The sequence below is a fragment of the Populus nigra genome, chromosome 1 (genome assembly GCF_951802175.1).
Source record: "Populus nigra chromosome 1, ddPopNigr1.1, whole genome shotgun sequence".
NCBI lineage: Eukaryota > Viridiplantae > Streptophyta > Magnoliopsida > Malpighiales > Salicaceae > Populus > Populus nigra.
Genome location: NC_084852.1, coordinates 45,433,662 through 45,485,747, shown reverse-complemented (window position 1 = coordinate 45,485,747; position 52,086 = coordinate 45,433,662). Strand labels below are relative to the sequence as shown.

The 52,086-nt window shown below is 32.6% G+C and overlaps 4 protein-coding genes across 4 annotated transcripts; 2 read left to right on the top strand and 2 right to left on the bottom strand.

Moving 5' to 3' along the window:
• Positions 1-6,818: 6,818 nt before the first annotated feature.
• Positions 6,819-8,021, top strand: LOC133701546 (arabinogalactan O-methyltransferase 1-like). The gene has a single exon (XM_062125494.1). It carries the CDS (start codon positions 6,893-6,895, stop codon positions 7,739-7,741), a length of 849 nt encoding a protein of 282 aa, XP_061981478.1. The 5' UTR covers positions 6,819-6,892; the 3' UTR covers positions 7,742-8,021.
• Positions 8,022-12,196: 4,175 nt separating this feature from the next.
• On the bottom strand, positions 12,197-16,273 carry LOC133692636 (uncharacterized). Its single transcript, XM_062113725.1, has 5 exons — positions 15,916-16,273; positions 15,329-15,432; positions 14,917-15,030; positions 12,753-12,836; positions 12,197-12,553 (listed from the first exon to the last, which is right to left on the bottom strand). The coding sequence occupies exons 1-5, from the start codon at positions 16,193-16,195 to the stop codon at positions 12,497-12,499; spliced, it is 639 nt and encodes a 212-aa protein (XP_061969709.1). The 5' UTR covers positions 16,196-16,273; the 3' UTR covers positions 12,197-12,496.
• Positions 16,274-21,303: 5,030 nt separating this feature from the next.
• Positions 21,304-22,172, top strand: LOC133699786 (uncharacterized). The gene has a single exon (XM_062123250.1). The coding sequence runs from the start codon at positions 21,603-21,605 to the stop codon at positions 21,888-21,890; it is 288 nt and encodes a 95-aa protein (XP_061979234.1). The 5' UTR covers positions 21,304-21,602; the 3' UTR covers positions 21,891-22,172.
• A 3,927-nt stretch (positions 22,173-26,099) lies between these two features.
• On the bottom strand, positions 26,100-27,819 carry LOC133680830 (chlorophyll a-b binding protein 7, chloroplastic). Its single transcript, XM_062103835.1, has 5 exons — positions 27,659-27,819; positions 27,191-27,373; positions 27,036-27,073; positions 26,429-26,943; positions 26,100-26,323 (listed from the first exon to the last, which is right to left on the bottom strand). The coding sequence occupies exons 1-5, from the start codon at positions 27,712-27,714 to the stop codon at positions 26,306-26,308; spliced, it is 810 nt and encodes a 269-aa protein (XP_061959819.1). The 5' UTR covers positions 27,715-27,819; the 3' UTR covers positions 26,100-26,305.
• Positions 27,820-52,086: the final 24,267 nt, after the last annotated feature.

Sequence of the window (52,086 nt, the reverse complement as noted above, 5' to 3'; positions counted from 1 at the left end):
TCACATCTTAAGAAAACATGAACTAAATTGTTGGAGAAAAATGCAAGCATTTCACATGATTCAATACAAATTCAAAACATCCATTATGGAGGAAATTTGAGATCTAATTGTAGTCTTATTATGCTCAAAAATAGAGAAAAATACAAATTCAATGTCAAATAAAATAATTAAATGGTCAGTTTGATTTAATCATGAGCCAAATTGAATTTTAATTATGTTTAAGTATTAATTTGGGTCTAATTGAAGGATTTAATTAAGTGTAAGGACTTAATTATACTTTAAATGAGTCAAATTAATTTTATTAGGAGCTTAGTTGGTGAAAAATTAAGTTTGGGAACTCAATTTGGGCTTAATTAAGAAGATTGAAATTTTAAGAGACCAAATTTAATTTTTACCAAGTTAATTGATTGAAATCATGGGTAAAATCGCAAAAAACAAATAAAGTTTTGGGGTCAAATTAAGTGTAAGGACTATTTTGTAAAATTCCTTGAACTACAGGGGCTTAGTTGGCTAAAACTGGGGGTGAAATTAAAAATAATTGACAGTTTGAAGCCAATTAGGAGTTTATATGAGATAAATTAGAAATTGAAGGACCAAAATGAGCATTACCAAAATGGTTATTATTCTTCATCTTCTTCAATTTTCTCTGAAATGACAGCTTAGGAAGACTACTTTGTAGATGCATTTAATGACTCTAACCGTCATCAAATTTGACAACACCTGAACAAAAATCATCACCTAACAATTGACATCCCTCTATCCCCAGGTATGACCCGTTCAAGCCGAATGACAACACAGAGGCCCTGATGCCGGTCTAAAGTGACCAACTTAGGCAACCTTGAATTGCTAAAATTTTTCCCCATTGAAAAAAAGATTCCCCTCTTCCATCCTCTATAAATAGGGGTGGATTTCATGACTCGAGGAAGAAGAAAGGAGAAGCCAAAGTTGAGAAACAATTATCTTTGCCCATCATTTTTCTGCCATATTTCTTCTATCTTTTCCTCCTCTTGGCCACTAAATTGGCTAGCTCCACCACCACGCCTCAACCACATTTTCCACCACCAACCACTCCCAGGTTTTCCTTGAAATGCCAAGAACACCTCTAGCCTCTCTTCACCTCCGACCAAGCAAGGTTGCTCTTTCTTCTGCTCCCTTGAAATGTGCCCCATAGCCAACCTAACCACCTTTAAATAGTCAACTTTTACAGGCCATGGTTGCAAATTTGAACCAACGGTTAGGATCCTTCCGGGTAGAATCAAGGGCTAAGAGTTGGCACCAGTAAAGATAACATGTCCCTCTTACATTCCCTGTAAATAGAAGCGGATTCTACTCCCCGAAGAGAAAGAAATTAGTGTGAAACTTTGGTAAAAAATCATTTTTTTTTTCCAGATTTTTCTTCCCCCTCTGCCGGCCTAACTTTCTCCCTCCTTTTCTCTGACCTCCAGCGACGCCACCACCTCCGGCCACTGTGAAATATCTTCCCTGTAACACCATGAACGCTCCCAGCCTTCTTCACCTTCGGCCAAGCAAGGATGCTCTTCCTTCTGCCACCTTGAAACCGGCCACATAGCTGCATTAAGAAATTATGCATGCAAATGACACTTTCTTTCTAAATGTCGTGGGCTGAACCCGTTTCCAGCCCAATATTTGGGCTGAGTATAATCTGACAAAAAAAAAACAAAAAAAAATCAGAAATTGTTTTTCAAAAATCCTTTCAATTTTTTTTTTTATTTTCTTGCATGAATTTCTACCCGTTTTGCTTACTATTAGATTGTATAATTACACTATAAAATACAAATCTAGTATTAAATACCCAGTTTTCTCCGAAACCTTTCTAAAAAATTCAAAAAAAAATCTCAAAATTTTTAAATTAATTTCTCTTTTAAAAAAACAAAAAATATTTTATTTTCATGAATACAACCAAATTCTAAAATGTTTTCCAAGCGTATTTTCATATAAAAAATTACATCTTTCTTATGTTTTAAAAATCCAACAAAAAATAAATATCACAATCAGTTTATAATCATCCATTAAGATTTAACTAAAATATCAAAAAAAAAATTTAATTTTTTTAGGTCCAGTTATAGACTTTAATATCTTTGGGGTGTAAATTTATTTTTGATATTAACATATTAAAATGATCTAAAAATATAAAATATTAAAAAAATAATTTAAAATAAAAAAATTTAATTTAATTTTTTTTAAAATACGTTTAAAACATAAAAATATACGAATTCTAATTTCCTCCGCAAAGAGCAACATGATACTAACCTAGTCGACACGGCGATGTTGCTGGTGCTTATATGAAAGATATTTCTGCATCCGTCTTGTCCCTGTAGAGTAGAGGATATATGTGGTTATTGAAAAAAAGTAGAGCAACGCCATGAAGAGAAGGTGATGGATAGACAAAATGATAGGAGTAAGTTTAATAAGCTTTTAGATCATTTATTATCACTGAGTTTTTGTGTCTCATTAGTTATAAAAATTTCATGATATAAGCTTTTTTTTCTCTACAAAACTGCTTAAATAAGCGTTTTAAATGGGTAGTAAAACGTTTTTGGAAAAATTTAAAATTTTTTTATTTATTTTAAATTAATATGTTTTTAGTGTTTTTAAATTATTTTGATGTATTTTAACATGAAAAATTATTTGAAAAATAACCGCAACCACATTCCCTACCAGTCTCTAATAAGTTTTTAATATGTAACTCCTAAAATTAAATACAAAAGATAAAGGAAAGCCCAACAAAATCAAAAGTACAAAATAAAGATTTTGAGTTTTTAAGTATGTCATCACATAAAAATATTTTAATAATATATTATGGAACACCTTTTTTTTCTTACGAACATGTCAATTATTCTTAGAACTAAAAATAGAAATTATAACACAGCAAAACTTAATAGAGATGTAAAAACTTAATCTAGTTTCATGAATTGTAAGAAATAAATTATTATTATTATTTGAAACTTACGCACCGGGTCAATATTAATGCGTTTTATAAATTTTTTATTTCAATTGGTGCATAAACATTCAGAAAAAATATTTTATCGTTGAATTAAAAATATATTCAGTAAGTAAATTTTCTATATTACTTATTTGAAAAATCAGTTATACCATTCAATATCTGGCAATTTCTATTTGCAATCTAACGATCATGTAGAAAAGCACAACGACATGCTATGATTCCTCCACTTTTAATGCGATGGAATTTCTTCCAACCAACCCTTCCCTTTTTCCTTTTATAAACGCCGTGGAGTGGACAGAAAGCTTGACATTGACTTCACTGCCCATGGATCCCGATTTCCGGTCACCACGCCACTTCTTCAAATTTCTTCCAACCAACCCTTCGCTTCTTCTTTTTTAAAAGCCGTGGAGCGGACAGAAAGCTTGACATTGACTTCACTGCCCATGGATCCCGATTTCCGGACACCAAGCCACTTCTTCAAATTTCTTCCAACCAACCCTTCCCTTCTTCTTTTTTAAACGCCGTGGAGCGGACAGAAAGCTCGACATTGACTTCACTGCCCATGGATCCCGATTTCCGGACACCAAGCCACTTCTTCAAATTTCTTCCAACCAACTCTTCCCTTCTTGTTTTTTAAACGCCGTTCAAAAATTTGCAATAGCATCAAAATATGCGTCATGTATACATGTTTACTCAGGGAAATAAAGGGAAACAAAGTGTTTGGAAGTATCTTTTAAAGTATTTTTTATTTTAAATTATATTAAATTAATATTTTTTTTATTTTTTAAAAATTATTTCTAATATTAATATATCAAAATATCAAAATATATTAAAAATATATTAATTTAAATTGATAAATAAATATTTTTTAATTTTTTTTAAAAACACTTTATAATTATAGTGTCAGACACCCAGAGAGAAAAGGATCGGGTCTTCATGAGGGCCCATTCACTTTTTTTTTTTTTTGTCTTGTATTCTTTTTGCTTTTCGCTGTACAAAAAAAAGCTGGAGACGTAGAAATAGTTTTTTTTTTTAAAAAAAAAACATTAAATTATAATTACATTGCAATGCATCACACTCCTATTCAATGTTGATCAACTGAAACTCCACACTTTACAGTTACTGTCACTGATTATAGTTATTTTTTTTCCTTCTTAATCTCTTAAATTTTGGTATCTTTTTGCTTGCATCACAGAACTTTATTTCTTTTAGATTATATCCGTGTAAGTGATGTTTACATGGTTCTTTTCGTTGCTATATATTTTAATTTACATGCTCTCTCATGCTTGACACATGTCATTGAATTAAAAAACAATTTTATATATAAAAAAATTAGATTGTTCTTAAAACAAAGATTGAAAGATTAATAATCAAAATTTACATTAAAAAAAAATCTCCTGCTTGTAATGTTCAATACAACCATCAAATTTCACTTTTTTTCATATTTGATCCTTATTATTTAGGGTTTTTATGTCTCAGTCTTTAAATTTATTTTTTGTATTCTAGTCCATCTATGTCTAAAGATGATAAGGAAACTCATTAAAAAAAAGAGAGAAAACTATTGGATGAGGTAATTTTAACCTCCAATAACTATAATTTTAGTGTCTTTTAATTTATCTTAAAAAAAGAAATTTAATGAAGAAAACACCATTGCGAAGATGATAAGAAAGTTTGAACAAAATAACGCACCATGAATTGAAAAGGTAAAGGTAAAGATAAAGGCCAACCATGCAAGTAATTCAAATACCAAGTAATAACATAAACTTGGTAAAGTTTTTCAATGCTATAGGCCAGCAACCAGAGGAGAGAAATAAGCAATACAAAAATGGCCTCCAATCATGCCACCCAAACAATATAATCAAAAAGCTGCCTCGATCACCACAAGGAACAAAAAGGTAAAGATTATGCACCGAGGGTCTTGGCCTAGTGATAAGAGGGGCTTGTCTTTTCCTGTTGTTTCTGGGTTCGAGTTCTCATGTGCACGCCTGTCATCCCCGTGGTGCCTTACATGTCCACTGGGTTTGCAGGGTGTTCAGTGGGCCGTGGGTTAGTCGTGGTGCACGCAAGCTGGCCCGGACACTCACGTAAATCAACAAAAAAAAAATTACTACCAAACAATTGATAAATTCACCCCAATAGAAGAAAACTTCAACCCGTTACAAGTGTGGTGATTATCAAACAAAGCAACAAATCAAAAGACAACAATATTGTCACATAATTAACAAATCAAATTGCCTTTTAAAGAGCATAAAATAGAGATGAGTAATCATAATGACATTGCACCAGAAAATAGGGCTTTATCCTTCTCATATTCATTTAAGATCAAAATTGATCATTTCTTTATATCAATGGTGACTATAGAGATAATACATAAAATAAAAAGTTGAATATTAATTGATAGATAGAGATTTAGCATCACAGTTCTTATAACCCTAAGCATCGCGTCAAAGCCAAGCAACACTTCATTTTAAAATTGATTAGTTGGTTGACACATTAATAAATGAAACTATATTTTAAAGAAGCAATGTTTGATTTATCATGTCATTGATGGTCAACTTGGCGTTCGAATTAAAAGGAAGATAAGTCAATATTGATGAATATTATGGTATAATTAGAGTTTTAATACATATAACTATCACAAGAAGATACATAAATAACAAGTATTAGTTGCTCCATAATTTGGGTTATAAAATCCTTATTTGTTATAAATAGTTTGTATATAATTAGAATTTATAATTTATGTGAAACTTGTTCTTCGTACCATTATAAATAGATTATTTAGCAACCGGAAATATGATTAGAATTTATAGTTCCATATATACAATCCTTTTGCAAGTTTTCTATATCTTTATTGCATTACCCCTTTTTTTTTTAACCTAGAATGTAGATTCTTTTGGCATTACACACCTTCACCTCTTAACTTGTTAAATTAAGTTAAGAATTGCACACTCTATTTAATTGATGAGGCTATGTCTTTATTTAGGATTGAATTTTTAAGTATGGTATCTCTTATTGGAAAAATAAAAAAACAAATGACAGGGAATATATATATTGATCAAAAAATCCATCCATCATCTATCAAGATAATTTAATCTTTACAAAGAAAATTTACCTAATTTTCTGGTTAAAGAAAAATTCAGCTTGGTTTTAAAAAAAGTGTGTTCCTTTTATTTCAGATAGGATGCACTTTTTAGAAGTTTTGAAAATAAAAAAAATATAATATTATTTATTAATTATATCAAACTTGATCATTTTGATTGCTATATATTTTATTTTGAATCTTTTGTTTTAATTGTTTTTCGATATCATTTTTTAAAATTTGATTTTTATATCAACTTTGGTTCTCATTCTTTTAATTGTTATTTATTTTTCTCCTATCATTTTTTTAATTAAAATTTTGTTACATATCAAATTTAATTCTCATTATTTTAATTGCAAAGTATTTTTTAAAGATAATTTATAAAATTTAATTTTTTTTCCAATTTAATTATCTCTCAAAAATTTTATCTATCAGATTTAATATTCATTCTTTTAATTATTATTTATTTTATTTAAAATAATTTATAAAATTAATTTTTTTTAATTTTATCATGTTTCAACTTTTTTTATCAAATTTGATTTTTGTTCTTTTAATTACTATTTATTTATTTAAAATAATTTTAAAAAATAATTTTTTTAAAATTTTATTCTCATTTAACTTTTTTTTTAATTATTATTTTCTCTCTTATTATTTTAATAAAATTTAAACTCATGTGAATATTTATGTCCAAAAACAAAACCTTCACGCGTAGCCGAGTCTGTCACCCACTCGTTTCCCATCTCTCTATATAATAACAACATAACGCAAATCAAAAACTCATTGTTTCATTTCTTTTCTTTTCCCCAAAAACCAAACGGAAAATTTATCGAAAAGAAAAAGAAATAGAAATGAAGAGACCCCAATTCACTCCGGAAAGGTCCTGTCTCTTCGTAGTGGCTTTATCCGGTATAATAATCGGTGCACTTCTTTTTTCAAACTTAATCCGGTCCGTTGGTAACATCTCTTCCTTCGGCCTCTGCTCATTTGCCTCGGCCAAAGCGGAGTACGCCGCTACACCAACTCAACTCCAATCCATCCTCCACTATGCAACTTCAAAGATCGTCCCACAACAATCTTTAGCCGAAATATCAGTCACTTTCGATGTCCTCAAAACATGTTCACCCTGTAACTTCCTTGTATTTGGTCTCGGTTTTGATTCTCTCATGTGGACATCATTAAATCCACATGGCACCACTTTGTTTCTCGAAGAAGATCCTAAGTGGGTTCAGACAATCGTCAAAAACACTCCAACGCTAAATGCGCATACGGTTCAGTACTTGACGCAACTAAAGGAAGCCGACAGCCTCCTGAAAACGTACCGGTCTGAACCGTTGTGTTCGCCAAGTAAAGCGTACTTACGCGGCAATTATAAGTGTAGGTTAGCACTGACTGGATTGCCTGACGAAGTTTATGATAAGGAATGGGATTTGATAATGGTTGATGCGCCGAGAGGGTACTTCCCGGAGGCACCAGGGAGGATGGCGGCGATATTTTCAGCGGCGGTGATGGCTAGGGAGAGGAAAGGATCAGGAGTGACGCATGTGTTTCTACATGATGTGAATCGGAGAGTGGAGAAAATGTTTGCGGAGGAGTTTCTGTGCAGGAAGTATTTGGTTAAGGCTGTAGGGCGGCTATGGCATTTTGAGATCCCTCCAGCAGCTGCTAATGTGAGCCAGAGTGATGGTTGGTTTTGCTAAAAAACGCTTTTTTCTGTGCTTCTGACAAGATAGATAAATGAGACACAGAGGTGACAGAATTTTATTTTATTATATTTCTGTTTCACGGAAAATATCTTGCGAGGGAAAAGAGTGGGTTGAGTCAGGGGACAGATGAAATTTGAATATGGAGATTTAAGTAGATGCCCAGTTATTTCACTATCAGATAGCGTGTGTTTAGTGATGTCTTGTATTGCCCGTTTAATATATTGATATGGTGTTTTTTATTTAAAAAATATAGTAAGATTATTTTTTATTTTTATTACCAGCATATTAATATTATAAAAAAAACACTAAAAGGATTTTCGATGTATGATTTTAAAACCCACGTAAAAATACAATAACAAGCAATGCACATATGCTTTTAAAAATTGTGCTTATTAAAATTATTTTTAATTGAAAATATATTAAAATATTATTATTTTATTTTTCATAAAGAGTATTAAAATTATTAAAAACACTTATAAAAATATTTTAAAAAATAAAATTATGCATTTTTTTTTTACCTTTTGAAATTTGAATCTTGATGTTCTGAGAAAATAAACCTGCTACCAACAAACTAACCTCTTCAGATTGGAGTTATTGTTGAATCTTTGGGCGTGACTCCGCACTGGATTGGATTCTCAGCCTGATTGGTAATATATAATTATTATTTTTTCAAATATATTTTTAATATAATTATATCAAAACAATTTAAAAATATAAAAAAAACTGATTTAAAGAAAAAAATTTAATTTTTTTAAAAATATTTTTAAAACGAGAAAATATATTCTATCAGCTAAAAGCTGTAGGTGGTAATTGCAAAATGGAAGGTTAATTACTCTATTTGCTTGCAATATTTGGGTGACTTTCATCATCAAATGATTTATAGACACCTGTGCGGCTATCAATTTCTTTGCGGCAGACCAGCATGGTGGTAAAATACATTTTAAATTTGCGGAAAGAATAAAGCATGTTAAGGTTGCCATTTATCAATACACTTTTTAAAATTGTGGAGCCCATTGGTAGCTGCCATCTATCAATTTGTCTCATGAGATTGCGGAGGAGAGCCCATGACACGAAGGAAAAAACTGCTTTTAACTTTTTTTTTTTTCTTTTTGTTTTGTTTCACGAATTTCAAAGAAAAAAAAAAAAGTTTGGAAGGCAGGAAAGGGTTTTCATGCATTCTGTTTCCTATTTTGAAATGTCACTGTTTGTTCAAATCGTTTTTTTGTAAACTTCTTAAATTACTTTTCATTTTTAAAATATAAATTAATATTTTTTAAAATATTTTGATATATGAAAATAAAAAATATTATTTTAATATATTTTTAATTAAAAAATATCTTATAAAAATACCATGCAACAGTAAAGCTAGTGGAATCACGGGTCAGAGTCGACTGCGTTTTCCAAGAGAATTATTTACGATGCAAACTTTTCAAAAAAAATTAGTTGAATATTTATACTCTTTATCTTTATTAATTAAATATGTGAATTTATTAAAAAGTATTCCAATTAGTTTACATCTGTCATATGCTTTGACATGTCCGTATGAACTATTAATGCTTGTCGGATTGAGTTTGTACTTTTATTTTGTTATTTTAGCATCCAAACATATTCATATTTTAGCTTAGCTTGTTTCTTGTTTCTTGGATTGACTACTTGTTACCAGAGCGAAGATTTACGGAAAAAGATTGACTAAGCAAGTGTACATAACACGAAGTCAGGGCGGTGGCGTGCAAGGGCCAGTCTGTCTTCTCCAAAAACCATGCCTGTGGCATCAAGGAGAGCATGCCATGAATTTCTGTGCGTCTCTGATATCCAATGCATAGAATATCTGGTCTCATTGACAATAGCAGGTTAAGAGAAAAGCCCCTTTGGGATGTGCTTGCACTTCCTTCTAAGAAATTGGATATGTTGCGACCCCTTAATCCGGTTCAGCCAAGTTTCTGGCATTGGAATAACCTTTGATTCTTTACAAATAGCAAATTCACGTATCGTATCATTTTCTTCCCCGATTATTGTCATATAGTAATTACCTCTGACGAAAGGGTGGCTCTCTCCAATCATCCCCATTGCGTCCGGTGTCAATATCAGATAGGCTGCGAGTGAATGGAGTAGACTCTCTAGCGCCAAGACTCTTTGGGGAACCAAGCTTACTGTCCGGTGTGGTTCTGGACGATTCCTCATTGATGCAAAGATTAGTAAGATCAATTGTGTTTTCTCCATCTACCACAATCCCATTGCGCAATATTGAGGGTACTTTGCAAAAACATAACTGCCTCATATATTGCATTTCACTGTGTTATTGGTCCTGAACATCTCAGGTCAAGACCATGGATCGTTCGGCTATCAGATGAGCTGGAATTATGGTGTGCGCCTTCTGTTCATGTCAAAAATTACATCATATCATACACATTTAGCTAGAAACTAATATCAATCATGCTATTTATGTAAGAGAAAAATCCATACAAAAGGTCACTAGGACTTGCCTCTACAACCATGCTGCTTGGTCTGCTATACTGTGTTGGTGAATTGGATACAAAAACTGATGGTGAATCTTCAAGTTTTCTTTCTAGCAGATCCTAAACAGTTACAAATAATCAGAATCCTCACATCAGGATTTTGCTAGCAAATATTTAGATGGGGTAAGAAAAAAAAAATCCTGAAAATAACAGGAAAAGAGAGCACCGACCTTGGAATCTACATTTAGCATCAACTGTTCTACATTACTCAACATGATTCCTAGTGCCTTCTAAACAAAATAAGACGACCAGAAAGTTTATCGGGCTCCAAAATTAGCAAGAAGAACGGAGAAAGAGTAAAGAACAAAGTCACAAATGTAGATGTGCAGACCAGCCACCCCCATATAAATATATTTTACAGCAGAAAATGGGTCAAATTGGCCTAATAAAGAAATTGAAAGACATTAGGACAGAGATAAAGACCCACAAGTGACGACAGCAGTTTCACACAAGATGGAACTATGAAACAGTGATTCAATTGGTGCAATAACACTGCATCCACCCAATAATTGAAGAGCTATGGCTTATTTATATTTTTGCAATGTGAGTTTGGCATAAAATTCCAATAATCAATCTGGACTAATCGCCCACTTTTATCTATCCTAGTTGCAGAAAAAGATGTGGAACTCAGTAATAGCATAAACTCACATATTTATTATCAAATTGCCGATGCTATATTGCTAATCACCTACATTAATTTTAAATTATAAAGAGATGGCCACTGCTTGATGATTTGAAGACGTTAAAAATAAATTATTCCTTTGGGACTGAGAAGGACTGGTCATAGAGTCAATCTAAGACTTATTTGGAGAATGGTATATTGTATGGAAGATGCTTCTGTGATTCCATCCTGCAGGTACCTCGACGTTGCATCTTAATTTTAAATGAGGATGGGCTATTCTAGAGCAAAACACATCATTTACCAATGACAATTAACAAGCTGATGCAAAATTATTAGACCATACTTTTGAACATTTGAAAGGGAAGAACAGGATACTTTCCATCTACGTGAAATCAAGGCAAGAGTTTTGGTATAAGAAAAGATTATATGCTAGTCTCCAGTAATCAGGCTTTGCCTCTAATCTGAAAGTGCTAAGACTGCCTAATTGCAATTTGTAAACAGTCAGCCACATAGCAGCACCACGGTGACTGTAGCTGCTCTGTAAGGCCAGTCAATACTCAATACTAGGTGAAATAAAACTACTGACAACCAACTAGATGACTGAGTCAATACTCCACAAGGTTATGCATTTGGAGTTTTATTTAAAACAGCATCTTCGCAAGTATTTTCCAACGACTCACCTCCAATCAACATCAAATTATGAGCCCTTACATACAAAATCATATCTCATACCTGTATCTAAGAGCAAACTTTAACCGATTCTGATGTCATACAGCATACCTTGACTTAGACTATGGTAGCAGAAACAGTCCCTTGTAATAAAGCCTGATAAACTGTAGACATTGTTATTAGCTTGACTATAAGAACACTTCTTACTAACAGAGTTGCCCCCCTACCACTACGAGCATATGTTAGTTGAGGCAAGAAACAATGCAAACCAACAAAGTCTATACTGTTATAAGCACCTGATATCAGTCTGAGACCCATCCACGGAAGTTACAAGCAGGTGCAAGGTCAAAAATGCCAGTCCTACATATAAAAATGGGAATAATCAATATTGCTAGTTTTGCAATGGAAGAACCTTTGGAATATGAGAAAAAAGCTTAGTCAAAATGCGTGCTAACTGTGATGTAGTCATGATTACCTGGTGTTAGAAGGCAGAATTAACATAAGGCCACAATTACACAGAATTTCCTTGTATCACATTTTCTGAACTTCCATAGAAGTCAATACACATAAAAACCCCAAGTTCAACAAACTCAAAACAAGACTTCCCTGCCTTCCAAGTAATTGCAAACCACAAAAAGAAAATGAAGAAAGAAATTCATAACCATGCTCGATATAGTTTTTATCCATAGCCAATCTATCTATTGTAGATTAAGCATGAAATTACAAAAGGTATTTGCTCCCTATTTTGTGATTATCAAATCATTATAATATACATCTCAAATAAATATCTAACAGATCATACTGAATCAAGATTTCTTAACTAGTAACACCTGCGCTTATCAAAGAACATAACTCAGAAAGAAAGACTGGAAATCTTAAAAGAGAGGCAAATCGTTCAGCCCCACATATCAGCATTCTATACAAAACAAAAGGAGTTTCATACTACAAAAAGTACTTCATCCGATCATCTCTCCTCATGGCATTGTATACAGCTTGAACCTGGCAGAATGAGAAGTTCCATGTCAACAAATTATCACCAGGTGTTATTGACATCATGCGCAAAATAATCAACATATCATTTATTAAGCATAAATATATATAGACATATCAGCCCCTTTGCTTTCCTTTTGGTTTCCATAAAAAGCTACAAAATATATCTCATCAATATCTTTTACGTGCTTGAGAGAGAGAAAGAGACCTGCTCACTAGAAACAACTTGAACAGGACCAATGTTGACCGACACATATTTGCCCCTTGAAGATACTTTCTGCCTCACTCGACCCTGGAAAAAAAAAGTAGCTTAATGTAATTAGATACTTGTTTATAATACAAGCTCTAGGTAGATAATTCAACAAGTTACTCAGATTTGCAATCAAAGAAAGAGGTCTTAAAAAAGAAAACAAGAAAGAAAGATCATCTAGTTTAATAACAATCCGGTTATATTTATTTCTAAGGTGTCAAGTTTTTCAAGAACAGGTAAGCATTTTGAAACAATCAGCATCAGTTCAATAGGTCAACTTATTTCTTCAAACTGCAATACTGAGAGTAAGAAAATTCACCATGTTCTAAGATAGAGACTCTTAATATTGATGAAATTACAATAAATTGATAGCAATCTCAGCTTTTTCCTTCTTTTTTTTCCTTCCTGGACAGCATAAGTAACCCAAACATGCCTTTAAATATAACATTTCTTTCTACGTAACTGACCAAGAACCAAAGCATGACAGCAAGATTGACACATCCAAAACAGTAATCTAATTGAGAAATTAAGCTTTTTTTTCTGATAAGGTTCATATTGCTGTCTAACAGTTTAATCACTTTAATGGTAAAGTCAACCATTAGTGTTGCAGGAAGGAAGAAGAAGATTTGTTTTTTAGCCATAAGTTGAGGCATAATAACGATGACAGATAAAATATGTGGCATCTGTTTCACTTTGCAACATCAGCAAAAATTACAAATGCTTGTATCTGCCAGAAACTTTCAACACCAGCCCTTATAACATCTTTGACTGCTATTCTTTAGCCCCGGATGTGCATAACTACCACTGCCAATTTGTGGCCAGCATGCTATTGTCAAACAGGCCTTCCTCATTACTACTTGTGACTGTTAACCAACAGATTCATATGGCCTGCATATTCTAGTCCCATCATCCAAGGCTTTTAATCATGTGCTTCAAATCCTAGACTCACCAACACTATTTGATGAGAAATGGTTTGGTAATGCACCATGTGTAAAGCACAGCTGATGACAAGGCACTCTTCCATAACTGCAAGCTATTTGATGAGGAATTTCACTACTCACATGTTATCATGAAGGTTTCCATTATAGCAGGACTAGTAGTCATTCTCTCAAACTGGATGTGGAAAAATAAAGGCATGGACATCATCCACTTACCAATTCTGAAACCCAAATCCATGTTTCCCTAAGCTATCATATCTTGAAAAACTAAGATAACTTAGTTCAGAACCTATCATATCTTGAAAAACTAACAAGATAACTTGGTTCAGACCATGCAGTTTCTGTTTTCAAATTTCTGCAGAGAAATTTCCAGTAGGAAACCATAAATAAGTTAACCAATCACTTTCTTTAAATACATTTTCCCTTCTGTCTTTAAAGCCCTGTATATTATGTTGGAATAGAAAGTTATTAATAGACAAGATTTTACGAGAAAGGTTCTTCCTAATATTCCTAGTAGAAAAGAAAGATTTCTTTTCTCGATGCAAAATATAAATTACCATTGCAGTCTATAAAACACTTATAGTATCTCTAATATCCGGAGAAAAGATGTTATGGCCAGAGATTCTCCACCTAAAATCTTCTTTTATCAATCACTTTAGATCTGATGAATGCAATCAATCACGGGAGCAACCTTGAACTAATCATGCGAGTTACAGAAGCCAACCATTAATTTCAATCACAAAGGAAAAGCACAACTCCATCCAGAATGCATTGTCATCTACTCTGGCAAGTGTAACATGCTATTGAAAGAAGTTCAACTCTGTATTGGCAGACAATAAGCATCTCTGTTCAATATCTATGTGCTAGAGCATCCATTACTTTTCACGTGCTTATGAAATTCTAATGCCAATTAGATATTGGATGAGACCACTCATGATATTTAATGAAAAAACCTTAGTGTAAGGAAATATAAATGAACAGCCTACAAAACCATAAACATAAAAACTTCAATGAAAAAAAAAATGCAATTAACAATCCTGTAGGTAATGCAAAAAACAAAAAGGATTCAACATTAAAAACAAAAGACACAATACATGTCTCCACGCGGTTTACTTCTTTCAACGCACTGCCATCTTATATATTTTTTCTACTAATTATTTGCAGCAACAAGAAAGGACATATACCTCAGGGATTGGTTGTTGAATTACAGATTCAACAGCAATAACCATAGCTTGCACAAAATCATCACCTCCTGTACCTATTGCAGTAAATCCTCTAACTGTTGGATATGAGTTTACCTGGAAGGTAAATAATACTACTGTTCAGATGCCAAATTTGTACGAGTTTGACAAACACATAAGAACAGTGTCTACAAGATCATAACTTCATCGACCATGCATAATAAAAATCTAGACTCTAAAGTGTAACAAAATCAATATCTGTAACAGATGTCTGTAAACAGTTATGATTAATATTATTTGACATGGAATAGAGGTTGAATACGAAAACAAAATAAAGAATATTGTCTAACAAGAATAAAATAAATAAGCTAACAAAGAAAGGGAATGATAATCGAAAGAGGTCAAGCATCTGTACCTTCTTATCCAAAGCAAGCCATTCATTAGTAGAATCATCTGCTACCGTACCACCAATAACCACATTTGTGGTTTGTCCAACCCTCCCTTCTGTCCTTGATACCTCTGGATCATCAACAGAAGTTTCTATCAATACGTGACTGTATGCTTCACACAAATTATAACAAGAACAAATGGAATACAACAAGAATCAGCTGAAAGCATTGATATCCATTAACCTTTGGCATATAAAAACTTCACAACAAATTCAATTAACCCGGAACTCTCCAAAATAGCAGTACTAATGAAATACAATAAATACATAATTGGGAAAACACATTTGGCTATCATGAATTAAAGTATAATAATAATAATACTAGAAAAAATTTAAATAGGACGGTCAGAAGAAATGTAGTAACAGAGAAATAAACTCCTCCGGTTACATTACATCGCATTCCCTTGTTTCTAACAAACTAATTGTCAGTCTAATTATAATTGGAACTTAAATCCATTTAACTAAATGACTGCAGTTTATCATGTTAAAAATTAAAATGCCAGACAAATTCAATTCAAATACCCAAAAGGCCAAAGAAGAAGAAGTAGACAAACCAGAAATAGCTTTGAGCACAGCTTCTTGAGGGGGGTCTTGATCCTGGTCATCTTCATTGTTGTTGTTGTTATTATAAGAGCTGAAACAATTAACATGAGTGGGTCTTGGTCTTCCAAAGTGATGAAATTCAGGAGCCCTAATGCTTGGTGTCTTACTGGTTGAAACTCCAACGGTTTTTCTCGATGAGAGAGAATAATAGATGATGGCTCTGTTTTGATGGAGAGGAATCATCCATGGGTCTGTTGTCAAAACAGAACGCAGCACACTCGTGCACGCCATTTCTTTTCTTCTTGTTTTGATGATTATGGAGAATTAGCGTTAGAATTTTGTGTTTTGGGGCTATTTATATATTATCTGTGTTGTTGGGTTTAAGGCTTTTAAACTGTCTGTTCAATTAGCCAGATTTTTTCTCTATCTTTCGATGACGTGGCTGCTCTGGATGGAACAAGGGCTGCTTCCGCCGTGCTCTGTTAAACTCGGTCTAAAGTATGACTTGAATTAAATTTTAATTTAAATAGAAAAAAAACTGACATGACTAAATTCGATTTATCTAATTAAATCTTACCTAGAAATCCATAATATATATATATATATATATATATATATATATAAAACATTCAAGTATTCTAGATAATCAATTAATCAATTAGTCCTATTAATTTCATCTATTCTCTTTAATCAAAGTAGTTAATATCTTATACATAGTGCTTATTAGGTTAAGATACTCGTAATTAGTACCAGAAAAAGATTTTTTTTTATGGAGGTAAGGACTATCTGATACTTAAATAAAATTTTTTTAGAGAGAAAAAATATAATAATATTTTAGAAAGAGATGTTCTGAAAATATATATGTAGTAGAGAATGAAGTTGGTTAACCTTTATTCTGAATGTCTTATGATATATTTATACCTTATGAGTCTTGTTTTTTTGTGAAGAGAAGGGCTTGAAATATAATTTTACCTTAATAGTATTTAATGTACATATGTATTAATGTTTGATGAAAATATGATGGTTCATGTAGGATTTTTATACACCTAAAAGATATAGAGAAATTAGAGTTCAAGACGATAAATAGAGCCGAACCCGTGAAAACTGAACTCTTTCTCTAGATAACTCAAGAGAGGTGGGTCATTCCCTTAGATGAGTCTAAGGGAGAAGGGTTATCCCATTTGACATTTCTAAGAAGGATGGTTATATCTTCAAACTTGTCTAGAGAATGCTCTTTCTCTTAAGAGTGTCTGGGACTTAACACACTGTCAAACTCAATTGTGACTGAGTCTGCCTAGCGTGAGACCCAATGGGTCTTCACTGGACGTACTTGTATTCTAGAAGATTTATACTAGTAAATTTTTTTTAATCTAATGTTTTTTTAATAAAAATATATTATAAAAACTTAATTTATCCTATGGGTGTAAATCTATCCTGGTTGAGAATGTAGAGGATAATTCTACAATAACTTCGCTTTATAGCATCGCTCCCTTCTTTAAATTTCATTGTTATTCATAAGGTGATATGTGATATTTAATTTATTGAAATCATACGATTAAATTGATAAAATAAGTAGTTAACATAAATTTTTTAATATGTGAACAAAAAATTGATTAAAAACGTGCTTTGTTAATTCTGCGTTTAATTAATCGAGCTAATATCGAATTCATTTTTTTTTCCTCAGGAAAAAGCAACCCAAGCAAGTCGACTTGTCAGAGGTTTTAGATTTCAAGTCAATTTCATCAAAACGGTAAACTTCCTCCTAGGATTATCGTTTTTATTGCAGTTTTGGTCAACCTGTCTTCGGCTTGGAAAGTCGGCCTGGTACCAATCTTGCATTTTCCATGCTAGCTAGTTTAAAGTAAATTTAAATTGCGTAATTATGAGTAGATGGAAGTAGTTGCTTGTTTGGAAATGCTAATCGTTGATTTAAATAAATTTTATTTTCTGTTTAATTCAGATTGATTTGGGAGTGCTAGTGTAAATGTGATAAAAGTTTTTTTTTTAAAAAAAATTATCAAAATAATATTTTTTTATTTTTTATATAAAAAATATTAAAAAAATTAATTTAAAATTAAAAAAACTCAATTTTTTTTAAAATCATGATGGGACCATGGCGAGAAACAAGGCTTCTTAAGTATTTTTAATCGAAAAGGCAAAACTTCGCAGGTTTTTATTTCACTCATGGGGCATTGAGTGTTGATGAGTAATGCCAAATTGCCAATGGATAAGGGAGAGCTTAATGAGTTTCCTGCAGCCTCCCAAGAACTAATGACAAAGCAATCCATGGGCCTACAAGTGACCTGTTTACTGCGGAGAAAGAGAGGAAAGTGCTGGCGGAGGACGAAAATACGCCCCATAGTTTGAACTCTAGGCCCAATGGTTGTGTCAGCAATGGAGATGCTCATAGGTGGAGTTTGTGAGGAAGATTGGGGTTTGCTTATTGGTTACAACGCCCAATCTGTCCCAATGCATTATGAATGCCCTGGAATTTTGATCACTCAATATACAGCCTCGGCACGGTACTGTGTGACTTCTGGAACAACGTGTATATTTCACATGAAGTGATTGTAATAAACTTACTTGCTATCAACACTTTACCCTGCTTTCCTACCGAGAGATGCATAATGTTTAAGACACAAGCACGTCTGAAAGTAACAGTTTAATTCGCTTTTACATAGGATTTTGAGAGCTTGTGCTTGAGATAGCAGCTCAGTTTAATCAGTCTCTGGTGAAAACAAATGTCCACTTTTTTGTGCACAGAAAGTATTGTCAACTTACTGCAGTTTAAGAACACATTTGCATGTAAGAAGATAGTCTTTAACCACTTAAACATTGCTGCTCAAATCCATATCAAGCCACCTTACGTGACTAGAGATCCAAGCCACTCCTTTTGTATTTTAGTTTATTTGTCATCATCATCTTTTAGAGGATGATTTCTGTAACACTTGAAATGTATCAACGCAGCATTTCTTTTAGAAGGTATGCAACTTGAAATGAATTTATATGTGTTTTTTTTGTGGCGCAGCCTTACTACAAACTATCTCTTCCACATAACAAGATCCCTGATGAACTCTGTCAGCTGACTAAGAAAATGGCTGCTCCTGCAATGCCCTTGTGAGAAGAATTTCAGCCAGAAGGTGCAATAGTAAACTATTTTGCACCAGGTGATTATCAATAGAAAGTTTGCTTATATCTTCTTTTGGTCCATTTTCTATTTAATATTTATTGGCTTATGGGCCTTAGTGCAATGATAAGGTTGCGCTATTGTGACTAAAAGTTCACTGGTTTAAACTGCAGAAACAGCAAAACAACCATGCAGGGGTTTCCACTTTACATATCCTCAGCATTTATATAGCTGGCTACAAATCTTCTACTTTAGTTAAAATTCAATGTCTTGGAAATGGAACTAATGTACACAACAATGTTTGTGTATCCTGTCAGGAGATACACTCGGGTGGACACTTGGATGACATGGAAGCTGATTGGAGTAAACCTATTGTAAGCATGAGGTATCTTGGGAATTCTTAATTTATTCTATCATTTTCTCCAACGTTTTCAACCCAAAGAAGAGGTGTTAGTTGCTGGCTCGATCTTTCTTTCCCCTCTGTTTGGGCTGCAAGGCTATTTTCCTTTCGGGTGGAAAGTAGAGATGATCCACCATTAGCAGTGTTCCTCCAAAGTGGTGATGTGGTGCTCATGGCTGGAGAAGCAAGGGAATGTTTTCATGGTGATTGAAAGCCTCTGGAATATCTTGAATTAAAGATCTGTATTTTTTTCTAAATAAAGCTTTCATCCTCATGTTTTACCCTCAAAATTTAGCCTTACATGGGAAAACCGTAAAACTCAAGTCAAAAGAGAGTTTATGGTTTATTTTCGTTAGGCAGCCAAAAACCTACCTCAATTCACTGAACTTCCACACATGAAATTCATATTTTCTGTGAACTATGAAGAAGCTGTTTATAGCAAGAATTAATTGACATCATTGTGCTTAGCCTACTGTTCTAGTGACTTCTGTTCCTGCGAATTTAATTTTGTTGCATATTAATTCTCTGCTTTGATTTCTGATCATTACAGGCGTGCCTAGCTAGGATCTTTTCCAACAAAGAAAATACTGAAATCGCAACCCTTGAATCGCATTTCTGTGATGAGAAAGATTTCTAAGAGTTCATCAGAACCTCGAGAATCAACATTAAAATCAGACAAGTTTTTTGAGAGTATTAAATTCTCCCTCTCCCTCTCTCTCTCTCAAATGCGAGATTTGATTTAAGATTCAATTGGAATGATTTCAAGAAGAGAGGTTTAATTTTTCTATCTGCTACTCTTGTCCTCTACCAAATCAGCAAAGATTATTCTCCTTCAAGTTCCCAGTAATCATGTGTGAATGGCTATCTTCACACACCATTGGAATGGTATCTAACTCTAGCGGGGGCAGATTGTTCATTATTTCTGTAATTTTGAGCAAAGAACTCCTCAAACGTCAAATCCTGCTGATAAGACTCGTGCCGAAAGTTTCTTGTAATCTTCCCATTGCTTGGCTTGGCTCACACACGCTGTTTTTGCCTGGAAGGTACGTGCATAATAATTCCAAGTCAGCCGGAAGCACGCGCTCGATATAATATAAAAACATTTAGCAATGATTGACTAATGCAATATTGCTATATATTTAGGGTTTGAAAAGAAGCGAATTGATGGTACGCAACGACCAATTATTTGCTAATAAACTATCCAACTTTTAGACAACTGTTTTTATACAGTAGTCGAGTCTTTGCCATCATTAACCAATAATAAGAAAGCTTAGTAGTATTACTTTTTCTTGAGAACTATGACGGTTATGGAAGTTGAAATCTTCCGTTTGTCACTCCTATTCTTAAAAAATTTTAATTTTTTAATTATTTTTCAATTAATATCAAGAATAAATTTTAAAATTAAAAAAATACTATCTCATATACTTATAAGTAAATAAAAGATTGGGACAAAGGGTTTGTTTATCCTGTGGTTGTTAATATAATAACTACTGGAGGTTTACATGATCGTTAACTTCTGGAGCTGTGGGATTAGTCGAGATGCGCATAAGCTGATTCGGATACCTATGTTAATAAAAACAAAGAATAATGTTTTTTAAAAAAATGTTTTTACTACATTTCTAAATAGGAATGAACAAGAAAAAAAAAAGAGTTTTTCAATAATGCAGATAAAAAGGAAGAAAATCATGTGTTTTTCTTTTTTTTTTGAGTGCAGGAGGAGGAAAGCATATGAAGGGCCATCAACACATGGAACATGGGTAAAAGATGGGACAGCCGTCCGGGTATCAAACAGCAGTGACAAGTAAAATGTGAAACACTCAAAAACGAAGAAAGAAGACGTGGTCCATCTGGAGAAGTCTACTAGCAAAAGCAATAATGTAATCGTAAGCTGACACACCAAGAAAAAATCAACTCCAGACAAGAAGAAGAAGCAACGTCGCCCACCAAAATATAAAATGATATAAAAATATTGTTCACTACACTACAAAAAACAACTCCCAGCCACCACCAAACACTCACGCGTCTACGTGTAGATTTCTGCTACCACTTTCCTTAAAATCAAACTAAAATTTACCATCCAAGCAAACAAGAAATCAAACTCACTTTCTATCTTCTCTTGCATAACTCGTATCTCTCTCCCCTTCTTGTTAGTTTTTGTTCTCTGAAGGATAATGGAACCGATCGTTTTGACCCAGTTGGCAACGGGTCTTAGTGTGCTAGCCGGGGCGGTTCTGGTCAAGTCGGTTATGGGCCAGAAGCCCATGGCTGGTCCGACGTGCCCATCTTGCAACGGCACGCGTCGAGTCGCTTGTCTTTGTTCCCGTTGGTCAGACCGAGATGTGGGTTGCCGGACTTGTTCTGGTTCCGGTCGCATGGCGTGTAGTAGCTGCGGCGGGACAGGTACTGGTCGGCCTATTCCGGTTCAAATCTCTATGAGGTCACCAAACCGCCCATCTTGACCCGGTTCGCGCCTTAAAGATTTGTTTTCGGGTCTGTTGTGGTAGTGAATATTAATTAATTTCTCGCGCTCTCTCATATTTTTATGTAAACTTCTTTTCTTTTTCGGATTTTCCCAAACTCTGGAAAAGATTAAATTGTAATATAATATAAGTTGAAGAGATACTTGGATGGAGAGAGGGAGATGAGATGGAAGATTAGGTGGTTGTAACTTGCAATGACAGTGATGAATACATCGAGTACTGAAATTCTTATAAAAATCGATAACTGAGAAGTTTAAAGTAGTTGAATTCTTGTTTGCTTATGATGTTTGGTATTGATTCTCTATCAGGCATATAGTTTCTATTGTTAAAGCTTATACTGTGTAGGAATGTTTCTGTGAAGTGGCATCTCATAGGATAAGAGATTAAAAGAAAAACACGAGGTTAATTTTTGCGTGTTTGAGAATATCTTAATAGTGTGTGGATTCTGATTTATTTCTAGATGGCTGAGAATTTACAGTGAATGCTTGCATATTAGGAAATCCAGTCTATATATACCAATCTTCGAATGAAGATCAATGTGCCTTTACCAAATCCATCTGTGTCGTATGGTGCTATGATTTCTGGAGTACGACTCAGCCATTTTTGTGGTGTATCGTGAATGAACTGGATGCTAGGCAAGTTGTGCGCTTTCCACAACTAAAAAAGTTCTGAGGGTATATTGTGCTAGTGGGTGTGAGATATCAGTGGTGATAACTGAATTCAATGCTCCAGTATTTGCAGAGCAAAAATCTTGCCAAACATTTCATCATTTAGATGCTTGCCGATTCCATTTCAGATTTCTGAACCCTGGTATTTTCATCATTCTTGAGGTGCATCTTACTGAACGTCGAAGAGCACTTGATTCATTGTAATTTGGCATGAACTAGCACTTGATTTAGGCCTGCATGCAAGGCACATCTAATCGGTGAAAGAGCTCTACCCTGCCCTTGAAACCTTACTTTGATTGAGAGATAGGTTTGTTATTCACATTACATTATAAAAATTATTTAAATTCTAATAGAGTTTGCAACTTGCAATTTTTTTTTATTGATAGTTTTGATGTGGATGACTCATTCATGGACAGATTTTGTCTGCGATGCAAAATTTTGTCAAGGCATGAAAATGACAATAATAATTAAAAAAAAAACTACCCTCTCCCAGTTAAAGAAAGAGCTTCTTAAAGAACAGTTTTTAAACTTTGCTGGTATGCATAAATTACCTTAGTGTTGTATGCTTGTTAGATGGCATCCAAATGGATACTGTAGTGAACTTGCACGTAAGAATCACTTTCCAGCAAGCCGAAATAATAAAGAAAAACCATTAATAATGACTTGAAAAAAAAAAAAAAAGTAAAGTGGAAGCGTTCCAAAAGAGCCAAACTTATTCTCCGCTTCCGGTGATAGTCACAAATTAATTAATCACTATGATATAATTGGGAATGAAAGCTTCTTATTATTACACTTTAATTACTATTTGTTGGTTTCCTAGAAAGTATTTATTTTAAAAAGTGGGTTTTATAGAAAATAAATTTATGAAAAGTGAAAAATTTATTGAGTAATATTATGAAAAATAAGTTAGAAAATATTTTCTAGTGTTTGGTTATATCATAAAAAATGAGCTGGAAAATAACTTATTAATATTTTTTAAAAAAATTATTAAAATAATAAGAAATAAATCTTACAAATTAAAAATTGAAAAAAAATTTAATTTCATAAATTATCCCAAATAAAATAAATAATAATCAAAATAATAGATATCAAATCTATCAGATAAAAAAGTTGAAAGATGATGAAATTTTTCATAACTTCTGGAAAGTGTTTTCCACCCAAAATATAAAAAAAAAACACTTTTCTGAAAACCAAGTTAAATTTTTTTTGACTGGAAAGTGTTTTTCGTTGACCAACTTTTCTAATGACAAACAAACACGAGAAAATTTGAAAAATAATTTCTAGAAAACCACTTTCTATGAAACAAATAGGGTTTAGAACTTTTGTTGGTCAAATTAGCTAAGACATCTAAATTTGATTGACTAGGGCTTTTATAAATTTGACTCTCCAGAGGTAATTTATTCTCAAGTTAGCCAGATGTAATTAATATTGTAATAACGGTTATTTTTTAAAATATATTTTTATTTAAAAATATATTAAAATAATATATATTTTTTAAATCAGTTCATTAAAATAATTTAAAAATACAAAAATAATTAAATTTTAAAAAAATATTTTTTTAATAAATAACATTTTGACTGCAATGCCATACACGCTCCAAAATAGAATGAAAAAGGCAGTTACGTACAGAAGTTATTTGAAATAAGATTGTCCATGGAGATGTTTGTATCATAGAGTAGCTAGTGGATTTGTTTGATACTTCTGCATGGAATCTTCTACAGCAAAGTACTCCAACATTTGAAGAATGGTTCGGAGGATAAGAACCGGGAATTTCATAGAAAGTGTTTATTTTGGATGATAGAGGAGATTAAGGACCTATTTATTTTCTGATGATAGTTTTTTTTGAAAAGTAAATTTTAAAAAAATGAATTATTTTTCGGTGTTTGTTAGTGTAATGAAAAATAAGTTAGAAAATATTTTCTAGTGTTTGGTTATGTAATAGGAAATGAGCTGAAAAAAAACTTATTAATGTTTTATTTTTCTCAAATTTATTAAAATAATGAGGAACAAATCTTACAAATTAAAAAGTTGAATGAGAATGAAATTAAAAAAAAATATAATTTCATAAATTATCTCAAATAAAATAAATAATAATCAAAATAATAGAGATCAAATCTAAAAAATAAAAAAAATAAAAGATGAAGAAATTAAAATAATAATAATTAACATTTCATAAATTATTTCAAATAAAATAAATAACAATCAAAAGAATGAGAACCAAATTTGATATATAAAAATTTTTAATAAAAAAATTATAAGGAAAAAGCAAATAAAAATTATAAAAATGAGGACTAAAGTTAATATAAAAATTAAATTTTAAGAGATGAAATTGAAAAATAAATATTCAAAACAAAATATATATAGCAATTAAAAATTTGAGGACCAAATTTGATATAATCAGCAAATAATATGACATTTCTAAATTTCTCATAATTTTCAGAAAGTGTTTTCCGTCCAAATTTTTCAGGAAAATACTTTCTTGGAAACCGAGCCAAATTTTTCTTTAACTGAAAAATATTTTTTATTGACCAATTTTTCTAATAGCAAACAAACACATGAAAATTTAAAACATGATTTCCTGAAAAATAAATTTCAAAAAATAAATATAACATAAACTTAGATTTGAATGTAAACATCGCCTTTTTCAAAATAGTTTTACAAATAAATGATTTAAATCTATCTCGAATAAATAACTTAATTTATTTCCCCGATTAAATGTTGTGTTCTGTTTCTTGGCATCTGTTTTGTTTTCAGTAATTAATTTTCGTAGCATTTAATTTCATCTGTGATGTATCGGTAATTTTTTGTTTTTATATCCTCTCTTTTAGAAGAATAACTAAAGATAGAGTAGTAAAAGGCTAAGAGCTGCTAGCCAAAAAAATATGAGCCCGGTGAGCTATAATGGTCATTATTTTTTAGTTCAATCCTGAATTCATTTTTTGTTTACTCCAAGGAACCTTAGACTTCAAGATTATTATACCACGAGTTATAGATATTTTACTTTAATAAGTTAGAAATATTTTATTTAGATTAATCAAAGATAATTTTGTTTATACTATAACCCTTTCTCTTAAAAAAAAAATAGATTTCATGAGCTATAAAAATGAACCAAAATATCTCTCAAATACAAGTTTTGAATCTCTATTATTTATGATATATTTATTTTTAAAGTTTTTTTTTAAATATAATGGTTTTTTTTCTAAAAAAATACTTACATGAGTATCGAAAAGTTCTCAAATTTATTAAATAAGATTTTTTAAAAGTATCAGATACCAAACACCAACTATCTTAATTAAAAAAATAGATAAAATTATTAAAATTAAAAAATTAATTAATTATTCAACATATAAACCTTACTCCAAAACTACTTGAATTTATAGTTACTCATCAATTTAAACATTATCTTACCAGGATTGTTGATCTACTTTCCTCGTATTAAATGGATTACTGGCGCATGGAGAGTTAAATGCCATGCCTCGATGACGAGCTCTGAAGTTTCATGTGGTACATGATGGTTGCGTTTCTGGGCAACTTTTGTTGCTAGCTCAAATATATCGGTGACATCTAAGTTCAATGGGTGGTTTTTGTACATAGCAACAGCACTCTATGAGAAATCATAACGATCAGAGACATTACAAGTTCTAGTGATGATACAAAGGTTGCATCGACAAATACAAATATTTCAAGCTCCTTCCTTGATTAGGCAAGCATGTTCGCCAGTGTTTCTCACTTGGGGGTGAAAGCCTGAAACATACCATTTATAATAGTTAGCTCAATTTAAAACCACTTGTTCTTGCTGTATTATTTACATGTTACTACTATTGTTTAAAGTTTTAGGGGTGCTCTTACAGAAAAAACGGTGGCATGACCAGGATCTGCAAGGTGAGCAAAGAGGTTGTCGATAGGACCAGTGCCAGTGTAAATGTGTTGGAACCAAGCACCCATGACAGCCAACATAGCCAATCTTCCATTCTTGATCTCCTTTGTCCTCAATTCCTTGACCTTCTCAGGAGAACCACTTCCCCATCCAAGTGGGTCAAACCATAGCCCACCTGGGTAACCAACATCAGTACCAGTGAGCTTGTTGTTTGGGAAGATAGGATCAGTGTTAACACACCCTGGCTTGAGAATATCTGCCCATCTCCTCCCTTCAGCCCAGCCAATAAAGAACAACTCAACAATGAAGAGTGTGGTGGTGTCAGTGAAGTATTCAAGTTCTCCAGCAGTGTACCATGAGGGGGTGTTTAGGATGCCAATCTTTGTTAGGAATTCTGGGATGAAAATACCAGCAGCACCTAGCATTGCCCATCTGCAGTGAACAAGTTCTGCTTGCACATTCCATCTCAGAGTTTCAGGATCAGATCCTGTTTCAGACAAATTACAACATGCATAAGTATTTCATGATTGGTTATATTGAGTAAATGGCCAGGACCTCATGGTTAATTAGCTCACTTACCAAGACCTAGAGGATCAAAACCAAAGTCTCCAGGGAGGCTGCAGTTGAAAACAGTTTAGCAAAAATTTAGGATGCATAGCACAGCCCTTGAGTGTTTTCATTAATGAAAAGAAAGAAGGAGAGGTTTGGGGCTAAAGCACAAGTCTTTAACTGACCTTCCATCAAGCCATGGAGGAGGGGTGCTACCAGGGAACCAGAGGGGTCTATCAGGGTCAGCTGCAACACAAACTGTAACTGATCGAGCTGCAGTTGGTGTTGCGTACTTTTTCAGTCTCAATTTCTTCCCACTAAGAAAAGAAGCCTTTGTTGACCCAACGAGGAACCCAGTCTTCTGGGAACTGCAATATATTTTCTTACGTGATTCACTTCACAGCACTTTTTTTTTTCTTAAAAAAGAAAACTTGCGTTATTTTTCGGCATCTTTCCTTGTCTAACTATGGTTCAAAATTCAAGTGTAATTAAGAATCAATCTAGAATGAAGTAGCACGATCAACTTACTAGGATTGAATCATTTCTAACATACGTTAAAAAAGTTTTAGCATATGTCACAAAGCTAATAGTTGTTAATAGCATCATTAATGTAGTTGGTCTTTATGGGATTTGAGACTTGAGAGAGGACTTGCCTGGAAGAAGAGATGGAAACAGCTGCAATGGCAGAAGAAGCACAAACAGTAGCCATTTTTGTGGCCAAAAGATTTTCTTCCGAAGCGTTTGTGCTGTGTTTGAATGGTATATGGAGGTGGGTTGCAAATCTGTTAATGTATGCAGGGGCTTATCTTGAAGGATAGGAGAAATAATGTCTAATTGGCTACTTGATTGCCATGTGGCATGCAGAATCTGATATCAAGCATCTCTACCTCTACTTCTTCCCCTTACTTGGATGAATCAGAAATTGGTGGCTCACATTCTCTGTCATGTAAATGATATATCTAAAAATCAGTTGCCATTTGGGCCCATGGTGTCTCTGTAAGCTGTCAATACTTGATAATAGATTACAGGTGCTACGATGCAGATGCTTCACATAAAGGATCTGTGGAATAGGATTATGAATGAGCTCTCTGAATTGCCCATTTGCTAGAGAACTGTATGATAGCCTGGCCCATCTGCAAGCTCATATAATTTCTGTTGATAGAACTAGCAGCAAACCACAGTAGTAGCTGTGGACTATGGTTTGACGAGGAACATTGATTTATAGGCCCAAATCCTCAACTTACCAGAAATAATTCAGCCCATTATGAATCACATTGAAGCCGTTTGTGATCCCCAGAATCGGTTTCCTTGGGCCTTATGGAAAAGCTTCTCCTACCACAAAAGAAGAAGGAAAATAAAAAACAAAAAAGAAAGGCACAAAAAATCCAATTCACGAGTCTCATTGAACCCCACACAAAAACATATACTAGTACTATATATTTTTTTTAATTTTCGAACAGAAAGTTACATGAGGCCACAACTTGGTTCTTATCTTCTTATCTGAGAAAATCATAACCCATTTGGTATCATAGCTTTGAAGCTGATAAATGTCATGTCCACAACCACACACATAGACGCAGTCTTATCTTTTTTCTACCGCCTTGTCCTTGCACGTCCAAAGTAGAAAAGTAAACCAACTTGCACTTGTGACAACATGTGTAAAACACACCTCGGATGTTCCATTTTCGGTCATGACCACTTTATATATATTGAAATTTAATTTTCCAATATATCAGTTACAATCTTCCCCTTTCTGATAAGTTCGTGTTCAAAAAACGGAGTGGACAACACCAATTATTTGATTCACATACCATTTTTTCCCAGCATTGAAGTTTCGATCATTGGTTCTTAGCTGCAAAACAGTTGTTCAGCCCAAAAGAAAATTAAATGGAAGAGGTGGATACATAAGCCAATTGCCACTGGCTTAGGATTGAGGCTTAGCAGAGTTAAGTTGCGCTGTATTAGGCTCCGTTTAGCTACACGGTACACCTGCGGTGCAACCTACATTTCAGATGAAAAAGCACCATAGGTGCACCGCGTAGCCAAATCTTTCAACCTTTACCTAATTTTAACTTTTGATCGAGTGATTTTTAATGAGTTATCTGCTGCAACTGTTAATATAACTTCTATAAGGGTGATAATGTGATGGTAAAGATGAGGAATATTAGCATAAAGACGCCACGAATTATCTGTAAATTGTTGAGCAAAATAAAACACCGACCTGGAGATCCGTCTGGTAGCCTTGCCAGTAAAACTATATGTCGTGCTTTTATTCAAACTTTAAAACCAGGATTTCACATGGTTGACCACCACCGCCCACCACAAAGCAAAATCTAGAACTTTTAAGGAAGCAAATGGTGGTTAGAACATGGATATGCAATCCTAGTACATATAAATGCTTTAGGTGCACCAACATTATCAAAGCATGTTTGATTGTATTCAGCAAAATAACTTGGAAACACACCTTGGATCCCTTACTCCACTTTTCCATGCAAGCATGTGCTAGCTATTAGTACTGTAATTATGTCTTGCAGGAATTATAGCTAGAAAACAATCTGCTAATTATATCCCGAGATAATTATTATAACATGTAGTAGCCTTGAAAATTATAACATACAAAATCTCTCCATCCCTTTCTTTTTTTTCTTTTTTCTTTTTCTTACAGGACACAAGAAAGTAGGGCCAATTAGCTTCCTATGATCATTACATCTTTCAGGTCCCTTTCATTGCACCTTAGTTGCGGAGTCAACAAGCGAAGATGCAGTCCATGGCATGATTGACTTGTGAGGGAGAGAAAGAACGATGATCCCTATAGTGAGTTATGTTCTGAAAGTACTAAATAATGGAACATTTGGTTGTTGTAATGACCATAACAACTTTGCTGAACCTCTAAAAAGTACGATTATTGTGTCGGATTTTTTGCTTCTCTTTTGGCCCAAAAAAACTTATCATGAAGTTTATCAGTTTATGTACACTATCATCATCACATTTTCACATGCTGGAGGTTTCTTAGTGCTCATTAGACTATAACTTCAAAGAGTAATTGTTGAGTTCCATTACAGACCCAGTCTACCACATACTGCTAAGAATGGGATTGCTGAAATATTGATCTTCTGTTTTTGGGGGACAACAGCCCTAATTGCTTTTAGGAATTAAACATTATATGTCATCACCTAATAGTTGGAGTTTTCTGCCTTACTTTTGCAGGGCAGGCTATAATTTTGAGAAGTTATGGCATCCCATGAGGATCACGTATATACATAGTATTTCTTGCTCCAATTTTGCCATTGGATATAAAGCCAACACTTAGACTTTGTTTGAGACTGTGATAGCGATGGTAGTTTAAAGTGTTTTTTGCTTAGAAATATATTAAAATAATATTTTTTTTATTTTTTAAAAATTATTTTTGACATTAGCACATCAAAACGATCTAAAGATACATAAAAAAATCATTTCATGCAAAAAAAATTGAATTTTGAGGGAACGCAGTTTGCACTGCATTCCAAAACATGACCTTAATGGTGGACATGGAACAAATTAATTTCACATAGAAAGAACGAGAGTAATGAGACTCAAATTCATAATAATTTAATTAATAAGGTTTTTTAACTTAAAATTTGCATAGATTTATTGTGCTTAATTTTACTAAATATAATAAGAATGATATTCGAACTCGTGATTAATTGGTCAATAAAGTTATGATATCATTTTAAAGAACTAAATTAATCCAAAACTTAAGCTATTAGATGAGACTCTGAGATATTATTTATATTATTTTCTAATAATTAAATTTGTCAAAAACAAAACTCAAATACCACTAAACAACCATTCCTCATGACTTTATTTTATAACACTGATATTGTAATTAATATTCTTTCCTTTATATTTTCTTCCCCCCCTTATAATATGTATATTTATACACTTGTTTTACCAAATTAAAAATTTATAAATTCTCAGGTGATGATGTCTCAAATATCTAATTAGCTTAGGAACAAAACTTATATATTGGATAATCAATTAGTTCTAGCAATCAGATCAATTTTTCCTGGCCAACGAGGCTGCTAACTAGTGCTCGGTGCTTGGTCAGTCAAGGTGGTTTGTAGTTGATATCGGTAAAAAGTCTTATTTGATAAATATAAGGACTATCAAATGTTTAATTAAGTATCTTTGTAGAGAAAGAAAGTGAAATGATATTTTAGTTTGATAGACTCTCAAAATATATACATGTACTAAAAATATAAAGAATGAGGAGAATGTGAACCTGAAACTTGAAAGATTCATGGGATATTTATAGCTCGTGAGTCTTATCTTTTTGTGTAGAGGAGTGACTGAAGAGTTATTTCACCCTAGTGATTTTTTGAGTTGTATTCTACTCAAAATAATATGTATTGGATCAATATAAAATATTGAAGGATCCACGTGGAGACCTAGAAAAAATTTCCAAGGAAATGTTGGGCTCGAGCGAGTTGCTTGAACCCGTTAGAAGGGAAAATAGGCCCAAACATGATGCCTCTACCTAAACATGTTGGGCTCATGCATGATAGCTCGAGCCTGTGAGGTGTTTAGCGTGTCCACCCAGCAAGGTTAGGCATGTCACACCTAGCATTTGGGCTAAAGCTACCACGTTTGAGCTTGTAGGGTGCTGCGGTGCATGCCTAACACCAGGGATGATTGGTAACATGCCTATCATAGGTCGAGGCCACAACCTAGGTTCGTCCCTCTTGGCAGTATGTTAGGCTCGAGCATGGTAGCCTAAGTCTATAGGGGCCTTTTTAGGCTTTTTTGAGGTTGTTTTGGGTGAGTTAAATTTGAGTTTATCAATATCCTAAAAAATCTTTGTGATATTGATACGCAAAGACTTGTAAAAATATCCATAATGAGAAGTTCCTTGATTTTTCTTCATATAAAAAGAGGGGTGGAAACACTAATGTTATTTAATGGAAAGCCCGTGTGTAGAGGTGTGCACCATGTTTGAAGAAATTTCTGAGCATGTAGAGGGAAATCATTGAGAAACCTGTACTTAGAAAAATATCTTTAAGGGTGAGGTGAAATATAAAGGACTTCAAACTTAGAAAAATTTTCTAGAAGCTCTAGGGAACCTAGCGGGGGAGCCTGTACTTAAAAAAATTTCTAAGAGACTAGAGGGAACTCATAAAGGTTAGATTGTACTTAGATAAATTTTTAAGTGGTTGAGAGGAACTCGAGGAGCGTGATTCCTTGGAATAGTACAAGGCTTGTAAGCCATGTACCGATCTGACATCGTATTAGAGAGAGAGGCTTATAGCTTCCTAGTCAATGGTGTGGGGCTTAAGAGCTCACCATTAGAGAAAGATCTCACATAAGAGTGGAAGGCCTATGCTGATGGCATGTGGGTTTAAGAGCCCCCTACTAGAAAGTGGTCAAATTAGAATATAAGAGATATGTGACTTTACTAACATTATCATGGAGCATAGGAGCCCCTCACTAGAGAGTTGTGCTAGTCCTAGAGTGCATTAGAGGGGTAAGAGATCCAAGATCAATCCCTAGTGAAATGTTGAGAGGCTCTTTGGCACTACCTGAAGAATGTGTCAATCTAATACTGCACTGCAGAATTGGGGATCCGAGATCAATCCCTAGCTAATTGGTAAGAGATCCTTAGACATCACCTGAAAAATAAGCAAGTCTGAGACTTTATTAGAGAATAAAGGATTCGAGATCAACCCTGGTGAGTTGATGAGCGGCTCTTAAGCATAACCTAAAGAATATGTCCCTACAAGATTGCATTAGAGAATGGAGGATCCAAGGTTAACCCCTAGAGAATTTGTGAGAGGTCCTTAGGCATCAGATAGAGAATATGACAGTCTGAGACTGCACGAGAGAATGGAAGATCTGATATCAACCCCTGGCAAATTGGTGAGAGGTTTTTTTGGCAACATTTGAAGAATATATAAGTCTTAAACTACATTGGGGATCTGCAGATAAGAAATGTATATCAAAGATATATTATTTTTATTTTAAAAAATAACCTACATTCTCATTGATGAATGTGCATGTCTTGAAGATAGTAGGTGTTTTTCTTGACTATCCTGATAACTTTGAATTGGTGATCTCTTTTTTATTTAAGAAAGTGATAAATCCTCGATGACATCTTTCATCTTCTCACCATGATATAATATTTTATTGCTTATCTCCTTAGTCCAGCTAGTGATAGATACCCCATCCTTCATTTGTAAGGTCTCAAAATCTATTCTCAAGGTTTGAAATTGTGCACACTTTATTCTAGTAAAGCCTTGATATTTTTTCTTCATGGAATCTCAAATGTCATTGGAAGTCTTTGCCAAGAATTATTTTCAGGAAGGGATAATCAATTGCATGAAAAAGGTAATTTTTTACCTTCAAATATTTTAGGTATATCCCTTCGGACTCTGTTTTCTGAGCATTTAACAAAACTGCATTTGTTGTTGGTTATCCAATTTCAAATTCAACAATCAACCAATATTCTGTTGGCCGTAGAAAATTCTCCATTAATATAGTTTTATAGTTATAGTGACTATCAAAACAGGAAATTGTTGCCTGCTCAAAATTGGAATATGAAGCCATCATTTCCTTTAATATATATATATATATATATATATATATATATATATATATATATATATATATATATTTGCTTTTATTTTTTAACTATTTTAGAAACTCTCATTGTTTGTACTGTTTGGGGACTATCACTATTTGAAAACCCTTTTACCCTTGCTTTATCTGATACCGTAATAGGCTTTGATTCCACTAATACAATATTAAGAAAAAAAAAACAAAAGAAACCTATATTGAATGGTAAAGTTATGTCTATTATTGATAAAGAAAAAGGCCTATAAATAGGCTTTGCATTTGAACACTTCATCCTAGCACTAATCATAAATAGTATAAAACATTATCACACATAAGACATTTACTTGGCCACGAAATCAAGTAACCAAATTCCTAAAGGTCGACTTGGCCAGATCTACTAATGACTAATGAATATTAATAAATTTAAAATAAAACATTTAAATCTTAATTGTAACAAGGACAGATTGAAATTAAGCGGATGTCACGATTAAAAAGCTAATAATATTATAACTTAACCTTTATCTTTCAATAACAATAATGATGACAAACTTCAGGTTAGATACAGCAGAATAGCCCATATCGAATGGAATTATGTGCTTATGATCATATATAGAGCCCTAATTAACAAGATTAATATAATGACTTTGAGATATGTATGCCTCACCTAAAACCAACCAAGTAATATCCCTTAATACAGCTTATATCGACATTATATATTGGGGATTCTATCATATGGTGATTACTTTAACATAAATGCTTAATTAGCATAGTGGAGCTTTCGGTTTATTAATAATCCATTTAACGAGGAAGCAATCGTGCCTAATTACAAGTCTCCAATCGTTGAAACTTAGAACTTCCTTCTTGGCCATGTCAAATTCAAACAATGGGGTACTTTCTAAGTTTCAAACAAGGGGATAGGCCGTGCATTACTGCCAAAGGAACTTACCGGTGGAGGATTGTAGCTTCGCTTAGCTTGCTTCTGAAACATTTTCGATTAAACTCCTTAATCACCACGCCAAAATGTCTAACTGATCAAAAATCTATGAAAATTAAAGAGTATCTGCATTTGGCCCATTCTAGAAGAAAGCTAGGGCAAGCTCCAAGCCTCCATAGGAGGTTCAAATTTTGAAATAGGTGAGCGGAATTAAGGAACACATGAGATCTAACTCTTTACATATATACCCAGAAATCTAATAATTTTATATGATACTTCGGTCACGATTTATGTCTAGGATAAATCACTTAATGATTAGTTAAATTTGATGAGATCAAAGATAAATTGCATGAAAAAAAATAAGAACATGGTAAAAGAAGCTTGCATATTCATATAACAGCGAAATAATCAAAGTATATGTATATATATATACATATATATATATAGTTGACAAGCTATTGCACTAAATAATTAGAATAATAAAAATTATGTACTTGTTTATAAACTTAAGAAAACAGATAAAAGGAATTAAAAAAATATTTGCTGTCAATGATTCATTTTTTTGTACTTAAAACTAAATTATCTGTCACATGGTGCAAATAGTTTTTATGCAATCAGTCTCTCAAGTTTCTAATAATACCTTCTTAAGAGGTCATATTACCAATAAAGTTCTATAAACTTAGAAAATCAAACTCACAATCTCTCTATGATTCGAGAATCTAAGACACTAAAATTTAGACAATAAAATGATATGGAAGAAAAAAACTAGAAGAATAAAAGAAAACAAGGTAGAATACTTGATTTTTTTCCTATGTTCTGAACAGCACCCTCACTCCTACTCCTATACGGATCTGGGAATAAAATTGATGGAGAAATTTTGAACTTCTCAAGTCTGCCATATCTAATCTCCTCTAAAAGCTTTAGTATCTCTCGAGTCAAATTTTAACTTCTCGAATTATTATTGTATAAACCAGAAAAAAAAAATCTTATAAGAGGGATTGAGGTTATGGGTTTGAAATTATACCAGCAAGGAATTCTTAAACATGTTAATATTCTATATTAAAATATATATTTATATTTAAGAATAATTTTCAACAAAATCTTAACAAAAAAAGAAAAGAAAAGTGGACCCAACATTTAATTGAGTCTTAAATATACTATTAACCATCTCTTTACTCGGAAGATGGTGAGATTTCATTTAGAACAGAGAATATATGTGTTGTGTGTAAAAGTTAAAAAGAAAATATTCCATGAAAAGAGTGGGGTTAATTATAGGTTAGATACCGACCAAACATCATGGTTTTTGTTTTTTATTTAATACGTCCAGTGACGCAACAATGGCTTGCTAAACCATCCAATCCAAACCCTTTCATTTTCAGAGCAAGAACATAAGCATGCCGGTGTTTTGGACGGCCATATGTTGTCATCATGGTGATTTATGTTCGGTCACGGTCAAACTAAATTAGTATCATATTTTAAGCATTTAATTACAAGATGCCTCTATCAGACGAGGAATTTTCTTGGGTTTATTAATTCAATGTCAACTAAGAAAATAAAGCAATATTGTGTTAGATTAAACGGAGCTCGCAGCAATGACGTTCAAGTAGTTTCCGTCAAGATACATGCATATGCAAGGAACAATGCGAGCCGTGAAGGCAATTTCTTAATTGCACTTTTTTTTCTTGGATAATGATTTCTCAACTTTGCTTATGCAATTTGACAAATGTTTGAGATTATTCTTCTTATTTTATTTCCTATGCTTTGTTTTTGTTATTATCGCTTTTAGGTCTCAAAGTACCTGTCCTTTTTGCTATTAATTGACGTCGTTGATCTGTGAGACGACAGCGTCATTTAAATAAAAATTATATACAAAGTTTTTTTAAGGAAAATTAAGTCGAGGCTAGCTAGATTTAAGTGCCAAGTATGCACTTCTAGAACCAGTTACATCGGAGGGGGGTTTAAAATTGGGAACTAAATTCAGCTGTCGCCTGGCATGCTACGTACGCAACCTGGCATTGTATCAGTAATTAAAAATAATGGAGTTTTAGAGTATTTATATAATGATGTCAATAATTCCATAAGTTTATAATTTTAAAGCCCGGTTCTTGGACGGGGGGGGGGGGGGGGGGGGTGCCGAAAAGTTTCTCCAATTTAGGGGCGGGATGTAAAGGAATTATCTTAACTCATTTCCTTATAAAAATTTATATTATTTTATATTTGATTTTTATCAAATAAAAAAGAATGATAAGATTCAAACTCGTAATTACTTGGTCATTAAAACTCTGATATCATATCAAAGAACTATCTCAATTTAATAACTTAAATTATTAGATGAAATTATAAAATATAATTTATATTACTTTTTAGCATGAAATTTCACACACATGTCTTCACATGAAATGATTTATGAGGCTGTATTTGTAACAAATATTTATCAAGCCAGCTAATTATCAGGCTCTCCTCTGTCGTTTTAGTTTTCTTTTTTATGATGATGAAAAAGAATGTGTTCAGAACCTGTCAATGTCTTAGCCACGATGAAATTGAATTACATAATCTAATTAAACGCTCTAATAAATTCATTTTCGCAAATGAAAGGGTACCGATGTGTATACCAGTACCTTTCCACCAATTACCTGATCGATCATGTCAAATAAAAAATAAATAAAAGGCACATAAAAATAAAATTCTCTTTATTGTTTAAATTAGAAAACCTATTATTATTTACCTACTATGTATTCTTTGTTGTCATAATCCATCAATTATGTATATTTTGTTAAAATAATAATTTTTTTATTTTTTAAAAATTATTTTTAATATCAACACATTAAAATGATCTAAAAATATTAAAAAATAATAATTTAAAAAAAAACATAATTACAACCATATTTTTAAATACAATGAGCTAATAATTAATAACTATGGAGTAAGCAAAACTTTATTTTCAAAGACACAGATAGAGTAAGAGGACTACCCTCTCTTGATTGAATATTCTCGGAAACTTACTTCACTTACCACGCAAGTAAAGGGCTTTTCATGAATCATGACTGCCAGGCAATAAGCAAATTAATCATGCTAATTCACCTTGGGTTTTGGTTTTGTCAACTTTCAAGCTTGAAACACTTGAACGACCCTCAAGTTACGTCTACGTATCTTGTGATTAACTTGCAGTGTTCTTAAATAATCATCACAATGCTCCCCAGCTCGGTTGTTACGTCCTCCTTGCTATCTATTATACATAGAAAAATCAGTTCCTGGTGTGAAACACATAGAGGGACCTCAAGGCCAGTTACACATGGGCACAAAAATCAGAGATATTAATAAATAGAAAAGAAAATAAACAGATCTGTATTTTTTTTTATTTTTTTTCATAAGCCTGATGAGAAGAGATTTTATTAAGGAGCTCCAAAGGGCAAACTAAGCCAACTTGAAGGACAAAAGATCTGCCTAATTACACTGTGCTACACTTTGAGCTCATTCGACAATTACGTAACTTTTGCATACCATATTGATTAATAACTCTACACGGTGTATTCTTTTTCTTTTTCTTTTTCTTTTTCTTTTCTTGCTAGGAGTAACATTTACTGGTTCTATTAGGGATTTGTCATGACTCCTTGATACGCTGACATTATTGGAAAGTTTCCATTGTATCCCTGTACTTGCACGGCATTAGTTTTACTAATGCTAGCTTCTAGTATATCGTATACAGATTCTGCTTGCCTTTGATGGAGATATGACTCCTGTACAAAGGTGGGGAAAGGGGCTGTGTTGAATAGGCACTTCTGCTTAACTGAATTCTGGAAAAAAAAAAAGAAAAAAAAAAGCCCTACTTTTAATCATTTAAGCACTAATTAAGGGAGGTATACATAGTGAAAAGAGTTAGTTTTTTAAAAAAAATAACTTGACAGAGAATGTAAGTTGTCTTCAAAATCACTCAAGCAATTGGGCCAGCACTTGCGCACGCTCACTAGGATTCTACAAAACACCCCAGGATGGAAAGGTCCCCTAATTGAATTAAATTCAAAACAATTAGAGTTAATTAATTAGAGTTCCAAATTAATACGTTAAGCAACAACAGCCTTAATTAGTTCCCTGTGCTTGACCCCATTTATGGTTCGTTACGCTAAATTCTCACAAATCCCCATTCATTCAAGCCGATTTAATTAGGAATTACGAATGAGAACAACAGAGTTTTACGCTACCTAGAGCTTGCCATATCAACTCCTAATTAAATATTTTGTTTTTTAATCACATGCGCAATTTGTCTCTGGGAGCTAGCCTTTCTCATAACACAATTTTTTGTTGCTGTGACTTCTAACATAAGGGGGAGAGAGATTAAGCCTTTTTCTTCTTCTTTTTTACTTAAAGAAACTATTAAATAATTGTTTGATATTGCATTTAAAACTGTGTTCAGTTTAAAAAATATTAAATTGATTTTTTTTTAATGATTTTTAATTATTTTGATATGCTGATGTCAAAAAATAAAAAAAAATCTTAAAAAAATTATTTTATTGTATTTTTAATGAAAATCACTTTTAAAAAATACAATGCACTATAATACCAAACACACATTAAAAAACATGATTTTTGCTGTATTAATTATTAGCTAATACTTTGTAACCAAACATAAAAGTCCAAAATTAGGTACTTATTACATAGTATGTTGACTAAATTAATGAACCGTCCCTTTAATAATAAGATAGAAAGGGGGGGGGGAAACGGGGAGGAGTTGAGTAGGAAAATCCGAGCATTAAGATTCAGTCTAATGATTTAATCACTTAATTAATATATCCAACCCAGCTGGTTCATAAGAGTTCAACTTTCATTTCCAAAACTGCTAAAGGACAAAAATTAACTTGTCTTGTCTTTCTTATTACATTTTTATTAAGGAACTTTAGCTTAGATATGTACAGTGAAAAGAGGTGGGATCTGTTAGAATCTTTTTTTCACAAGTGATGGGATATTATAATCATAGATTTGATTAATTAATTAGTCATCAACGGAATAGAAATGGAACTATGAGTCATCACACATAAGTTGCAAATTTGGAGGGTAGCCATTGGCCTGTCTCACTGTCGTTTCCTTAACGTGAAGAGGCCAGGTTCAACTAATTTAAGGGATTAGGATTAATTACATGTTTTGCATATGATTTGCAGAACTCTCGTGAACTTTAGTTAGGGTTTGGCACCGACTATGCATGTACTTAAAAGGTTTGTTAATTAGGAAAACAAGAAATTTCTTAGCAATCCCTCGATTAGTTTAATGGTAAACTCTCTTACTATACCGATTAATTAAACATATATCAGCATGTTTTGCCTTGACACAGCATGAGTTAAACTCTAATTTCTTTAGTTTAAAGCTTTTGATTTTGATTTTTCCCCTTGATATAAAGGGATTTGGAGTCTGAAGAAAGAACTATCAAATCAGTAACATGAAATGGAGGTGGAAGGATGTCATGTGATGGAGAAAATACTTGCAAATATACCATTCATATATTTCAGAGAGTTGTTCTATCGATGCCACTAGAGTTAGGAAAACAAGAAATTTCTTAGCAATCCCTCGATTAGTTTAATATTATACTTGAAATCTATAAAAAATGCTTGGGTAAAGACTAGTGTTGTACTCTTTACTTTTTATTTATCCATTTTTTTGCCCTTTCTCGCTCATTCTAATTTGCAAAAGGCGAACAATCAGTTCTGGTGTGTGTGTGTGTGTGTGTGTTTATGTAGAACACTATGCCTTGTTTTCCTAATCAAAAGAAAAACAATATTCTCAAGCAATGATACGCTCAACTTTTATGCATGCATACTGATATATACTGATAAATTTGGAAGTGGTAGGATTACTAGCTTGCCGCAAATCGTGAGAAGGACACCTGTGTGGTGTTTATGACTATATACATAAGTTGGATTTTCTTTTTAACAGTAAAACATTAAAAAATAATAATAATAAGTTATATTCTGCAACAGAGATGAAATAGGGTGCCTTGTATTTAAAAAAATATCTGAATTTTTGTTACTTTCTTTCATATTTAATATGTAAATACCGATAAAACAAATTTAGTAAAATTGTTAAATTTAGTAGTGAATGATTATTTGTAGAATTATTATACATCAACAAATGGCATTGATAATATAAAAACAAAAAAAAATCTTTTTTTTTATTTTGAAGGTTATCAAAGTAGTTATTTTCAATTGAAAAGGTGAATGATATGAGTTGTTGGTATGATCACGGTGATATGATACTTATCATGTTAATATAATTCGGAGAATATTATATTGTTTGATGGAACTTGGAAAGTGAGAAAACTTGATACTTTTTGTTTTTCAAACCTCCAAAATTGAAATCAATTATAGAATATTTTTAATTTTAAGTGTATATATATCAAAAATATATTTTGATAAATTATATCATCATTAAAGAATTTTTATTTTTTGATTTAACCACTCTAAGGAGTTCCTTGAGTATTAAAGCGTTTTATTATTTTTAACAAATGAGGAAAGAGGAGAGAAATTATCTTCAAGATATGTCACGTCATGCCTATTTTAAATTGTGATAAAATTTATTTTTAAAAATAATATTTTTTAAAAAATATATTAAAATAATATTTTTTTATTTATTAAAATTTAATTTTTTATATCATCACAACAAAATTAAAAAAAAAACACAAAAAAATATTAAAACTAAAAAAATCAAAAGCTTTAAAAAATGTAGCTGAACCCAACGTCAAACACCCCTAAACCCAGATTTAGGATTTGTTGTTTAGAATTACGAACTTGCCAAAAAGAATTCGAGAGAAATCTTTGATTTACTTAATTCAAGAGAAATCATTTCAATTAAAAAATAATAAAAAAATAAATAACAACTATAAAAGTAAGAATGAAAATTAATAAAAAAATTAAATTCTAATGAATAAAATTAAAAAACAAATATTCAAAACAAAATATATATAGTAATTAAAAGCTTGAGAACCAAATTTGATATAATCAGCAAATAATATGATATTGTTAAATTTTTCGAAAATATTTTTCGTTGATTAATTTTTCTAATAACAAATAAATATAAAAAATAATTAAAAAATAATTTTTTAAAATCTACTTTTCAAAAAAAACACAAATACAGCCTTAATTACATTGCCCACTTGATTAAATTCAACGCCATTCTACCCCACGAATCCATCAACGGGTAAGGTGGGGGATGAAAGGGTCTGTGTTCCGCCCCCTCCCCGTCTTAAACCTTATCTCTTCACTGCCAATATAATTTTCCATCCAATCTTGTTCCTCTGGAGGAGATTCTTCCATATCAACAAATGTTTTCTTTTCACCCACTCCTCACCCAAATTTCTCAAATCCAAGGGGTTACCAAATCTTTATTTATGCCTTTAAAACCCACCATCCAACTGTCGTTGCTCGATTGGATCTAGAGATGATACTTGAAAAATCCACCATCGAATTAATAAAAAACGTAAGAACATGACTCCATGAGAGTGATTGTTCGTAAAGATAATTATTTTCATTAGACTGAGGGGAATATATAACATGAAAAAACATTTTAAAAAAAAAAAGCATACTCAAACTAAGTGATAGCAAGCTAAGCTAGCGCTGGTTACCTGTCTATTTATTACTATTACTATCTCTCTCTTTTTTGGCTGGAAAAGCTTAGAAAGTTCACTTACCATGTACGTAAAGGCAAGCTAGCAGTGCGAGTCTGTCCCTGAACTAGGAGGCAAAAAGCAACTCCCTTCTCGCTTGCACGGTCAATTAAGCAGTCAAGACCGACTGCAATCGTAAGCCAAAATTCCAAGAAAACCCTCACGTCATTTTAAGAAAGCAATCTTTTCAGAGGATGTTTCTGTCCATCTGAAGAGTATATATGAACTTGTTCCTGAAATCTTTCACCTACAGTGAGAGACAGAGGAAGATATAATTTTACTGTCAATGAATTGTCACGTAAGCGGCAAGGAGACCACATGCATCAAAGCTAAGCGACAAATTTCGATGATAAATTACAGTGCCAGAGATAAACAGGCAATGAGGTGGCGTGCTAATCTACTCCTACGAAAGTTTCAAATCTGTGAAAGAAAGCAATACTCACATAATGTATATTGAATGGTCAAACCCCTCTGCCAAAAAAAAAAATTCTTCGATGCCAGATGTTAGGGTGAAAATTTGGCTGATTCAAATAAAAAGCTGTTGTTTTAGAGAATTTCTTGAGTTGTCTAATTTAACTTTCAAATTTTTGGCCTGAATTTATTTTTTAATTCTTAGAATTATACTCTGAAGGATTCAGGTCACCCAAATTCTGAATTCATTATCCTGTTAATTTTTTTATCCAAATATCCTTTAAAAATTCAACTAACTAGATAAAAATAGATCCTATAAGAGTTTTGACCGTATAAAGTTTAGTTTTTGAGGAAAATTATAGGCCCGTTAATTTTAAAAATTCATAAATAAATAAGTTTATAAATACATATATAATATAACTCGGGTGGGCAAATATTTATATTTTATCTGAATTGCCTAAAGTTTATTTCGGATAATTCTTTGAATTACTCGTTTTGAAAAATTCTTAAGAATATATTATCCAAATTTGTCGGCATAATTCGCATGTTCTGAACACTGCTCACCTTGGCAGCCAGAGCCAGTCACGTCCCATCAAGTAGATCATGCGCATGCAGAGACTTCAACGGCTATCCAGTATCCACTCGGCTCGATCGATCAACCCTAGACGATCAATAAATGAATGAGAAGGCCTTAAAACGACTGTTGTACGACAATGGATACCCATTTTTAGTTTTATATATGCAGGGACTTTTTTTAATAATAGTCAGAAAAGGTGTATGAGGTTATCTTTTGGCTAGCTTGAGAAAGATTTTCACATCGCAAGTAAAACAAAAGGCAAAGCAAGAACTGGCTTGTTCCTTACTCAACCGTGGCATCACGTGAGCAAGCATGCAGTCCCATTCCTCGCATCAATAACGAGAGGAGGAGGTGGGAGTGGGACTCATCAATGGCAAATGCGTTAAGCAACATCCTCTGCATTGTCTACTGAAATTCTCTGTTTAGATTTCAGTCAGATTCTCTAATCCAGTTAAGTTATTGATCCCTTTACAAGTTTTTTAATTTGATTCCTTCAAATCCCAACAAAATGGGAATAAGGAATGAGTGATATGGACATAATTTTACGTAAGGAGATGAGCTTGTTATCATTCTACGCAACCTCTCCAACCTCGTTTCCTGCCTGTAAAAATAATTATGCCTCCGTGATGTGCTATTTTGTTTTAAAAATCATTTGATTTCCCCCCTACCTTTGTTTTTTGTTAAAATATTCTTTTTTTCATGAGTCGCATGACACACACATGAATCTACACCTACTGCCGTTGAATTCGCACCTAAAACTCACTCTCAAAGGAACAACTCAGGTGACAAATGAAAAAAATAATAATAATAATAATGGCTAGTGGAGATAGTATCAAAAAAGGCTTTTATTTAAAGATATTTTTTTAAATTGTGGTTGAGTTTGTTTTTTAAGATATTTTAATTTTAAAAATAAATTAAAATAATATTTTTTATTTTTTAAAATTTATTTTAATATCATCACATTAAAATAATCAAAAATCACAGAAAAATTAATTTTAAAAAAAATTACAACCTTCTAAAACTCCAATTAACAGCTTCAAGTCTTCAACCATTGCTGGTCTAAATAATCCTCTGGTTTTCAAACTTCCACAGCAATTAACAGCGCCATCATGGTCCCTAATAATCGCAAAACCTGCTCCCATAGCCGCGCTTCGTTCAAGAACAGCTGCATCCACGTTACACCTTAGATACCCAACTGGAGGTTAGTTTCTCCTATTTATGCAAAGGAAGCCGCCGATATACTGAATTAAAATTCTTGTTTTCAAAGAATTGAACCTAAATTGACATTAATGTTTTTTCTGTATTAAAATATTTTAAATTTGAACCTCTAATTTATATTAAAAAATTTATTTTTAATGTATCAATATTAATGCAATTAATACATATACTTTTGTACAAAATCAAATACACTTATTTTATAGTTCGAAATATACTTACTAAGATATTGGGCAGTTTTATGTGGATAACAGGCTAGGTGTGTTCGCTAATGAAGTATAAATTGTTTTTTTAAATTATTTTTTAATTAAAAATATATTAAAATAATGTTTATATATATTTTTTTTATATAGTAAATCAAAAATCATTGAAAAAATACTTTGAAATATATTAATTTTATGCTTTTCAACAAAAAAAAAACACTTGAAAAAGTTGTTGAAACACATTATCAAAACACCCCTTTCGTCTAATTAAAAAACATCATTTATAATCATCTAAGTGGTGATTTAGTGGTAAGAGTTTGGGACCAAGAAATTTGCTCCCTCTGTGGTCTGAGGTTCGAGCTTTATGGTTGCTCATATGATGGTCATTGGAGGCTTACATAGTCGTTAACTCCATGGCTCATGGAATTAGTTAAAGTACACATAACCTGACCCGAACACCTACGTTAAACTAATAAACTAAAAAAAACACCACTTACATTTAGAAGAAATAGTGAGAGAATCAAATGGATTGTTGATTGTGTTTTACGTGTCAAATCATAATTAATCATGCCTACGATTTACCTGTTTATATTCATGTGTATTACAACTCATCAAAAGAACGGAGTTTTATAGGGACTAGTTGTCACTCACGATTCATGAATGGAGGAGGACTCCAGCGTGCATGAGTAAGAATTGGAGAAAAAATCACAGCAGCCAAGGAGGCGGAGCCCCAGGAAGCGGAGGAAAAGCAACAAAACAGGCGGTGAAGGGTTTCCGCTGACTAGCGAGCTTATTACCGTGCTGTCAATTTAGTTGACCCTTGCTTTACTTAAACCATGTCATTCTCACTCTGCCAAACGTCTGGGTTCCCGTTTTGTCTTTCGTGTCAAAAGGGGGTGTGTGCCAACACAGAGGGCAGCAAGAGCCCCATATTCAGCCACGTGCCGAGTGAAGAAAAGAGCCGCGCACCACGCATAGGGAACGACAAATAACCTGTCTATAAACGTAGCAACAAAAAAATGGGATCCCCTTTTTGTAGCAGACACGGAAGGAGGGCTTCAACAGATTCTGTATTATTTGAGGCGGTGGTTATGTATTTGCGGTTAAAAAGTATTTTTACAGTAAATGTTTTAAAAAATAAAAATTAATTTAATTTTTTTTCTGTGTTTTAATTTTTTTTTTTGACATACCTAGGTGAAAATAATTGTGTAAAGTATTAATTTAGGCTCAATAGAAAAATAATTTTAATTAGTTTCCCTAATTAAGAAAATTCTTCAAACCTCAATCTACTTAATTTCATAAAAACGTTTTTATAAAATTCGACAGATCAGTTTGATTTGTCAAAACTATGGTTTCTTCAACTAATTAATTTAATTGGCATTGGAAACTCATATGTATCCAAATAGTATTGCTTTCATTAAATAAAACCAAGTTTTGTAAGCCTCTTTTAATTAGTTTTTGTCTTTTCCCCTCTTTTCTCCTCCAAGTCATAAGATTTGAGTCCATCGTATCATTTTCAAGATAAATATATATCTAGATTATCGAGAAACACTACTAAAAAAAAATTTAATTATATTTGTTTTTGTATTTTAAAAATGTTTAAAAAAATTTAATTTTTTTTAAATTAATATTTTTTAGTATTTTTAAATATATTAATTCCAAAAATTATTTTTTAAAAAATATAACTTCAATATATTTCTAAATAAAAAAATTAAAAACAAACACTATAATATTTTAAATAATTTTTAAAACCTGCCACTATCAAATCATCTGTAAAGTGGTAGGGATATATGTGCCACGTGAGTGAATAATTGAAATGTACTCCAACAACCATGCAAGAGTGAAAATTAATTAATTAAACCATCAAGGCATTAATTAATAATAGGTGAGCAAGGCCAAAAATAATAGCGTGCGTTGAGAGTGTGTTTGGTTTCTGCTTCTCCCTCTTCTTTACCGTGTTCTAACGCCATTTTATTTTATAGACAGCTATCACGTGTACCCGATGTGGTGGGCTCTTCCTTCCTTTGCCTTTTGCATGCAAGCATATGTACCTACTTAACGTGTGATATATCTAAAAAAAAACACACTAGCCACAGCTCGCAAGAAAGTGTGGACCGCCAAGTGCCAAGTGACGTTAAATCCAAATAAAAGAGGATTAGCCTTTTCCGAGCTGTACAAAAAGAGATCCACATCCTCTCTCCATATTATCCTAGCTAGCTCGCCGCTACTTGACAGGGCTAGCTCTCTTCACCTTTGCTTCCAAATCCAGAGTATCTAGCCCAGGCCTCCTGTTATCTTAGCCGGATGAGGATATGTCTATGTTATTGGTATCCCACCACGTGTCGTTTGTTTGAAAGACCGATCCAGATTAAAACTAAAAAATATCTCAGGCTACAAAACCCTAGCCAGCTTGCGAAATTGATCATGTCAACGTCAACGAAGTTATATGGAAGCATCTAGTTTCTACCAGCCAACAAAAGCTCCAGGACACGTCGGCAGGTTGTGCGTTTGGGAAACTGTTCCAAGTCACGGTTGTTTGAGTCTTGGTGAACTGGGTTTATGCCATGTGTTTTAGTTTTTAATTTTAATTTTAATATAGCTAGAATACTAAATTAGGATTAACAAGCAAGTTAAGGGAAAGAGACCGACTGCTAGTGCGTGAAATAATTGAGACTGGGCTCTCAAATTATAGCACTTCTCTAGAAGCAATAATCCGGTACTGAGAATAAACATGGACAATTTTGTTAGTTGTTGTCCTTTAACTTGTCCGTATGTCACGAATATGTTTGATTTTGAAACTGTCTCCTGCAATTTATGTAATATAATCCTCATTCTAGCAACAAGATTTACTCACGAGCGGTTGAGTGAGTATTTGTTTAATTTTACCGTTACATTTTGTTTTTTAAAATGCTTTTGAAATTACATTTTATTTAAAAAAATATTAAATTGATGTTTCTAAGTGTCTTTAGATGATTTCAATATTGTGATTATATCAAAGAATTTTTAAAATATTATTTTAATTAATTTTCAATAAAAAAACACTTTTAGGCTATTCATTGTGCATCATTATATATTGTTTTTTTAGCTAGTGAAGCAAGATTGGAGTGTTAATTGATGCATTTTCTTGAGTTCAATAGAAGGTGAGAAGAGGATTATCCACGTTGTTTAGTTCCAGTTCTAGATTCGTCGAGGCTTCCGAATAGAGTAAAAAAAGAAATCATAAGATATTGATATTTCTATCATGATTTCCCCTTGATCCTTTGGTAATTAATATGGAAATCATATTCCTCGATGCTCCCTTTGTTGTGTATATATTTCCAATCATGATTTCGTATCTATACTCCCTCCCTCCTTTGATTATATGGAAATTATATTCCTCGGTGCTCCTTTGTTGTGTATACCGGAAATTGTTATTTTTTTTTATTTTTTTTTTGATTTACGTAGGGTGTCCGGGCCAGCTTGCGCGCACCACGACTATTCCCCACGGCCCACTGAACATTCTGCAAGCTCAGGGGCAGGTTAGGCACCGCAGTGGTGACAGGCGTGCACATAGAGGGTCGAACCCGGGACAGGGATGGAACAAGTCACACGATTGACCACAGCAGCTAGGCCCTCAAGTGCTATATTAATTGTTCCTCTATTAGCTAGGAGTTTCCGTGCCTTATTATAGTACTATACTATAAACTAAAATAGCTTGAGAAAACAATCAATTGAGTCCTTGAAGCTTTGCAAAAAATTAATTTCATCCACAAAGTTTTTTTTATTCCTGTAATTTAATTAGTTGTTTATGATTGGATCTTGAACTTTGTTTTCAATCTGGTCCATGATTTTTTAAAAAAACATTCAATTTAGTCCCTGATTTTTTAAAAACAAATTATTTTTATCCTTGTAATTAATATCATGAGTTAATATTTTAGTTGTAAAACTTCAGTTTGTTCATGTTGTGCATGTTGAGAAATTTTCGATATAGTTTTTTAAAGTTCTTGCAAATTTTCAATTTCATCCTTAAAGTTTTTTATTTCTATGTTTTTAGTCATTATAGTTTTAGATTTTTATATTTTGGTCCTAAAACTTTATTATAATTATCCATATTTTTTTGTATCCTATACGCGTAAAACACTTGCATATGTATTAATCTTTTACTTTTTACTATATAGATAAATTTTTAATTTTAATATTTAATTATTGTTCATTACTTTTTTTGTGATTTATCAGTTTTTATAGTTTTGAATTTATTATATTAAGTATATGCATCATATTTTTATATTTAAACAAATTTATGATATAAAAAAATACATTTATAAAACTGGTGATTTTTTTATTTTATATATATTAAAAATTAACTTTGGATCCTACCCTTAATGTACGGGAAAATAGCTAAAGCTTCCTGCAGGCTCAATAGCGACACGGCAAGTTTTCGGTACAAAATATATTATTCCCCACACTTAAATTGTTTTTTATTTAAAAAATATCAAATTAATATTTTTTTATAGTTTTAGTATGATAATATAAAAAATAAAAAATATATTTTATATATATTTAAAAGCGTCATACACTGTAGTATTATTAGGTTTTATATTAATTGTAATTGTTTTTTTTTGAATTATTTTTAAATTAATTAGTTTATACCTCAATCAAGAATATTTTTTTTATATATTTATTTTCACAACAATATGATATATTAAATAACATTAATTCTTTTCAACACAAATTTCAAAATTCGAAATAAAAAAATAAAAAGCAAAGAGAGGAAACTAGTTCTCGTGGGAGTGTGCTGAGAGAGTACTCTAGGGAAAATGTGGAGGAGAATAATTTAGATGGCATACATCTAACCATGTCAAAAATCCATCGCATCAAGAGACAAAATATAAAAACATAATCCAGAGAGATATCTTCTTTATAGACAGATTGAAGAAAAAAATAGGAGGATAGTTGAAGTACGTCTTTGACTAGTTCTATATATATATATATATATATATTCACAAGTTAGTTAAAGAGAAGCTCTCAACTCCCCTCCTTTTAAGTTAAAGAACACACTACCCTCTCTCTATCTCTCGTGTGAATGTGATCTGATTCATTGGTTGGAAATTGAAACATTATGTATGAAACATATGGGAAAGAATTATCTTAACTTAATAATTTAAATTTTTAGATAATTTAATAGTTTAAATTTTTAGATAAGGTCTTGCCTCAAGTGAAAGCTTTTTGGGTTTGAAACTTGCACATGCTCACTTTATCTTATACTTAATTTTTATCAAATAAATAGGGATAGTGAGATTTGAATTCGTGACCGTTTGGTCATTAAAGCTCTGATATCATGTTAAAGAACCATCTGATTCTCAACCCAATAGCTTAACCTTTTAAATAAGATCCCAGAATATGATTTATATTATTCTTTAACAGTAATATTCTTCAAAGAAATTCGTTAATTTGAATAGCATAGACTATAAATGTCATGTTTTGCAATTGTGTTATGTAAAACAGGGTTATTTTACTGATTATTATTTTTTACTATGCTATTCATTTACTATTTTTAATTAATTGTTCTATTTTAAAAAAATATATATCAAAAAAAAAAAACACCCACACCAGAACAGTAGTATATATCCTTGGTGCCACTAGAAAGCACTCAATGATAGAACATCCAAATAGAAGAAAAGGCACCAAAATCTATAAAGTCATGTTTACCAGCAAAAAAATAAAATATTGTCAACCTCATAAAAAAAATCATCGGCACAGGTCAATAGTTGAAATGCATTAATCGATGCCATGTCATGTTTTATATTGCCTGCCAAAAATGACGCGAGTTTCATTGGCGATTTGAACAATGGGCATCTTAATCACAGAAGAAGAGCAAGAGGAGGAAGAGGAATCATATCCTTTTCTTATTATTTTTCTAATACAGGTATTCAACGGATCAACCCAGCAATTAAAATCCTGGGTTTGAATTTGAAGGTTTTGGATTCAAATTCTGAAACAATGGAATGAGATTTAAGAAATGGAGGTAAGCTCCTCCTTCTATATATATAGTCAAAGGCAATGCTAAAACTCTCACGAAGCCAAAAGGAGTTTTTCTACCACATGGACAATTTTGAATGATAGGGCGTTTCTTTTGCTTTCCGAAATTATTATTTTGAATAATTTGCACGTTAGCAAATCTTGTTGAAGGGGGGAGATGACCGTTGGCCAGTAGAGGAGCCTTTCACGAGCTTATCTAGCTCCCAACCTTTTCTCTCTTGCTACTGAAGACATCTTGTAATTAATCAGCGAGGCAATCAAATTCGCATCGAGGACATGTTTATTCAGACACCTCGTCGAGGAAACAGGAAGAAGTACCTCGTCATTCGACGACGAGGAATTTTTCTAACACGAAATACAGAAAATAAAAACAATCCATTCAGTCTTCTGTAATTGGCCATCAAGAAAGCACGCTCAGGCTTTACCACTTTCACAAGTAATCGATGTGATTTTGGTAAAACATTTTTTTAATTTTTACAACCCAGAAATCGGCTACGTTGATTGCGGGGGCCAGCCAATAGTGTCTGTAGCTTTAGGCAGAGTGGCACCAACACACGGTCCCCCCAGCCCAGTCCCTCCTCCTTTCGTAGTGAAAAAGCGGGTCCCGTCTACGTTTACATAAGCCATAAAAAGCCCTGCAAATTTGCTTCTCCTCCACTTCGAGAAGGAGCTGTTCGGAGAGAGGGAGAGGGCAGACAGGTGGGTCCCTAGTTGCTTGACATGAGTGGTCGACATCACTCCTTGAGATCCACGTCATTCTCAACTTATCCTTTCACTTCACAAGCTGTGGCTTTGCCCATCCTCCCTCACTCACCCGCCCATTCAAATTCATCATCTATGAGACTATGAATACCTTCACCCTTCATCAAAGTCACCTCCAGTTTCTCTCAGCAATCCTCGTGTCTTGCTGAAGAGTCGCCACGTGGAAGAGTATCCACGCGTCAGTCATTGTTTTGTGGTGCTGTGAGGGGCAACTATTGAATTTGCAGGTGGCCTTTAATTTTTTCAATCAAGTAAAGAAATAGCTAGCAATCTAGCATTCAGCGTCTAATGAAATGACCAAATAGAGAAATAAAAGTAAAAAAAAATATAGTTTTTTTTTTTCATTTTTTATTTTACAGCTCTAAAAAGGATAGTCAAATAAAAAGTTAAAATAGTTTTTTTATATGTCTGTCAAAAGAAAAGTTAAAAATATTAAAATAAATTATTCGAAGATTCACTCTTTCATCTCCACAACTTTTCTCAATATTTTTCCAAAAAATTAAGAATATTAATATTAAATATATTAAAGAGCAAATAAATTATTAGAATGATTTTTTTCATTGAAGTGTACATTAAAAAACTATATTTACATTATTAAAAAAACAATATCAACAATTTAATTATTGTAAATAACTTTTATAATTGGAGATGCTCTCACAACCAACCGTGACTTTAAAATAGCTCTCGGAAAATAACTCAAAGAAAAGTCATTTGAGGTGGAGACA

Bases quoted from the DNA above. Each gene is read 5' to 3' on its own strand.
- LOC133701546 (XM_062125494.1), top strand. From the start codon at position 6,893: ATGAAGAGACCCCAATTCACTCCGGAAAGGTCCTGTCTCTTCGTAGTG.
- LOC133692636 (XM_062113725.1), bottom strand. From the start codon at position 16,195: ATGGCGTGCACGAGTGTGCTGCGTTCTGTTTTGACAACAGACCCATGG. The intron at 15,031-15,328 runs GTACAGATGCTT...TTTACCTTCCAG, and splicing joins GGCTTGCTTTGGATAAGAAG to GTAAACTCATATCCAACAGT. The intron at 12,554-12,752 runs GTCTCTTTCTCT...TCATTCTGCCAG, and splicing joins AAGTTGTTTCTAGTGAGCAG to GTTCAAGCTGTATACAATGC.
- LOC133699786 (XM_062123250.1), top strand. From the start codon at position 21,603: ATGGAACCGATCGTTTTGACCCAGTTGGCAACGGGTCTTAGTGTGCTA.
- LOC133680830 (XM_062103835.1), bottom strand. From the start codon at position 27,714: ATGGCTACTGTTTGTGCTTCTTCTGCCATTGCAGCTGTTTCCATCTCT. The intron at 27,374-27,658 runs GCAAGTCCTCTC...AATATATTGCAG, and splicing joins GTTTCCATCTCTTCTTCCAG to TTCCCAGAAGACTGGGTTCC. The intron at 26,944-27,035 runs GTAAGTGAGCTA...TGTCTGAAACAG, and splicing joins TTTTGATCCTCTAGGTCTTG to GATCTGATCCTGAAACTCTG.